The following is a 60,948-nucleotide window of genomic DNA, read 5'->3' on the forward strand; positions in this document are numbered from 1 at the left end:
CCCAGAACTGTAAAAAAAAAAAAACTTAGAAACGCGTAGAAATGTCCAGATTGTCTCCTAATATTTTAAATAGACTGTTCCGCTAAACTCCATTACACAGCGTTAAGATGTTTAGACCACCAGCATCAACCTTCTGACAGTGCATCTATCAAAATAACACAGACCAATAAAAATACAGTAGGCGTGGTTTGCTGATCACAGAAGCAGGTCGAAATCCTTAAAACAAGTCAGGTAAGATCGAATTTAAGACATATTTGACATCTGTTTTATAATAGTACTTACAGCTGACAGTAATATCCAGTCAAAAATGCTAGAAAAACTCGACGAATTTCGCCATTTTGAACGGTCATTTACGCGATTAATGTAATGTAGCGTGATAAGGAAATGTTTACGTTTGTTAGTCATACAAATGTGTGCATATTTTTACTTTGTAACTGAGACCGAGAAATTAATTCGTTGTTTTGCTTTATATTCTTTATAAACATTTTTAAAACACGCCCTATAATCAAGATACTTTTACAGTATGTTGTCCTACCACCTTTTAGTTCTCAATCAATTACAATAAATACATAATATACAGCCAGCTTGGTGAAAGGGGTTGTTCTTTTTCTCAAAAAGTGAAACTTTTTGCAGTTATACACCTAATTTTTTTATTTAATTATGAAATTTAAAAACATTTTAAGGATTATTTTTAGCTGAATCATCTTGTCGGATGGTGATAATCACACTTTTTGATGTGCCTAAAACATTTCCTAAATTTATTTTTTATTATTTTTACATCATATATCATAAAAAATAAAGTAGATTGTAATTTATTAGGCAAATAAATTATAAATAACAAACTGGCCAGCACATTCAACTTTTCTCAGTCAGTATTTGTCCATTGAATAATAATAATAATAAAATAATAATAATAATAATAACAACAACAATAATGTAGAGCTTCACAATTTTTCTAGCCTCTCGTAAAAAAAAGTGCATTTGAAAATTCATGGATATCAACAATTGCATTTAAATTTATTTTAATTTGATAGGTTTTTAATGGATTATTTTTTACTATTTTTGATGACATAGCAGTCAAAATAGGACAAATGAGCTCATATATGCGACACATTTTGGACCTTTGTCAGTGAACCTGAACCCCAGGCTACGAGCCTGATGTAGAATATGTTTGAATAAAATCATGTGATGGCGATGTATCACGTAATTAAAATAGGACAAGCATTTTTGTGTCGATTGCAAACAATCTAATCATTAAGTGATTTACTGAGGCATGCTGTTTATGACAGAAACCTGCTGACTAGGTGGCATATCACAAGCCTATTATATATCTGACACCCCAGACATCTCAAAACAATAATCAGTCATGCCAACAACAGCCCCTGCTGTGGTAGATTAAATACAGATGTTGCTATCAAATCACACAGGTTTCAAACAGCAATTACGCAGGTGGTATAAACACCATTAATCGCCACATTAGAAACAACAAGCATCTCATTGAGGTGTTGGAGAGCCAAATCGATTTGGTCGGCCCGTGTGAGAGGCACTACACCGGAATGGCCTGTGTTTTCGCACTGTTGTGTAATATTTTACGCAATTAAAAAATCACTTGATTTGCAACAATAGCAACTAGCAGAGGATTCATTTCCCACAACGTCAGAGTTTTGATTCAATTTGCGTTTTGCACAGAGCAAGGTCGCTTCGAGCTGACAATAATAAATACATCCACACTCCAACCTTCCTCTTTCTGGACCACACCATCTAACACTGTTTTTTCTTCTTCTTTTTTTTTTAGACAGATTGTGAAACGGATGATGTATTTTAAGCGAGGGCATGACTCCAGTAGGTGGGAACTCTTCAGGGGCATTAATTTGCTATTTTTTGCATTCTGTCTGAAACATTTGGATTGACTCTCAAGAGACTTCATAAACGGCAGAATCACCACCGCAACACCCACCCACTCCAAACTCTAGTGCTTTTCCCTGCCAACATGTTTCACATTGGAGTGTGTGTGTGTGCGTGTGTGCGTGTGTGCGTGTGTGTGTGTGTGTGTGTGTGTGTGTGTGTGTGTGTGTGTGTGTGTGTGTGTGTGTGTGCGGGCGTGCGTGCGTACTCGTATGCATACAGTATGGGTGTGTTTGCGTGCATGTGTGTTTGCGTGCATGTGTGCGCGCGCATAGGCCAGAGGTCCAGATCTTCAAATCTCGAATGTTAGATTTGAGTTTTGGACCTATTGTACTTGCGGCATGTGGAGAGAGATGAATCCAGTGGGAGAATGAAAATCACAGATAAGTGTCTAAAGTGTGTGTTCTACATCTAGTGTAACTGTCAGTTAGGAACAGTGATGGTAGTTGAGTGTAAAGTTACACAGTAAAACTTTCCTTGAATTAGATCTCATGCAATAAGGTCAGCTGAAATTAAACTGAATCAGAATCAGAATCAGTTTTATTGCCAAGTGTGCTTCACACACACAAGGAATTTGTTTTGGCTACAGAAGCTTCCAGTGTACATAAAGTGACAAGTGACAACACAAAATAAATCTGAAAAAATAAAATAATAATAATAAAAAATGATAAACATTAAACAGATGCGGTTAGTGAAGAAACCTGGATGTTGAGTTGTATGTACAGATTGTTATAATATACAGGTTATAAAGCCTCACAGCAAGAAGGTCACTGGTTCGAGTCCCGGCTGGGCCAGTTGGCATTCCTGTGTGGAGTTTGCATGTTCTCCCCGTGTTCGTATGGGCTTCCTCCGGGTGCTCCAGTTTACCCCACAGTCCAAAGATATGCGGTATAGGTGAATTGAATAAACTAAATTGGCTGTAGTGTGTGAGTGTGTGTGTGAATGTGGATTTCCCAGTACTAGGTTGCGGCAGGAAGGGCATCCGCTGCGTAAAACATATATGCTGGAAAAGTTGGCGGTTCATTCTGCTGTGGCGACCGCTGATAAATAAGGCACTAAGCCAAAGGAAAATTAATGAATGAATGACAGTTAAACTGTCACAAGTTTATATTTAATTTTTCTAGCTTCAATCCAATTTCACCATCAAGCCCTCAAATGTTTTAAGTACTCTTCCTCTCCCATGCACTACTACTTACAATTTAATAAATTCAGAAAATGTTTTAACTCACATTGAGGTAACATCTGGAAAAAACAACAATTGTTCATTTTTAAATTACATTTTTATGAAAAAAAAAAGATTTCCAGCACTATTCATTCATTCATTCATTCATTCATTCATTCATTTTCTTTTCACCTTAGTCCCTTTATTAATCTGGGGTCACCACAGCAGAATGAACCGCCAATTTATCCAGCACATGTTTTACGCAGTGGATGCCCTTTCAGCTGCAGTCCATCTCTGGTAAACATCCATACACACTCATACACTACTGACAATTTAGCCTACCCAATTCACCTATACCACATGTCTTTGGACTGTGGGGGAAACCAGAGCACCTAGAGGAAACCCACAAGAACACAGGGAGAACATGCAAACTCCACACAGAAACGGCAACTGACCCAGCCGAGGCTCGAACCAGCAAACATCTTGCTGTGAGGCGACAGCACTACCTACTGCGCCACTGCGTAACCCATTTCCAGCACTACTTGTGGTAAAAGAAGATCTATTTATTGTTATAATAAACAATTATATAATACTAGATATGTTCTTTTACCACAATTATTGCTGGAAGCCTATTTTTCCCCATATTTTTGCATTATTTGTTTCCATACACCTTGTTTAAAGTTGCTCCAATTCCCACCTCACTAAATTAACATTTTTACTAACTGCTGGGTTTGTCCATATAGTTTGAATATTCAAATGTATTTATTTATTTAATTTATTTATTGTTCGTTCATGTCACTGCTGACCAGAATAGTTTATTGACCAACATTAATAATAATACATTTTATTTATTGTGCACTTTTCTCAAACCCAAAGCGCTATAATGCATACAAGGCAAAAGTAAGAAAGCAGAACAATAAAAACAGTAAAAACAACACAATAAGACAATAAAATATGAACAATTAAATTGACAAAATATTCAATCTATGCTAAAAGCAACAGTAAAAAGATGAGTCTTGAGAAGTTTCTTAAAACAGTCCAGAGAAACAGCATTCCTGATGCTGAGGGGTAGACCATTCCATAGCTTAGGCGCACTGTACGAAAAAGCTCTACCACCCATGGTCTTTAGTTAAAAACAGCGTATGTTTAGATGAAGAACAAAGACCAGGTCACAAATGTAGTCAGGTGCTAACCCATGCACTGCTTTATATGTTAAAATCAAGGTCTTAAAATCTAGACTTGACTTAACAGGAAGCTAGTTAAGTTGCTGAAGTACAGGGGTGATATGGTGGTGTGAGGAAGTGTGTGTCAAAACCCGTGAAGTGAAATATACTGTAAAGGTCTGAGAGAGCTTGTTCTAAAATCCTTATATTATCCTTTTTTTACATTTCACGGAAGATTTGATTTTATATAGATTTGCAACAGCATGAGTGTGACTCAAAGCACATTTACACTATGTTTTTATTACCATAATTACAACATTCCAGCTTGTAAAATGTGTTCATGTCCTCAGAAGTACTACTTGGAAACTGAAAAAAAATCCAGATTTATTTTTGTGCTACTGTAAGTTTGAAATAGGCGGCACGGTGGCTCAGTGGTTAGCACTGTTGCATAACAGCAAGAGTCCAGGTTGGCGTTTCTGTGTGGAGTTTGCATGTTCTCCCTGTGTTCGTGTGGGTTTCCTCCAGGTGCTCCAGTTTCCCCGACAGTCCAAAGACATGCGCTTTAGGTGAATTGAATAAACAAAAAAACTGTCCGTAGTGTATGAGTGTGTGTGTGTGTATGGGTGTTCCCAATATTGGGTTGTGGCTGGAAGGGCATCTGTTGTTTAAAACATATTTTGGAATAGTTGGTGGTTCATTCTGTTGTGGCAACCTCTGAAAAAGAGGATAAGCCGAAGGAAAATGAATGTATAAATGAAGTCTGAAATGAATGTCCGATAAACCTGAAAATGTGAGCAGATCCAAGTGAACATCACTTGAAACTATGCTATGGTCAACCCAGCATAAATAATTATAAAATTGTCGTTCCTGCCTGAAATCTGAAAACTTAAAATTCCATTAGGAGCATTTGTTTTACTTAAAATTTGAAATTTACAGATAAGAAAAAGTCCCACATCAAATTAGTGGATTACAAAAGTATCCAGTGACCAAAACGTCCTCATAACCTGCACCTGCATAGCTATTCTCGGTAGTTCTCTGATAAGAAAAACCTTCAAGCAAGAGCCTGCATAGAGCTGGACAGGTTTTAACTGCAGGAAAGAAGTCACCTCATTGAGGTCTTTTGTTGCTCTTAGGTGGTATTCTGTCTGAAGCACTCTCAAGTAGTTTAAAACTGTGAAGCCTTAATAGAGTGACAGAGACTGATAGAAAGCATTGGCAGCTGAATCCCTCTCTGTGTCCCTGAAACTGACACTAGGGAGAAAAAAAAGTGAGTTATCCTGTTAAAGATATACATGTAAGATTCTCAAATGAAAATCTACCATTCCGAGGAACATGTAACCTTGATCAAGCCCTCCAGGTAAGCTTTTATATAATTAGATGATGGATCCCAGGTGTGAGTGCGTTTTCGTCTGTATAGAAAGTATTGTAACAGCAGACATTGTGATCCAATGTGCTCAGAAAAAAAGACGACAGAAGGAGGATTAAGCTCTAAGGACATGGCATGAAAGGTTTCTGTGCTTTGTATTTCTGTACATCAGACCGAGATGGTAAAAGTGCATATTTGAATTGCTGTAAATATGCATTTAAACCAAAATGACTGTTGTTCTGGGGGACTTTTTATTTTTTTGTTTAGTAATTGGATTTCATATCATAAACCAGATAACTGCTGGTTTTACTAGCCAGAAATAGTTTTAAGTGCTTCCGAAAACCTGATGAATGAGTGTTACAAAAGCCTCATAATGGCGCACATGTCCTGTTTTCCACCAAGGCTGTGCACCTGGGAGATATTTTTGTAATTCTGTAGTGTTATTGCATTTTTAAGAAAAGTAATAATAAAATATTGAATTAAGCTGAAAGTATGCACTGTAAAAAATATCCAGAAATTGACAGTTTTCTGTATTTTTTTATTATGTTTTGTTTGTTTTTTCATTTACATTACATCATGAGAAACTTGACAAGACTGAAAACGTGAATTTTATTCACATATCTAATAGTTTCATGTGAAATATTGTTAATAAAATGACAGTACTTTTTCTGCTATTTCAGTTGTTCTCAAAGAGGGGGTCATGGGACAATGTAGGGGGGGGGGGGGTTATTAACTATTAAAATTACTATATTTTATCCATAAACTACAACAGAATAAAAAATACTATTTAATAATTACATAAAAACAACAATATGCAAATAAAAAGCCGTCAGCCTTTATTTTTTTTTCCTTTGGATTGCGAGCCCTGGGGTCTTTATATTAAGGACACAGCAATAGCGTCAGTTGCAGCTGATTGATTTCACAGCACCATGGTAAACTTTGACACCTTTACAGCTCTAACGTAAATAATAAAGGCCATGACTGAACATAGAGGATGATTTCCAAGTGGCCATCTCCAAAATTAAACCAAGAATCACTTGTCCTGTAAACATTGTGTCCACACAGGTTAATATTAAATTAATTAAATGAATAAAGGACAGAAAAAATATATGGTTGTTATACTGTTGCACTTTTTGTTTTGTCAATATGGTTGTGTTTATATTGGCCTATTGGTGTGTGTGTGTGCACCATTGTGTGCAACGTTTGTATGTTTATAACCACCTCAGAGGATAGTGGGGGTCATGAGTCAATGGAATTGTTTGGGAAGTCCTGTCTTATTTTAGGAACTCAAATATCTAGATGTTATTTATTATGTAATATATTGTTTCAAACTATTAAAATGTCAATAAAGTCTCTTTTCTAAACTGCACAGTTGAATTTTCAACATCAAAAATTGACAGAGCAGTGATCAAGGTCCCATAATGTCATTCATGACTGTAAATAAATGAAAAATAAACTGTGAATCATGAAATATTGAAACATTTAGATAATGGATATTTTTCACAGTGTAGTTTTTAGATTTAATGCAATATTATATTAATTTCAAATTGCTCTGCCTCCTACACAAATGTTCATGTGGATGACATCATCAAGCACTCTCATTTTTAACCCCATTTCTCCCTCTGATTTTCACAGTCATTCCCGTAAACACACACACAATTAAAACATAACTGCAATTTTAGTAAGTTCTAGCCTACATTTATTTATTCTGAATATATTTTTTTCACTCAGAATCGAAAACAATTTATTCATTAAAAGTTTACTTTTTGAATATAATTAAATAATCGAATTGATTTAATCCTTATTCCCCCCACCAAAAAACAAACAAGCAAACAGACGTTTTATAGAAAACTTAATTTTAGTAAATTATTATTTTGGGGGTTGCAGGCTGAAAAGTTTGGGAACCCGTGTGTTATTTTACGAACTCAATTATCTAGATATTATTTATTATACAGCACATTGTTTCATGTCAAACAAAAAGATATTTTATGAAAATCTTCATTACTTAGTTCATTGTACACAAAATAATATAGTGATGTTCAACCTTTTTTTACATTTTAATTTGACAGAGAATAAAAATATATTTCATAAGAAATATTTAATCTATCTATCTATCTATCTATCTATCTATCTATCTATCTATCTATCTATCTATCTATCTATCTATCTATCTATCTATCTATCTATCTATCTATCTATCTATCTATCTATCTATCTATCTATCTATCTATATAGATTTGTAATGTTACCTGTTTGCTTTCATTTATTACAGCTAATTTATTAGGTAAATGTTGAAACCTTGCTTAAAGCAAAGAAACTGTCATTAGTATTCACTTTACAACCAAAAACCACATATTTTATTATGCTATAAAATGCAAAGATGTGTTTTTTGGCAGTAAATCAAAAGAAATATTTGTGCAAAAACTTCAGAATGATAAGTCTGCATGGGTCTCTTATAAAGACACAACATTTAAAATGGATGGTAACTCTGAAGATAAGAACATTTTGAATCAGTTTATTATAAGACAAAATAAAAAGCTTTTAAAAACTGTGTGTCTGCTTTTCAATACTCGAGCGTTAATTAACACTGTGCTGCTATTTTATAACCAAGGCCCTCACCTCAGTAAAATAAGGTGCTTTGTGATTCATTCATGCTCCACTTCACTTCAGGTGTCTAAAAGTATTCACCCCTCCTAAGTTTTATTGTTTTACAACACTGAAATACAGAACACATTTGACCTTTTTAGCACTGATCAACAGAATACTATTCATTCACCGTGAGTGATTTTTAAATGTCAAAATTTATTATTTAAAAACGTATTTCCCCATGTATTCATGTTAAATCCGCATTTAAATGCACCTTTGACAACGATTATATCCTTGAATCTGTGTGGTTAGTTATTTATGTGACTTTACTTAAAACAAGTAATGACTGAGGGGCAGGGGCGTCGCTAGACCCAATTCGTGCCCCAGTGAAAATCTCCAGTGCCCCAGTAAATGCATTGAGATATGATTTACTTCATATGCAAGTGTATTTATTAAGAGTGGTCATTCCGAAATAAAGACGTTATTCTCTAAGTGCAACCGAACCAACGCTGGTGAAAGCAAGGTAATAGCAATGTAATCAAAAAGCAAACTGACGCATCTCCGCGTGTGCGCAGAGAACACGCGCGCCTCTCGCACGCGCTGCTCGCGCACGCGCTGCTCTTCTTCTGAGAGTCCCGGTAGTAAACATGCGCGCCAAAAAAGCAGGCTGCTTGTTATGCGCCGCTCATGCGTTATAAAACCAGCGTAACAGCCTTTTTTGTTTTGCAAGTGGACAAAACTAAAGTTTAAACAATATGATGGTGATCTTACTAAGCATGCCTCCTGATAGATTTTTTTTGTATGAAGCAAAAAGGAGGGATGAGGAGTCAGGAGGCAAGACTTAACAAACCTAATTATCTGCCTTGTGTCAAGTCTACAACAGATAATCCTATAACACATCTTTTTTTTTTTGTATTTTATTGAATTGTCTATAGAATTTCATTCAAATGAAATTAATATTTATGCAAAAGTAATTTCTTAAATGATCTTAGCATCACTCCAGTTGTCTTAACATTGTTTTCCAGTTACATTTATTTTGAAGAATAATTGTATAATAATAAGAATACTTTTATTTATAATAAATATAATATACATATGTATATTATATTATAAATAAAAGTATTCTTATTATTATACAATTATTCTTCAAAATAATAGTGAATAATAGTGTATTTATATATATATATATATATATATATATATATATATATATATATATATATATATATATATATATATATTGTGTATTTATATTTATATATATAATGTGTGTGTGTGTATATATACATATATAATTTTTTTTTTGATGGGGGGGGGGATGGGGGGAAGGGGGTACGTGCCCCAGTAGAGCTTTATGTCTAGCAACGCCCCTGCTGAGGGGTGAAACCATATATTTTATACAATTGCTTTCTTATACTTTTATTTTAAGGATTTTTAAGTACAACAGAACAAACAAACAACATTGTCTCAGAATATACACACTTTGCAGGCAAATATGAATTGCCATAATTGTGGGTTCAGCTGTTGGAGAGACAAAATGTAGTGTTACAGAGTATGTAAAGAGTAATGTACAATCAAAAAGTCCTAAAAGCTAGGGTGTGCCAGTCAGTTTTCAAAGGAATAAGAAACAGCTTTTCTGCCCTACTGAAAAAAACAGGCTGGTTTTAGAGGGGTTTTAGGGGTTTTGGCCATTTCCAGGCTGGTTTCCAGCCATTTCCAGCCTGGTCTTAGCTGGTCAGGCTGGGAGATGACCAGCTAAAACCAGCTTGACCAGCATAGCCAGCTATACTATAAACCAACTATATCCATCTTAAACCAGGCTGGTCAAGCTGGTTTTAGCTGGTCATTTTCCAGCCTGACTAGCTGAGACCAGGCTGGAAATGGCTGGAAAGCAGCCTGGAAATGGCCAAAACCCCTCTAAAACCAGGCTGGTCAACCAGCTAAAACCAGCCAATTTATAAAAATCCAGTTTAAGCTGGATTTTTTAGCAGGGTGATGTGCACAAGTGACAATGATGCGAAGATTAAACAGGTAGTTTTGAGAATTCCAACTCTGATCTGAGAAATGGACTAAAGTGACTGAGAAAAACTGCAATAATATATTGTGTAACAGACATGAGCAGAGATGCCCAAAGTAGGGCCCACGTGGTAACCTTTCATTTGGCCCGCCATCCCATCTGAGAAGAAATAAAATGAAGGTTGCAGCAAATGCCTTCAACAGAGACCATTTCTAATTTAATGCAACCTTTCGTTTGTTTGTTTAATTGTTAAGCTACAAAAACGTCAACTGAAATGAAATGTTTCAATTAAAGCCGTGAATTAGATTTAAGGTAAATACTGTCACTCAAAGATAAAGTACAATACACAAGACATCAACGAGCAAATCAAGACAAAGGCAGGTTCAGCCTGACTCGTGTATTTAGCATTAAACACCATTGTGTTATAATTAACGTTTGTTTATGTTTTTTGTTGTAAGAAGTTCGTTATAAAATGTAAAAAAAACGTATAATTATTAATATGATTAACGTTTTTATATATATTTTTCAATATTATCACATTAGGAAATTACTTTGGCAGCTTTAATGTAACGTTAATAGCTTGGTTTATTTATTTTCGGCCCACCTCCCTTAATCAAGTTTGATTTTTGGCCCTGCATGAGAAAAAGTTTGGCCACCCCTGGTCATGAGACTCAATTCGTGGAAATGATTACCTTTTTACGGGCGCTCTCGACTACATGCACGCGCTTGTAAACTGCTACGCACACGTCTTTTACGTGAGCGTGCACGAGTTCTACTTCCTGTTCACGGTGTCATATGACTCCGGCTGTTCATCTCCGCTCACTGCTCAGCTCTGTTTACACATAGACCGTTTAATTTAATTTAACTAAAACAACAACAATGTCGACGTTAGTAGCGAACCGGCCCGTGGATCTAAACGGCCCCGAAGCAGCGGCACGACAACACGCTCAAGCCGTGGTCAGAAACTACATCTCCCAGCCAAGACTGAGTGAGTTCAGGTCACCTTTCATTCATAGACATCTGACTGCACGAGCACATCTGGCGTTTCTCTATCTGCACTGCACTTTAGTTAGCATTTTGTGTTTAATCAGGTGTTAAACAAAGCCGAGACATTAGTGTGTCTGTCCTATATATAATCATGTATTGCTTGTGCTGTCGAATGTCTGATTCGAGTGAATGTAGCACAACTGTCATGCTAACAGTCGGTCGAGATGTTTATATGAAATCGATCGCCTCTTTTGTGGTTTTTACCAATTTCTTGAACCGTCAACGTGAAAGAAAACTAAAATACTTGCATTTTCTAAGCTTATTTCAGCTAGAAATCGAATAACCTTTCGTGTCTTTGAAGGTTGACGCGATTGTTTATGTATACTAGCTTGCTAATAAGGGCTACATTTGATTGTTGATGTGCATATCAGGTTTTTATTTGAACTTAAATATTTATTAAAAGGTACAGAAAATCCTTCGTTTTTTTTTGTTATGGGCTGTTTATAAATGGTATTTTACCGTAGTATGTGAGTGTTTGAAGACTCCATCTTAGAATGATTTATTTGTCTACATTTCTTTAAATTTGATAGCATGACCAAACTTTATAGCAAATATTTAACTTCGGCCTATTTATTGAGGTCGATGGACTGTTTTCATTATTTAGTTTTTAATTTCGCTCAAATGCACACTGAGAGAGACAGATGGAGTGATGATCCCTCTCATGTGACATGATCACGTGACACCCAGCTGAGCTGGTGAATCATGTTCAACTAGGAACCCTCAGCCTCACACACACATCATGTGACTTTTTTTCTAACTGAAAAGTTGTTTTAGATGTTATCTTTTAGATGCTACAGAACCCTAAATATGGTCATCCTTTTGCCAGAAACCTCATTCTAATATGTTAAAGCCATAGTTAAAAATCTAAAAGTTATATAAAAATATAGTTTGTTAAACTACATTGTAACTTTTTCTATTTATTTATGTTTTTGTAGATTTAAAAACTATTTTAAACATAATTTGTAAATTATTATTTTAATTTGTATTATAATTTCATTTCATACATTAGTATTTTGACTGTATTTTTTAAAGATTTTTTTGTTGGAAGTTAATTTTTTTATTTGCAGATCATTGATCCGTTTTAATTGTCAGTTTTTCTGACTTGCAGATATGGATATGGACTTTTTTCTTTATACTAATACTGTTTTTCTTAAATATAAAAAAATCTTTTTTTTTTCTTAATGTTAGATTTTTTCAGTTATTTTTACCTTATTTAAGTTTTAGTTTAATATTATATAAATGGTAATTTTATATATTAAGTTACCTTATATAGACGAAATAATTATAATTTATAATAATTTATATTTAATAATTCATTAAATTATTGTTCTTATTTTATTTGTATTTTTTACATACATTTTCAGGATCCTCTTTAATTTTTTGCAGCCTCTAAATTGCCACTAGAACAGTTTGAAGACAGTAATAACACTGTCACATTTGCATTAAACCAATTTACAGCCTTTTGTTAGTGAGTCCATAGTCTTATTTTAAATTATTAATAATAATCTTTTAATTCAAATATACTGCAGTTTTATCAGCTCTTCATCATTTTCTTCTGTGGCTAGAATAGTGAAGAGCAGATTAGTACTTTTCATAGTGATTCTGCTTGGATGTTAATTAACAGTAATATAAGCTTTTGTTTGCCAGCCTCTAATTTTACAGTGACATGTGAATCCATCACTTGTTCCGATCCATTTTTGAATCTGCTCATGCTGCTTTAGTCCATCAGAGATATGGGTTACTGTGAGGAGTGCTTTTCATCCTTTTCTATCATGTCAATTCAAATTGACTTTTTGTGTTCAGCCTCTTTCAGTCTGACTCTTGTCATTTCCATTTCTTGTCAAGGGTTTTGTTGTCAACTTGTTTGCCTTGTCAGACGCAACCTAATAGCACATCGCAAATTGTTTAAAACAATATGAAAAACACAGTTTTTCCCTCCCTGTGTTGACATGTTTCATATTAAGTAAAAACATTGCCGTGAACATTGGACAAAATACAGTGTAAGTCCTGGCTTCTGAGACTTAACATTGTAAGTGTTGAAAAAGCACAATTTAAGATGTCATTGGCATATAGAACTGAAATTTAACTGTATTTCATGACGCTTTTAGTTTAGTCAACCAAGCACTTGTAAAATAAGCAAAACCCTGTGAGTTGAAATCATTGTTCAAATAGAGGAAGTAGAGCCTAGGTTAACTGCTGATGACCATAGTTTTGCATTCCAGTTGCGACATTTTGTGTTTTCCTTTATTGATTTTAGTTTTTTCATTCGAAGTGCCATTAAAAGAATTAGTGTTTAGAGTGCAATTTTTAAACATTACCTATGCTTACCAAGGCTGCATTAATAAATAATGTAATATAGAATAATAATCACGGTTATAAGAAGTTGTGCTATTTAAATGTGTAAAATAATTGTAAAATATATATTGTATCAGTTTACAATATTTAGTGAACAAAGTATTAAAGGACTTTAAATCTGTTAATTCCTTGGTGTTATTTTTGATCAATTTAATGAATTTTATTTGTAAATGTGGGCTATGAAATATTATTGCTTAAAATAAATCTTACTTTAATATCTTAATAAATCTTAAAAATAAATATTACCACTGTGGGGGAAACCGGAGCACCTGGAGAAAACCCACACGAACACGGGAGAACATGCAAACTCCAAACAGAAATGCCAATTGACCCAGCCAAGGTTCAAACCAGCGACCTTCTTGCTGGGTAAAAATGATGCGAAAAAAAACAGCAGCTGTGGTTGCCAGAATTTAATCATTAAAATATGGTACAAACGTAAAAAACTTTTATGGGTAAATTACCATATTTTGTTCATTTTGTTTTGTCATAAACCAATGTTTTGAAGTACAAACATCTACAAAACTTTGTTGCACAGACAAAACACAACTATAAGCAGGTTATGGATAAGAAAGTCATATGGTAAACCAAATCTCATAACAAGCAACATTTCCACAAGCAAAAAAACAAACTAATATATATAGAAGACACTCAGTGTCATTCACACAACTACTAAACACCAGCAATGGTAACACACAGAAATTTAAAGTAATGCAATGAACATTATTTAAACATGTAGGTTAGTGTAAGATAAAACATAAAACTTTAATGTGTATGAATCAAGACGAACAAAACTAAACAGAACCATAGTATTATCACCAAAAAAAAAGAGTAAAAAAGTATCATGCAGGGAATTCTGGGAAAGTGAATTCACGGTTATTTATCGTATAAATTAAGGAAACTTACTGTTAAACGGGTTACTTAAATTATTTTTACTATAGGATTTTTCCTTTTTTTTTGGAAGTGTGCTAGTCCTACTTAAATTGCAGAGGAAGTTTTTTTTTCTGCTTTTTTTAAGGGGAAGTAGACATCCTATGAGTCAAATATTCAGACTGAGATGCAGTAAATGATCATCACCCAACATTTTTCCACTTTTATCTTTGATGCGCACATTTGTTGCTGTTGTAGATTTAAAAAAGAAAAAAAAAATCATTGTTTTGTTCTACGTGTGTTTGTTTCCTTTACTCAGAATTCTGCATTTAACCTGCTGAAACATCAGATGATGCCGCAGTCATAATGTGTTGCCGGCATCTCTTCAATAGCATAATTTGACTCTTGTGTATGATGTTTCAGCACTTGAGTAGTTAATTTTGTTTACCCCTTTAATGGAGAACCTTCCTAAAATTACTGCTCGTCTGGCATCTTTCTCTCATTTTTTCCCCCTTCATGTGTATTATTGATGTTATTCACTGTAAATCTCATTAATTTAGACCTCAAAACACACTGTCCCACAGAGGAGCACAGGTAGCGTGTTTCTCCTTTTTTTCCGAAGAGTGTCAAAGGAAAGCTCAGGCTAAAAGCCTCTTAGCAAACCAGGAAGAAAATAAATGACTTAATGGAAGAATTGAAGCCTTCCCTTCTGAAAGCCAAAGACGCTGCATGCGTCAAGACCCCCGATCTGAAACACCCCCCCAGCGCACTGTAAAAAAAAAAAAAAAAAAACTCACTAATGTAGGCATGCCAGATAGCAGCACCATTTTGTGCCTCATCAGTGGCAGAGTGCATGCTGATAGTGGGCTGTGATTGAAGGCAATGAAGACTGATGGGAAGGCAAACACACAGATCTGTACCCATGAGTCCTTGCAGCATCCCAGTAGAGAGGCCGTGTCCGTCAGCACGGGTCTGATTGGTCCCTTCTTTGTCCTTTTAAAAAAAGCAGGATGAAAAACTCAGTGAAAAGACCTTCAAGTTTAAAAGTTTTTAAGTCTCTGATTTGAAAAACTAATATTGAGGCTATTGAAATGGCAGGAGTCCGAAAGAATGTTGTGAAATGTTTGGTATGTAGAAAATGCAGATTTAAAGTACATCAAATATTTGCAATTCAATTACGCTGTGTGTGTGTGTGTTGTTTTTTTCCCCGTTTTACAACACATAATCGCCGGCTGGTGTGTTTAAGTAATTTGTTAGCATGCTTGTGCCCAGTCAGATTTCCAAGATGCCTGAAGAAACAAACAAACAAAGTAAACGTACAGCGCATTCATCTTTTCTCGTAGACGCCGAGGCCTTTTTTGTCTTAATCACGTCATTTGCAACAAAAGCAATTAACCCAGACTGTCTATTCGCTTTGTTTTAATGCTGAATAGACGTTTAAATGTGCTGAAAAGACATTCAGCACGGTAATGGTATTTCTGTGAAGAAACAATTACCCGTAATGACATGGTTATAAACAAATCTTTCAGATGTCACAGCCCTCCTTTATTTTATCCACTGTTTCCTGTTGCTAATCCTTTTGTCCGCCTGTAATTAATCAATTGTCGTGACAGTGAAAAAGAAAGACCGAGGTGGGCGTTCGACTTCATCTTGCCATCAAAGAAAAGTAAATGAAAGACGAGTATAGAACAGTCGACTTTCAAAAATAGTATCCAAGTATGTTAAATTATGGGCTACTTAAACTGAATAGGAAAAAATTCCTTTTTATTCCATTATGCATGTCACATAATGTATGACATGCTTTTGATTTACGGTTTACTGTCTTTAAATGAATGTGGTATGTTGCGTTTATCAAATTATGAAATGGAAATATCAATGTTTACCTCATGATATTTGCATTTATCTAAGTGAATATGAGTGATATAATTCCTCACCATAATAAATATAATATAAATATACCAAATATCAATATAATGCTTTCACACACTTTTTGATTTACGGTTTACTGTCTTTAAACGCATATGGTATGCTGCGTTTATCAAAATATGTAATGAAAACATCATTGTTTACCTCATGATATTTGCATTCATCTAAATGAATATGTGTGATATAATTCATATAATATAAATATACCAAAAATCAATATAATACTTTCACACACTTTTTGATTTACGGTTTACTGTCTTTAAACGCATGTGGTATGTTGCGTTTATCAAATTATGAAATGGAAATATCAATGTTTACCTCATGATATTTGCATTTATCTAAGTGAATATGAGTGATATAATTCCTCACCATAATAAATATAATATAAATATACCAAATATCAATATAATGCTTTCACACACTTTTTGATTTACGGTTTACTGTCTTTAAACGCATATGGTATGCTGCGTTTATCAAAATATGTAATGAAAACATCATTGTTTACCTCATGATATTTGCATTCATCTAAATGAATATGTGTGATATAATTCATATAATATAAATATACCAAAAATCAATATAATACTTTCACACACTTTTTGATTTACGGTTTACTGTCTTTAAACGCATGTGGTATGTTGCGTTTATCAAATTATGAAATGGAAATATCAATGTTTACCTCATGATATTTGCATTTATCTAAGTGAATATGAGTGATATAATTCATACCATAATAAATATAATATAAATATACCAAATACCAATATAATGCTTTCACACACTTTTTGATTTACGGTTTACTGTCTTTAAACGCATGTGGTATGTTGCGTTTATCAAATTATGAAATGGAAATATCAATGTTTACCTCATGATATTTGCATTTATCTAAATGAATATGAGTTATATAATTCCCACCATAATAAATATAATATAAATATATACCAAATATCAATATATTACTTTCACACACGTTTTGATTCACGGTTTACTGTCTTTAAACACATGGTATGTTGTGTTAATGGAAATATCATTGTTTACCTCATGATATTTGGATTCATCTAAATGAATATGAGTGATAATTCATACCATAGTAATTTTATTATCAATATATATATATATATATATATATATATACCAAATATCAATATAATACTTTCACTTACTCGTTTTAGTGCAGTTTATTTTGATTGCAAAGTTAGTATGCATTATTTTATGGTTTATTTACCCATCTGACTAGTTTTTATATATTTGTTTGTTTGATTTTTAATTCATCACAAGGTTGGTTTTCTTATAATTATGATAAAATTTATCATCTTTTTATTTATCTGTTTATTTAGAATTATAATCAATGCTAAAATGTTTGATTTTAAATTGTATAATTATTTAAGTAATACACAATAATGTAATATTAAAATATTGGTAATGCTTCAATTTTATGGATAATTATTTAGCTTTGCTGTCTTTCAATTACATGATGGAAATTCTAAAAGTGGTCTATAAAGTGCTTCTCATTTTAGTGCTCATTGTTTTACTTGTAAATAATTAATTTTTCAATACATGGTTAAACTTTAAATATTATATGTAGTTTTATGAAATATCATTAATATAATTAATATATATCATTTATATAATTAATAAATATCATTAATATTTTAAATATTATATGTAGTTTTATGAAATATCATTAATATTTTGCGATATGACAAACTTAAAACTCTAAATTTGTTCCTGACATCAAAGTACGCCACCTGAATCAACATGAATATGAAAAATGACAAGCAGTGTAAACTTTGTCTGTGGTAAGGGGCCCGCTCTGGACTTTTTTTTTTGTTATAGATCTGTTGCTAGGCAGCGTTGGGGTGAAAGCCCGTCTGTCCCTGCAAATCACTCTCAAACTGTTGCAGTAACATTACGGCTGTTTCGATCTATTGTAACTGCACCACTTTGCCACCTCTCCTCGAGAGGCAGCGGGGTTAACCAGCTGTCTCAGTTTAGCTGTCACCCCTTCAGTCTGCATCCCGCCAGGAAACACACACAGATTACAGCTCACCCCCCCCCCCCCCCCCCCCAAACACACACAAACGCACATACACACTCACTCACACACGTCTGATTACACACGACCCAATCAGTGCATGCGTGTGGGGAGTCCTCCGTTACAGCCTCTGCCTCTACCTGTGGGGTTAAAAGCATTCCTGTTTGATGGGGGTGTCATCACTGTGGAGGTCTTTGTTAGGACAGATGAACAGCCACGATTTTGTGTGTGTGTGTCTGTATTTAGCAAACTGGCTGTGCGTTGCATACAGGTCTTCCTTGCTATTGTTTATTGTTTGGTAGCATTTGATAGCTTCATTTCTTTTCTCTTATGCTATTTAGAATAATGCCATGATATTTCAGACAGAATCTCTGAAACAATTCTTAAAAATAGTTCTGACCTGAATGAAAAGCATGCTTTTGAAGAATCTGAATAATCTATAAAAACAATTTAAATAAAATTAATCAATAATTATTATTTTTTTGATAACACTCAAAATCTGAATGCTTTTTTTCTTTTTGCTTCAGTAACTTTTGATTCACAGTGACATGGTAAAAGGATCTTCTTGGGTTCATATGTAAGTAGCTGACGCCTTTGAGTTATTCAAGCAGGCTATCATGCATTTTGTGTGTGGTCATGAAGGCCCTCAAAACAATATCTTATTCCTGGTATTCATAATTTATACATTTATTCATCATCTTTTGCTCAGTTTATGATATGTAGTCCACTACATCAAGAAAAAAACTGGCCTTTTGAATGTGTAGCACATTGTGCTCTCACTGCAATAATTGGATTCCCTCTGTTAGCATTGAATTCTGAGAGAATACCATCAAGGTCCCCTGTGAGCTCTGATTCACTGTCTTTCATATGCCTATCTATTGGTCATTCAACTTTGTTTTATTTTCCCCCAAAAAGCAGTTTATTGTGCCCGACATGTATATTTTTAAATGTTGTTATTCAATGTTCAGCATGTTTTTGAATGGGCGTAAAGTTGAGTAGCAGTTTTATGTCTTTTCTGTACTGCGGCTGCAATTATAGTCATGAAAATAATTTTTATTTTCACATAAATGTGCTAATGTGTGTTTAATCAAAAGCATAGAATCTATGGTTCGTGTCGTTTATGTTTTGGCTGGCAGGTCTTTATTGAATATTGTCCACACTGAGTAATTTGTAGTGTTTTGGCAGGTGGTTTGGTTTAATTTCACCATTGAACATTTGCTCACTCATACAGCTTAAACAGTCTGTTCATTTTTCTCTCAGTCAGAAAGCAGAGGTGTCATATCAAAACATGTCTCCAAATTATGAATGATTCATTAGGCTATTGCCAACAGGTCTGTTTGGTTCTAATTTGGTGTCCTCTTCCGAGAAGCTCTTCCTTACTTTTTTTTAGTCTTCTTCAGTCAGCATTTTAAAACGTGACTCTTGATGACTATTTCAGATCATAATGATGTTCGAGTATTTGTCCTTGCATTCATAAAATGGATATTTAAAATATGGGTAGTTAGTTATTATTAGATTAGTCATAATAGTAATCATATCCCCCTTTCCTTTAGCAATTTAAAATATGTCAGAATAATTGAAATAATTAAAATCGACAACAAATTACTTTTTATTTTAGGAAATATTAAATGATTTAAAATTATTTTCCTGTTAAAATTAAAGCATACAAAAACAACTTTGTCATTTCAAAATCAAGTTTTTATTTCTTATTAGTGTTGTTGCTTTTGAGAAGTACAGTTAAAATCTGAATTATTAGCCCCCTTTTAATTTTTTTTCTTTTATAAATATTTCCCAAATGATGTTTAACAGAGCAAGGAAATTTTCACAGTATGTCTGATAATATTTTTTCTTCTGGAGAAAGTCTTATTTGTTTTATTTCGGCTAGAATAAAAGCAGTTTTATTTTTTATTTTTTAACTATTTTAAGGTCAAAATTATTAGCCCCTTTAAGCTATTTTTTCCGATAGTCTACAGAACAAACCATCGCTATACAATAAGTTGCCTCACTACCCTATTCTGCCTAGTTAACCTAATTAACCTAGTAAAGCCTTTAAATGTCACTTTAAGCTGTAAAGAAATGTCTTGAAAAATAGTAAAATACTATTTACTCTCATCATGGCAAAGATAAAATAAAAAAGTTATTAGAAATGAGTTATTAAAACTATTATGTTTAGAAATGTGTTGAAAAAATCTCGGTTAAATGTACAGTACTACCTTTGAATTATTCATACACAATTTGCATTTCATGACCTTCAGTTCAATAAAGCCAATTTAGTTTGTTTTTTTCTTCTTTGAGTTGGTTCTGCAATTATATCCACATTTATTTAGCATCATCAAAAATTATAGGCTCTATATTCGAATAGCCAGCCCGATCTCACTAAGAAACTATCATGGCTACTTTGTATGAAGTCATATGCCATTTGTAAAAATCATATGACTTTTAAAAGGAGGTGTTCCCTTAAACCGAACCATCATTGAGCGATGTGCAAATTGTAACAAAATGTATGAATGAGATACAAAGGCAAACAAATTAGCCACTAAATCGAATTGCCTTGAGATTGCGTTGGAACAGCACTTCCATTCAACGTAAACAGTCTTTTTTAGTTACAGTATCAAAGACATCCAATGTCTGGGAATTCATTCTCAAATCTAAATATGTGGGTCTTGCAGGGTAAGTTTAGCGGGTGTCATGGCAGAATTGTGTGAGCCTTGTTTGTCTGTTTAATGACAGTTGCATTTTTTGTCCATCTGATCCCAAACATGGGGCAATTAGCGCTCTCTTTTACAGCGTCTTATGGGAAACACCGTGTGGATGCTCAGCAGAAAGAAAAAAAAAGAAAAAGAAGAAACGCAAGGAGGATGTGCATGAATGAGGGAAGCCTGGCACCTTTGCCTGCGCTTTTGTATCGTTAATTCAGTTTCAGCGCAACGCTACCGGCCAGCCCGAAAAACGACCGTCCCAGCGAACCCCCCCGTCTCCCCGTCAGCGCTTCTCTTTCACAGTAGAAATGGAAATGTGTTGGAATGCTCCATGCCTCCTTTCAGCACCACTTGAATGGGCCCTTTAGTATTTCACACCAAGGTGTCCTTCAGGGCGCGGGGTCAGGCTACCAAAACAGCTTCTACCGCCGGATTAGAACCAATTAACATCTCGGTGCACAAAAGGGCCTGGCAGCTCCACAGGCCTCATGTTGACCCGCGCTGGTGTTGCATGCCTAGCCCTCGGACCGGCGCACTCAAACTCAAGTGTCCTGGGAGGGGTGGGGAAAGTTTTTCAAGCCTAATGGGAAATGTTGCTACTTCACACCATGTGAATGTATAGCCATTTTTTAATCTTTATTTTACAAGGCCTCTTATGCGGCACTGAGTCCTCTGTGTGTGCAGTTGAAGTGGGCCGCCATCTTCATCACAGAGCTGGAAGACGATTGGCTCATGGTTCGGCAGGGTTGTTTCATCGCCTTTGTGTTGTTTTGTTTAAATAAGCAATTATTTTTTTCTTCTTGCGCCGCGCGGTTTTTGCTGCTCATATTTAGACGTAACGAATGTTAATTCTCGCCTTCGTTGTTTTGACTAAAGGACTAGCGGCGTTCTGCTTTGGAGGAGCAGATTAGCACCTGCGTGCCTTCGTTTAGCGCTCGTCTAATGTTGTGCACAATATCGGAGCATGTCATGAGCTTTGTTTGAGTAAAGATTTCAGCTCCTAGCTGTTTTCCATTAGCAGTTTGTGTTGCGTTCGAGAGACTTTTAAGGGGTTGATGTACAATTATATGGCCGCAATTTTCCAGCCTCGTAATTATGATCACCTCTCAGTAAATAGACATATGTATCTCTTTTGAAACATATGGGCAATTTGTAGGGTAAGTGTAGCTATTAAATCCATTTTATAAGCACCTCCCTGTGAAGCACATACTGCAATTTGTCTGGGCTGAAGCAGAAAGGACGGAGGGAAGGAAGAGCCATAATGTCTTGAAAAATGATGGAATTTGCAGGAAGCGTGCATTTTAGTGTGTTCGTGAATTTGCCGAATGCGTCTGTTTTTGTGTGTTTTGAGAGAGCGAATATTCAGTGTTGGGGCATTTTGACTACTGTTTTTCTTTCACCGTAATAACAGCAATTATGAGACTAATCATTTATTTAGGGAAGACGTGTCACTCAGGGAATCATAATAATGGCAGCTCAAGTCTTTCACCTGCACAGCTAATATCTTTTTGTGTGTATGTGTACGATTTCTTCTTTTATTATTAAAAAAAATCTGAACATTAGTATACCAGAGAACATTTAATCGGTTCATTTATTTCATTTAATCAATTGTAATATAAGCAGTACTGATTGAATAGGATTTTGCATAACTGTATTAAAATATAAATCAATTATTGAGTTAATTGAAGTGGCAGGTAAAGGTTTTATCAGGGGTTGACTGTCAAAATACTTTTAAAAGAGCATCATTTTTGAAAAGATTTCCTGAAAATAATATTAAATATTTCACATGTTAAAAAGAAAAACAGTAATGCCATAGCAATGTATATATTTTTCTTTTACCTGCATATATTTGTCTTTTACCTGGCAATGATGTAATTCAATCAAAGGTAACAATAAAGATTTGTTACCAAAGATTTCTTTTTCCTAACTTTTTCAAAAAGTTTTTATTTATTAAAATATCCAGGAAAAACAGATCATGGCTTCTCAGAAATATCATGCAGCACAAATGTTTTAAGTTAGGAAAAGGCATTTTCTTGAGCATCAAATCAGCATAGTTAGAACAATTTCTGAAGAATCATGTGACTGAATCCAGCTGTCAACAATAAAATGCATGAACAACATTTTAAATCATATAAAAAAAAAAACTTATTTTAAAATGTGAGAATTGTAGTGTCCCTATTGTCCCTTAAACCAGAAGCTAAAACTAATAATCCCTGAATCAGTTGTTTACCCGTGCCTTGTTGGCGTGTTTCACCTAGCGTTCCATGCCTGGCGTGGTTTGCTTCCATTACTAAATGCGGCATATATCCGGTAGGCTTCATAATCTCGGTGTCATAATTAAAGTCCCCAACGATAACTTAATTCATTCAACAAAATCAAACCATATACAAAATAAAACAAAATAACAAAAAAAAATCATAAACTATAAAGTAACACATTATTTCAAGTTTCATTACACTCCCACCAAATCATACAGTGCATATAAAACATGAATGATTTCTACACGGGCATGTTACGATATTTATTTTCTGTTGTGCGATATATTGCACCAAAATATATTGCGATAAACAATATTATTGTAATTTTAAGATTATTTTATGCCACTCATCATTTTATGATGCCAGAGTGACAATGTAATATCATCACAATGCAAGTACACTCTTTCAAAGAACACATCATATTTTATTCTTAAGAATATTTCATTTAATTATGTCGTTTAACAATTTAATAATTAGGCATTAGCCTAAGTAAATAACAACAATTTTTAACCAAAAAACACAATGTAAAAAGTAACTGAGGTTGCGATATGTGCTACCAGATCTGTTTTCAGTTGTCAGCCACATGAAAATATACTAAAGTACATTATAGTAAATGCTAGTGTTTTTTTTTTTTTTTTTTTTTTAACCGTACTGGCACCTCCAACAGAGATAGAGATGTTGCACAATCAGCTACAATGTTGCTAGAATTGGTTTTTATGATGGGTGATATATATTGCGTCACCAAAAATGTTTGAGGTCATGTATTGTGCGATAAGTCGACATATTGATTATTGTGACAGGCCTATTTACACATAAACATTCTAGAACTCACAGTAAACAAACTCAGTCTATGCAAAGGACTAATTTTTTACTCCCTTAAAAGAGCATAACATTGGGGTGCTAATTTAGCATTAGCACCATTTTTACTTTTTTTTAATTTTATTTTTTAAATTTTTTTTTAAATGCAACCTTGGTTAACATAAGACATCTTACAAAACATTTTCTGAATGTTTAATTTTTCCAGACCATTAGATAAACTTTTTTTTTGTATCCTGTGCAAAGTATGAATGAATCACAGGGCAGCAACACACATCTGTTATTAAGCAACTGTCAAACATCTTATCTCAATTATAAAGTGTCACTAGACATTAGAATATCTCCTGCACAATTTTCATGGAGGAACACCTGTAATTGCCCAGTTCTTCCTTTTTACTCAAGTACACCTTTTACCATAAAAATGTAAAGCCTAATGAAAATAAAGCCATAAGTAAAAAAGAATAGAACCAAAGTTTAGTCTCCTTTCTCCTCCACCAATAAGGAAAGTCACAGTTTGCAGGTGTGTGTGTGTGTGTGTGTATGTGTGGGAAACTGCAATAGCGCATTGACAAATGATTCTGCCGTCTGAAGCCTAATTAGTGGCATAGTGTCTGCTCCCCGCGGGGCTGCTGTGCTGAGCGTTAGTGACAGTCCATTCTCATTTCCTTCAGCCTTTGATATCAGACCACAGTCTGACGGGACACACAAAACCGACACACTGAGGCGTGATGGACGACCCAGAGCAGACAAAGCTGACTCTTCTCCATCTAGCCTGCACCATCTCTCTCTTTCACACACACACACATACGCGCACGCTGAAACAAAGTGAAAGGACACACACCAAATTGGCTCCAGTGACAGGACGGCTAATGTTTTCCCATGCAAAGTAAAAGGCCAAAGTATGAGACCACGCCTTCTGCTCCTAATGACAGCCGGCCCACCCTGATCATGCACCTGCAGCCTGGAACAAGAAACTGTGGTGGTCGTTATTAGAAGAAAAAAAGGCAGCTTTTTAAATTTGACAAATATTTGCTTCATTTATGATATAATACTGTAATAATCATGTGTAAGTTGGCGGTTCACTCCACTGTGGCAACCCCTAAATAATATCTACATTAAGCAAAAAAGAAAATGAATGAAATGAATGAATAATCATGTATTTGATGTATTTATACAATAATAACGATTCTAACAGATTCCTTCTAAAACAGACAGTATTTACATGCAATACTGTGTTTCACACAATCGATTTGTGTTGGTACAACATAAAGCAATTAAGTTAACATGTTAGTTTTTTACAAATTTAGGTGGATTTAGGACTGAACTATATTGGAAAAATCTGACATTGCAATATTTTGTTTTGCTGTGATATATATTGCCATAGGAATATAATTTTGCCATATGATTTGAATAGCTTATTCATAAATTTAGATTGACTGACTGATGATCAAGCCTTTTTTTCTACAGTGCATCTGAGTATAGAATATAATAAATTACAAGCTGATATGACAGAGCCAAAATAAATTAATAAACAGTGCTTTGTTGCTTTTTGGGGAGTCTAACAGTTTTCAAATAGCCTACAGAAATATTACAATGCCATCTTTGTCTTATCATCTTTATTAAATCTAATACTGCGATGATGTGACTATTGCAGATACACACATTGCGATATAGAGGCTCAAATAATATATTTTTCAGCCCTAAGTTGATTGAACATAAAACATTTAAGTTGTCCTTAAACAACCCTCAAAAATTGTGTTGTTTCATGTCATTTTTAAATAAGTGGTTTGAACAAACAGTAAATGTCATTTTTTGAGTGTACACCGTAAAAAGTCAACTTAAACAGATTACTCTGACTTGTTAGTAAAATCAATTAAGTTTGACATACTTAATTTATGACAGTTTTCAGAAATAAATTAAGTAAGTTCATTTATGTGTAACGAGTTTTAGTCATTTATTTATGGCAAGTATAAGTATTGTTCACTTTTAATAGTATTTTTTTATTATTATTATTATTTTATTAATATAGAAGGGAAATTATTTGCACTGCAATCAAAGTATTACTATTATTATTGTATTAACGTCGAAAGGACATTATTTGTATTGTATTGTATGTACTGTTACATTCTTGTTCTCATAAATAAAAGACTAAAACTTGTTACACCTAAAAGAACTAACTTAATTTATTACTGAAAACTGTCAAAAATTAAGTTTGTCAAACTTAATTCATTTAGTTGTAACAAGCGAAAGTAATTTGTTTAAGTTTTCACTTTTTACAGTTTATGCACTTAAAAATGCAAGGTTCTACACAATTCATTCTTGTTTTCCCAACAAAAAATCGATTAAGTTTATGTAACAAATATAAGTGGATTGAACATAAAAAGGTTTTCCCAAAAAATAAAATCTTCCTTATTGTGTTGCTTAAGTTCATTTAAAATAAGTAGTTTGAACAAGCAGCAAAAATAATGAGCGTATGAAAGATTTTTTTTGCTGACATAAAATTTAAAGTAAATGAGTAGGAAAAGGTAATGGGAGTTTGTGATGTTAATCCAGTGCAAGACAAGTTATTCAGAAGACTAATAATCAATCTGATTGCTAACTGCACTCAGCAGAAACGTATTTTCAGTGCTCTAAAAAAACAAAAACAAAAACAAAAGAATGAAATCTGATGTCACGTGCACAGATCTAAATGTATTATCAATTCAAATTCTTAATTCATTTAGGGATGCAGCTATTATAGATTTTATTTGTACGATTATAGTCTGAGGAATAATTACGGTTTCATGGTTATGCCAATTATTATGCATTCACATTACTAGTTCAGAAAATTATGAAAACTCCTTATATTTTAAAGTGTTATTTATTGCTGCTCAGTAGCCAAATAATACAGCACAAAATAATAATAAAAACAAACAATAGTCCATTTCTCTTTGGACTTAAAAATAAGTGAAAAAAACTTTTTGGCATTTAAACATAAGTATTAATTTTAAACTGAAAATAAATGACAGAACAATGAATAAAATAAGAATAAACAAAAAAAAATGCCATTTGTCTAATGTAAGTCTAAGCATCATATTAGCTTAGTATTTCCATTTAAAACAAATGTACACTATAAAAAAATCCAGGGTTCCACACAATTCATGCTGTCCCAACACAAATCGATTAAGTTAACTTAACACTTTTAACAAATTTATGTGGCTTTAACATAAAAAAAGAAGTTGTCCCAATGAAATCTCAAGAATTGTGTTGTTTGAACAAGCAGCAAAAAATATATATTTTTAAGTGTAGTCAAAGGCTGCTGAACCTCTGTCTGAACGACACTTTTGATCAATCACTTTGGTATTTTTCATTTTGTATTTTTTTATGAATTTACTATTTTTTTCACGATTAAGTAACTGTGACAAATGGAAGTGCAGTTAATAGTGAAATCAGTTAATCGTTGCATCCATACATTCATTTTACAATTAAAATTAATTGATGCCATCTAAATAATAATAAAATAGTGTAGGGGCATTTTCTTTGGTCCTTATCAGCCCCAATTTGTGGAGCTTTTTTATTTCTCCAATTTCTAACTTTGCACTGTTTCTTAGAACTGTGAGTTTGTATCTCGAAAAAAAGTTAGAAATGCGAGAAGACCTATAGACAGTTGCAAGAAATAAAAAAGAAAGTCAGAATTGTTGGATATAAACTTTAAAAAAAAAAAAGATTTAAAATTGTAAAATAAGTCACATTTGCAATGGAAACACATTTCATTACAAGATTTGTAATGAAAAATCTCCAATTACATTTTTTTTGTCTCAATGGTAGAAACAAAAAAAAAAGATCCTACTTTTATAGTAAGCCTGCAATGAACTATTGTTTTGCTAATTTATCAAAAGTACAAAAAAGTGGAAATATAGGCATGTCCTTACTTAACTGCTGTTTTCTCACCACATTTTAGTTATTTTTTATTTTGTAATTAAGAGTAAAACATGCAGCGCACATTAAAATATTTGCCAGAGAAAGTTTTTGTTTTATTATTATTTATTTATTCATTCATTTTCAATCATTCATTCATTTTCCTTCAGCTTATTTCAGAGGTCGCCACAGCGGAATGAACTGCCAACTACTCTGGCATATGTTTTACACAGCAGATGACCTTCCAGCTGCAACCCAGTATTGGGAAACACCCATACACTGTCATTCTCACACACACACACTATGGACAATTTAGTTCATTCAATTCACCTATAGCGCATGTCTTTGGACTGTGGGGGAAACCGAAGCACCTAGAGAAAACCCACATGAACACGGGGAGAACATGCAACCTCCACACAGAAATGCCAACTGACCCAGCAGGGACTTGAACCAGCGACCTTCTTGCTGTGAGGCGACAGTGCTAACCACTGAGCCACCATGCCACCCTGTTTATTTATTAATCTTGTTTTCTTACATATTTGTTTTGCCATGACAATAGCCTGAAATGCTGACATGGCAGTAAATAAAAATATACGATACGATACAATACGAAACGCATGTATGTTTGTCATTTCAATGTTAGCTTGTTCATGTGTATCAAACCTAAAGGGTCACTCAAGAATTATCAGAATTTCTTTCACACTTGTGACATTTCTGACGTTATATTTTTAGCATACTACTAAGCTCAGCTTCTGCGTCATAGTTTTATTAAAGACAATGTGTCCAAGAGTGATTCAGGAACCACATGAACCCTGCTCATGATGGAAGAAAACAGTGTCTCTTCTGCCCCTGCTCTGTTCAACTCAAAGATGGTTCATCCTGTCTCCTTAAAATGAATGTAATTGTTTATATAGGCTGTATGTGACTTTCCGGGCACCTGGAAGCATCATAAATTACCATAGTCTGAGCCAAGTAATTGTCCCTCATGGAACAGAGTGAAGATGTCGTCTCCCCCATCGTGACATCTGCCGAAAAAGCCACCTTGAATGTGCTAACTATGTTCTTCTAGCCCTGACATTTGGACATGGAAATTTATGAAAGCCATTTAGAATACTCCAGTAAAGGTCACTGTGTACAATTAGATGCACAGGTGTCAAGAGAAAGAGTCCTCATTTCCATGTGATTGTGGGCTTTTGTAGCAAATTTCATGCACTTTATTGGTCACAGCTAGTGCTTGGTGTGTGTGTGTGTGTGTGTGTGTGTGTTTGTGTATGTATGCATGTGTGTGTCTGAACTTGTGGCTGTCAAAAAGACATGCTGCAGCAACCTAGAATCAATAAAAGTCCCATATATCTGTTTAATAATTGCAAGTTTACTATTCAAGGGCATCTCAAAGGGTCTAATAAAAATGCAAATTAAAGGTGTAAATTTGGTCTTTTACAGAATTGTTTGCAGTGAAGACTTTTTTAAAAGGTTTGTTGTGTGTGGTTTTACATTTTTGTGTTATCTTCCTCAGCCTACACTACTGTGTCCGGTGTGAATGGGCCGCTGGTTATTTTGGACAATGTCAAAGTAAGAACTTTTTTTTAAAAATCTATAAAGACTGTCAAAATATGAGATTTAAATTTGTCTTGTGTTATAAGTTTTCTATTTATTTGTTTATTTATTTATTAATTTATTTTTAAATAACAATGTATAAAATAAGAGATATAAAAGTCATGTTACACCTAGTAAATTTTTCTATTGCACCTTTTTATGTCACTAATTCTAACTTATTTATAAAACAATAAAAATAATAACAAATGTAATAGAAATATGATTTTTTATATATGTGGTAATGAAATAATTTTACACCTTAAACTTTTTTAACATTCTATATTAAAAAAATTTATTTGTCAAATAAAAAAAAGATGCACTACTATTTAAAGGTTAGGATTAATTAGATTTTTTATTAAAATAAATAATAATAATAATAATATTAATAAACCCCTTAGTCTCATCATGGCTTCATTTATTTGTAAAAAATAGTTACAATAGTAAACAAGGAATCCAATGCTTAAATCAATCCTGATTATTTATTTTTTTAAAATATATTTTATTTAGATTTTAATGTTTTATTTGGTTGAGCAATATTTATATTTTCAGTCAAGGCTGTAAAACATTTTTTCGATATACTGCCACTTTTAACCTAATGCTGAATAAAAGTATTAATTTCTATGCCATAAATAGTTTCTTCATATGGTAGCATATATCAACGCTCATCTTCATCTGTCTTTTATTTCATTTATCTAGTTCCCACGTTACGCAGAGATTGTGCATCTTACCCTTCCTGATGGGACCAAGAGGAGCGGGCAGGTTCTGGAGGTCATCGGCTCCAAAGCTGTTGTTCAGGTTAGTGCAATACTTAATTTTTTTTTTTTAAATAATCATGTTCCAATGCTGTTTTCCGATCTAATCAGTAGGCATCAAACCTCTCACAGTCACACGATCAACTTCTAATGGTGACTGTCTTGTACCAAAGTGTAGGACCTCTTTTGGTCAATCTGTTTTCTTTATTAAGGGAACTAAATTGTGGAATGATCTACCTGTTAGTGTTAAAATTAGAAAGTAATATAAATGTTTTTAGTAGTGTACTTAAAAAGTGGTAAAAAACAAAACAGCAGTGTTTGCATAAATAGTTTTTCTATTAGTTTGTTTGTTTGATCATGCTGCCTTTACATTTGCCTTACAGCAGTTTTATGTAAAGAATTATAATATTGTGTATATGTATGTATTTTCATTTTATGTCTAGCCTCACATGGACAGGTGTTGAGAATTAGCAGTTGTCCAGTGTAATTGTGATGTCCACGTCAAATACATAAATAAATAAATAAATAAATTAATAAATGTAACAATAAAATAAATGAATGAATGAATAAATAAACAAAATAAATAAAATAAAGTTCTCATTCAATGCAACAGTTCTCTATAAATATTTGTTCAGTACACATCAGTGATTGCACAACTAAAGTTAGGTTTAAGTCATAAGTAGGGCCAGATGGATTCTGCGGACATTTTTTGCTATTTCTGCACAGAATAGTGTTAAAAATCTGCAGATTATGCAGAATAATTTTGAGAGTGTCATAACTAAAACCTTAATATATGAAATAAAAAGTAAAACCTTTTAAACTTTTATTTAATGTTTACAATGCAAATCCAATCAGATCCATTTTATTTGGTAAACAAAGCAAGTCTCTCATATAATATATCTACTAAAAGACAGAAAATATTACTTTACAAACTGTATTGTAAATAAATCAATATTTTCACATTAGTCAATAATATTACTGTAATTAATTTAAAAACTGAATAAATATAAATTTACACAAGAAAATAAATAGACTCGATGGACTAAAAAGCTGAGGAATTCTGCGTGCACAGATTTCGTGTGGGCCTATTCATAAGTAAAAATATTGCCATTTTGTGTCCATCAGGTGTTTGAAGGAACCTCAGGTATTGATGCCAAGAAGACAGCCTGTGAGTTCACCGGTGACATCCTGCGCACACCAGTGTCTGAAGACATGCTTGGTAACTTATGCTCAATGCTTATGATTAATGCTTATGTGATTCTTCATAATCACCATGTATGTCCATTTATTTCAGGACGTGTCTTCAACGGGTCGGGTAAACCCATTGACAGGGGTCCTATTGTTCTGGCTGAGGACTATTTGGACATCATGGGTAAGGAACTTTCCTGTTTTAAGCTTTATATAGGAGCAAGTGTCTTCTTGAGAGATGTATAGATGAATGAGGAATACTGTGATCTCATTAGCTGGGTCTATTTTGGGTGAAGCCAATCTTTTTACGCTATTTTTACTGTTTGTACTAGGATTTGTTTTTAACAGCAAATCTTACTAATTACCAGTTATTCTTCCCCCAGCAAACCTAAACGGTCGTTGTTTTACACTTTATGATGCTTTCATTGGGTATGTCTCAGGCGTAATTGAAAGGCCAACATGCTAGAATATGTTCATAACTGCTAAAAATGTCTCTTTGTTGGCATTTGAATATTTAGAGAGGTTGAATGGGAGTTTTTGTGTGCTTTTTAAGCCATTTACTGACCTTATGACCCTGATCTCTGCTAAGCTGAAATGGCAAAGGTGATCTTTTGAGCTATCAAAGGTATACAATAGCAATTCAGGGCAGCGTTTGAATGAGACCAATGGATAAGACGGGACGTTATAAACGGTTGATCAGGCCTCAAGGTCATACCACTCCAAACAGTTTTTAGTGTGCTTATATGCTGCATGGAGAAAACATTTTCCTACTGTACAATAGAAGCCTTTAACTTTTGCCCTGAGTGGTCAATGTGAATAGTTTTAGCTTGAGAAAATCTTTCTTCCATTAGTCCTCTTTTTCCTTCTTTAGAAACGGAAGATGTACCTTTAATGTGAGCAGGTTTTCGTGCTCGTGAGTCATCACTGTTCTCCCTTTGACTGTTTTTAGGTCAGCCCATCAACCCACAGTGTCGTATCTACCCAGAGGAAATGATCCAGACTGGCATCTCTGCTATTGATGGCATGAACAGTATCGCTCGTGGCCAGAAGATCCCCATCTTTAGTGCTGCTGGACTGCCACACAATGAGGTGTGTCTGTCTAACAGCACTGATTGCACATTACACAGCAAAAGTTCTTGCTCTTGCTCATGTTTGCTGTTATCACCCATTATGTATCTTTGATGGACCCTTTTCTCATTTCCAAGGTTCTCAGAAGCAAAAGTCATAATAGTTGGATAATATTGCGTTAGGGACATACAAATACAAAGAGACTTATGATTATAGCACTCAGAAGAGAGAGATGTCATCACATTTGCCATTACTCCATTAGTACAGCTTTAGAAATGCAATGATTATTTAACAATTTACAGTGTTGAGCTATACATTTATATATGGTACAATTCGATTTGCAATGGTACTAACTGGGATCACATACAGAAAGTGTTATCTATTTGAAAAGGCTGGCAGAGAATTATATTACTTTATGTTTGTCAGTCAAGTTGACATGGCTAAACTGATAAAGTACATTACCTGTGTTTCAGCAAAACTCTTGCTAGGGCTGCATGATTCTGGTTAAAATGACAATCACTTTTTGCTTTAAATCAAGGTCACGATTTTCTCATGATTCAGTAGATGTAAAATATAGGTTAGTACGAGTAGGGTATTATTATTGTTACTCTCAAACAAGGTAAAACTACTATATTAATAATATTAGGCCTATGTGCAGGTCTACTGTTGGTTAAAATGCAAAATTTTGTATTGATTTGAAATTGTGGACTTGAACAGACTTTAAATATGTCTTGGTTGTTAATTTACAGTAAAGTGATAACATCAGAATACAATTATTCTTAATTCTAAAGTTGAAATATTATGTTTGAGACATGCATGTCATTTTCCATCGACAACATTATTAGACCATTTTTTTTTACTGGTAAAATGTAAAACGTTTGTCATTATCAGATTCCCTCCTGCATTATATTCAACATTAAATAGGCTAGAGTAGTTTTCAGACCCATTTAACATTTATTTTCATGCACAACTCTTTGTATTCACTATGAAAGAAAAAGACATATCAAATGCTTGTCGTAATCATAACTCTAAAATGCGATTTGATCATTTAAACGATGTGCGTGCTTTCAGTTGCCCTTTTACTGCCGAGTGCGCTCATGTCATGGCTGCCGTCACTTTGAGGAAAAAACATGCATGAAAAATCATACTTCCCACGTGGCTCTCAAACAATTGCTCTGTGCAACAAACTGAACGTTATTTGAACTGAACTTTATGACCTGTTACCTGTATTCACAGCCTCTGCAGCTTCTGTTGACTAAAGTAGACATTCTCGGTAGTAAACCAACAGTGTGTCAGCTCATGTGTGATTTCGCAGAGAATATGTAATTACATAAAGACAGAAATAACATTTTTGGGTGAATTATACCTTATAAATACAGTATGTGACACCATTTGGAGGTGTCCATGTTTCTGAGCAACGTAAGTAAAACAGTGTGAAGACTTGTGCAACTGCCTTGCTTCTCTCCTGACCTTAAAAATATAAGTGGTTGAATCATAGAAAAGCAGAATTAAGATTGTGTGTAGAGTCTAATCGAGATCGTGATCTTTTTTTGATTAATCATGCAGCCCTAACTCTTGCTTCGACACAATAGCTAATAGCTTTACCTTAGTTTTATTATTTGTAAAAAAAAAACACTGCAGGAATGTGACTTCATCCAGAACCCAATTCAAGAACAGATGATACGATGCAGGCCGTGCCGTTTGCCGGTGTGTTTCATTTATTTTAATTAAATCTAGAAGGATTTATTTAAATTCCCTCATTTGAAGTGTTGTGATCAAATGTATTGTGGCAGGACTGAAGCAGCGGCAGCGCCTTTTTCCGTGTTATGCTTGCGAGCGAGACAAGGCTGTGTGATTAACGTTAATTTGAGAGGGATCTGTAATTGATTTCACCCTGTGGTGTTTCTGTGGAAACAGCGAGGTGGGTCAGGGTTCGTTTCATCACATTCTCCTCTCCTGTGAATGTGGGAAGAACCGGTATGATTTCGAGAGCTCTAGAGTAAGCAAACAAAACCAACCACTTAGTAATGATCAATACATCTAGTACATGCTGTAGATCAGCTGGTTTGTTTAGTTCCTGGATAAGTATGATGTCCTTGCTGAATGACGAGAACTACAAATGATTCTTGAACTCTAAATTGGTTCCTCAAAGTTTCAAATAAGAGAGGCAGAGGTCGCAGTCAGTTTCTTTGACACCAGCTCACTTGAATGGATAGAAAAACGCATACTTTTCAGGGCTTTTAGTGAGGGATTACAAGGTCTTTTTAAGTGTACAACAGCACAATTCATTATTATAAGGAGGTTTCTTGTGTTTCAGTCATTTCTGTGGCAATAAACGGATAGTAAACCAGCTGTTATAGTTGGTAATGCCCACCAGCTATGACTGTGACTCAGCTGCCAAACTTATCTTCTCCCAGGCTGGAAACTGAACGTAACAACCAACGACATGAGCTGTTAAGGATATAAGTAGGCTGCCTTCTATTGAGTTGGAAGAGTATGAAGTGTAGGAAGGTCAATGATGTCTACTGTTTTGTATCATAGATAGTTTGCTAGTCCCTACAGTCTGGTTGACTCTCTAAACTATAATTAATTTCTTATGAAGTAGTTTAGTGAAGTAGCTCTTAGTAATTCAAGGTCTCATCTTTTCTAAACCTCAATGCCATCATTTTGCCCTTAGTTTCGATGCCGTCTTGGGATGTTGTTTAGAGTTTTAAATTTACAATGCCGAACTTCAATCAAGTGGCTTAGACATTTAAATACTGAGGTTATCTGCAGAGTAAAAGGTTTTGAAGTCTCATCAGTTCTGAACTTTGAGGAAGACTGAATAATTCTGAAATCATTGACTCAGTTAAGGGATTTTTATTTTTCATTTGACTTTATAGTTTGCACTGGTTTGATGGCTTTTCAAAAAGTATACACAAGAGATTTTTCAGGGCCATTCAAAATTTTGTGTGCTTGTTTCTTTAATTATTTATTAATTAACTTACTACTTTTGCTAGGGGTGTAACTGTACATGTTTTTATGCCAAATCATCACGATTTGGATTATGTACTGTATGAATACAGTTAGTTTAGATGTACCAGTCACTGGAGTTGCGCTGATAAGACCACAGCAGTGCAACAACTGAGGGGCAATTCACACAAATGAAAATGCGAGATGGAATGTTCAGGAGGTGTTCTGCCATGTTGCCATCATATAAAGACGTTTTCATATCAACTTGCTTCTGTAAACCTCTTTTTGCCCCGCCTCTGAGTTTTTTTGATTGGTCCACTGCTTTGGAGCGGACTTTGATCTTGGCACAGTGTCAAAAATATCTGCTTTCGTGTGCTAGCCGCTGCTAAATACACGAGTGTATAATGTCACACACATCCGTCAAGCATGTTTACATTGAAAAACAATAGAAATATAAGACACTCATGTGAACATGACCTAATCAGTGTCCCTTTATAGACACATACTAGAGCAATGACTGAACACGAGTTTTCCACTGCATTAATAGTAAATTTAGCTAGCATTTTCATTAATAGAGTTTCGGTTTTGTTGGGGTTATGGTGGCGCAGTGAGTAGCACGATCGCCTCACAGCAAGAAGGTCACTGGTTCGAGCCTCAGCTGTGTCAGTTGGCATTTCTGTGTGGAGTTTGCATGTTCTCCCCATGTTTGCGTGGGTTTCCGCCAATTGCTCCGGTTTCCCCCACGAGTCCAAAGACATGTGGTATAGGTGAATTGGGTAAGCTAAATTGCCCATAGTGTATGAGTGTGAATGAGTGTTTATGGGTGTTTCCCAGTGATGGGTTGCAGCTGCAATGCCATCCGCTGCAAAAAAACATATGCTGGATAAGTTGGTGGTTCATTCCTCTGTGGCAACTCCAGATTAATAAAAAGAATAAGCCGAAAAAGAAAATGAAAGAATGAGATTTCAGTTTTGAATCCTAAATTTAATGCACAACTAATGTTTTTCTGTTGTTTTTGTGTCTCCAAATCTCCCCGTTTTATTTTTCATTCTATTTATTTTTTTTTACAATTATTTCACAAGAAGCTTTTCGGTGCGTTAGCTGATAGCAACAAAAACCTTCTCTGTGTAAACAGAAGAAACAAGCACTGGTGATTTGTTGCTTATTCCTGTTGTACCAAAACCATATTGAACTGTGACCCCAAAACTGCGGTACATACCAAACTGTGACATCTATGTACCATTAAACCCTTATTATTTGACCTTTTCAGTGAAATGAATGGACCTTTTTTAATTCATCAGTTATAAACAGGTTATATGTTGTCATACATTGACCTTTAGCTTATCATATATAATTATAATCATAACTTGTATCTTTGTTATTCGATATTTAGATCAAATGTTGAAGTGATTGGTAATGCAAATTTCGAATCAGCAAATCAAATGTCATCAACTCAATGGATTTAGGAATGAATATGTGATCAAGAAAATCTGCTCAAGTTCAAACCCAGCATCTGACCATTTTGAATTTGGCTTGGTTGTTGGTGCCAGCAGACTGGCATTTCAGAAATGCAAGGTACTGGGATTTTCAGTTCAATTCATGCTTATTTCTATAGCGCTTTTACATGGTAGGTTGTGTCAAAGCAGCTTAACATAGAAGTTCTAGTAAATTGAAACTGTGTCAGTCCAGTTTTCAGAGTTGAAGTTCAGTTTAGTTCAGTTTAGTTTAATTTTCACCGCTGGAAGTACAAAAACTGAAGAGCAAATCCCTTGATGCGCAGCTCCACAAGTCCCAAACCAAGCAAGCCATTGGCGACAGTTGCGAGGAACAAACTTCACCAATTGACAAAAGTGAATGGAAAAAAAAGCTAGAGAGATACCAGGCTCAGAGAAACCAGGCTCAGTTGGGCACAAACTTCTCATGCAGAGCTACAGTCTAGGTGCCAGAGGCTAGAGAAGCTGGGCGTTCATTGTGGAGAACTGCATGGATATTCATGCAACTCTAGGGTTTACAGAGACTTTACATGGTCTGAAAAAAAAATATTCTGTCCGTGTCAGTTCTGTGGGTGAAAAGTCATTGTTGATACCAGAGGTTAGTATAGAATGACTAGACTGATTCAACTGACAGGGCAACAGTAAATCAAAACAACCACTACATTTTGCATAACCCACAAATAACCAATAACTGTGATTGGTTGCTTTACATGCCAGCCTTTAATCAATAAAAAGTCCAGACCTTCTGGCTATGGAAGAATAATATCTATGTAAAATCTGTATTCGCAACCTGAAATCACTTCATTGCTGTCGGCAGATAAGATCCATCCATCACCTTGCCATAAGCACAATTATTATCTTGAGCGAATGTGATTTAGTAGCACTGGTGGATGATTCTCTCTACATTTCACTAAAGAGATGGACTGGTCTCCAAACCATCAACTGGAAAGTGACCATTAACACCCTTAAGCACAGTTATGGATCTAACTGAATTGAATTGTGTATAGTGTTCTATAGAGACTTCTGTGCTGGAATGTGAAATTGAGCTTAACTAAAGGAACAGGGTTTAACACCGTCAAGAGTTAACAGTTACAAGTTAACAAGCACTGCTTCATGTATGTTTTATTAGAATATTCTGCTTTAAATTATATTAGGCAATACTCTTATTTGGAAAGTACATTAATGGATTCTCTTTGAAAAGTATTAGAATTTATATTGATATTATATTTTTATTGTATCAACTAGAAAATATTTATAATATTGGTTAATTAATTTACATTTTATTTATTACATTTTTTTGAAAATGGTTGTGCACAATTAACTGAAATTACTTTTGAATTATGAATATGTAAATGTTATTACCTTTGAATTTGCCATGAATTTAGCCTTTAAACGTAAAACAATAAATAAATAAACAACTACTGGTTCAGCCTGAAGAAACCTGTTTCAAGTCTAAACGAGAGAATCATCAACTACATTCATCAAAGATTGAATTCTGTCATGGTAACAAGATGAATAGGTCAATAGTTTCACATTCAAATACAGGGAAAAATGTACTGTTGTCGGTATATAGACTGAAGAATAAAGCTCTAGTGATGGCTGAGTTATGAAATCGTATGATCAAAAGCCAAGGCTGAATGGTGTGAACTTCCAGCAGCCCAAGTGTAAAGTGGGTTTCAGTGTCTCACTAATGAAGGCGCTGTGCTGTGATATAAAAGTTTCTCGTTTCATTAAACAGGAGTCGTGGGGTCACCGCCGGCTTTATCCCCTCAGAGGAACAGGTGTTCAGGGTCAGAGTTCAGTCATGGGTCAGGCCGGATTAGACGTCCAGGACTATTACATTAAGTGATAAGCGTGAAATTCCTCATGCTTATAGTCTTAATCTCTTTGTTGCAAATATATATACGGGCACACACGCTTGGTACATTATACAAACAGGTTTCATGTTAAATTTGATGATTATTTTCAGACATACTTTGTGTTTAACATGTATAGTTATTAATAAAGCTTCATTATTTTGTTTTTTTTAGTAAATTCAATTGAAAAAATGTATCCAACAAAATTATAAGTTTAAACAGAAGATTTTGTACATTTGAGAAGGTTGCTACAATATTACTTTTTATTCAAAACAATCTATTTTGAAGGAAATGTCAAGACTGGAGTAATGATGCTCACAATTCAGCTAAAGTAATATGTTAAAATTATGTTTAAATGAAGAAGAATTATGTCCCTTGTATTAATATTTATCTTCTTTTCAAAAACATGCATATAAAGTGCTACTAGAAGTAGTACTACTAGTAGTAACACAGACCTAACAAATCACTCAGATCATTATGATCAAGTAAATTAGAAATTCCAAGAGTTCAGTCAAAGCAGGGTGAATCGACCTTCAGCTACTACGCCCCCCGCTGTTGAAATCAGCTTCCAGAAATGATCAGATGCACTCCAACATTAGACACATTCAAATCAAGACTGAAAACACATCAGTTTAGCTGTGCTTTTACTGAATGAGCACTGTGCTACGTACAACAGATCACACTATTATGTCTTTCCTTTCTTTTTCATTCTTTTATAAGCTGTTTGAACAGATTTTGATCTGTTTTTATATTATTTGTTTTTATTTATTTTCTTACACTTGTCTCTTGTATTCCTGTTTATGTAAAGCACTTTGAATTGCCACTGTGTATGAATTGTGTTATATAAATAAACTTGCCTTGCCTAGTAACACTGCACATAGCACTGGATAAATGCTGTTCTGGTATGAAACTTCAGCTTTGCTATCATAGGAATTAAATGTATATGATGTATTTTACATGAAAAAATATCATTTTAAAATGTTGAAGTAAATAATTATTAAAGTGTTTACTGTATTTTAATTTTGGGACTTATTTAAAAAAGGATTAAAAATTTTATAGTACACAAACATCGAAACAATATTATTCTGTAAGAAATGCTTCCACACTAGCTAGCTTTAAGAAGATTTTAAACTTTATCTTTTTAAGAATGCATTTTTAGATTCCTGATCATCCAAATGTGTTTATATTTTATAATATTTCTGTGTTGAATTTTTGTATTTTATTGCATGTTTGATTTCTCCGTTGTTGTAGCTTTTTTTATTGTCTAAAAAAGTAGCATTATAAATAAAGTTTATTATTAATTTATTATGATTATTATTTATTATATGTTATTATTGGACATATTTTTATGGGTAATAAATTCAAATAGGGATAGTGACGCAACTTGTTCTGTAGAGTTGCCATCATTTTGATAAACTTTAAAATGCAATGTGTCTGTTTAAACATTTTTTCATTAATGAAGATACACCTTTAACCCTTTTTTGCTTCTGTGTTTCCTTTGATCCTTAGATTGCAGCCCAGATCTGTCGTCAGGCTGGTTTGGTGCAGAAATCCAAAGATGTGACTGACTACAGTTCAGAAAACTTTGCCATTGTCTTTGCTGCTATGGGAGTGAGTGATTTTTCAAAGTCTTTACTTGTGACGCAGTTTCCAATAATATTTTTCGCTAACACTTTGGTTTAAATACTAATTCTCACTATTAACTAGTGGTGTGTTTCCTGCGTGCTATTAAGATATTAGCTTTTTATTTGTACTTATAAGGTACAAATTCTGCATGATCTTATTCTACATTCCCAATCCAACCTAATACCTAAAACGAACAGCAAATTGTGCAGCTAAATAAATGTTTAGATAGTTATAGATTTGTTAATAGCAAGAATTTTACCTTAAAATAAAGTGACAAATTTTTTTTCCTTTTTTCTTCTTCTTTTTCTTCTTTCTTTCTTTTCTTCTTTTTCTTTTTTACTCTTTTTTTTCTTTCCTTTTTCTTTTTTGTTTCTTTTTCTCTCTCTTCCTTTTCCATTCCTTTCCTTTTTTCTCTTTTCTTTTCTTTTCTTTCCTTTTTTCTTTTCTTTTTTTTCTTTTCCTTTTTTCTATTTCTCTGTCTTTGTCTTTTTCCTTTCCTTTCTTTTCTTTTCCTTTCCTTTTTTCTTTTCTTTTCTTTTCTTTCCTTGTTCTTTTTGTTTCTTTTTTCTTTTCTTTTTTCTTTTTTTCTATTTCATTTCCTTTTTCTTTCTTTTTTCTTCTTTTTTCTCTTTCTCTTTTTCTTTCTCTTTTTCTTTTCTCTTTTTCTTTTCTTTTTCTTTTCTTAATTTAGTCAAATGCTTTGCTTACTAGATGTGTGTTTTTCTTCTTCACAAAAGTAAATAGTGCTGTACATATAGGTCCCTATACACAAGTCAAATGCTTGTACGAATCTCAGGATGCTTGTGTAAAATGATCCTCTCAGTGGACCAAATGTAAAATTGTGTCTGTTTTGTTTGAGCGGATGAATGTTGGTCCTCATGGGTGGCTTAATCCTGCTCTTCAGCACCACCTTAACCTTCTGGCCTCACCTGTCTGCTTTCTCTGCAAAGCTTTGTTATTGTCACCTGAGTGGCTGCGGTCTGTCCTCTCAGACAGGCATTACCTGCGTCAGGTGTCAGGTTCACCTGTGTATTCAAGTGTGAAGGGCTTCCATTAACCCATGCTTGAAATGTCACTGACCCAGCCTTGTGTCCTGTTGCCGCTGGGCTCCTGGTGCTGACTTTATGGCTAATGCATTGGCTTTTGACACTCTGTAACTCTATATCTTGATTTCACATGCAGGGTTGTTAAAATGCTAAACCTTTTCTAAAGGCAAAAGGAGTTTTCCTTCAGCAGGAAATATGCTTTAAGAGGTCATTTGAACTGAATAGTGGAGATTTTGGTTGAACAATGAGCAAGAAAGTACCTGGCATTGTCAACTTAATAAAGTCTGGGGAAACGGGAAGTTAAGAACTTAGTCTGTTCAGAGTTTCTCATGGTTGTGTGTTTGAATTACAGGTCAACATGGAGACAGCACGTTTCTTCAAGTCAGACTTTGAGGAGAACGGTTCCATGGACAATGTGTGCTTGTTTCTGAACCTAGCCAACGATCCTACGTGAGATTTTGTTTAGATGACCTTCATCGTCTTATGTTAAAAGAAAAATGTACTCAACCTCAAAGTGATTCCAAACCTTTATAAATGTCTTTTTTTCTATTGAACTCAAAAAGAAGTTATTTTGAAGAATGTTGTAAACCATTAACCACTCTATAGTATGGAAGCAGCAAATACTATGGAAGTAAGTGGCTTCCAACATTCTTCTTTAAAAATATCTTTTGTGTTCAAACCCAGACAGGTTTGAGGATGAGTAAAGTGTTGATAGATTTTTCATTTTCAGATGAACTGTCCCATTTTGTGTAACATACCGAATGTATCTTTTCTTTTCAGCATTGAGCGCATCATCACCCCACGCCTGGCACTGACCACAGCAGAGTATCTGGCTTATCAGTGTGAGAAGCACGTGTTGGTCATCCTGACGGACATGAGCTCCTATGCGGAGGCTCTGAGAGAGGTGAGAACGATATCATGCCAATAAAATTATTTCCTCATAATGAATGTCAGAAGCAAGGGCCACACAAGAGCCTCTGATTTTTGAGAAAAGTGGATTTTAATTAACTTCCATTTATTTTTTTATTAGAGATGCAATAATGTAAAAGCAATTTTCCATGCTGTCCGCTATTTGCTGATTGTTTGATAATAGCTGATGATGAAGGCTGATTATGTTCTGTCAATCAAAAGAAGGCGGGAAAATGTCATATTACTAAAGAAATTACTACATATTGAGCATTTCAACTTCCTTTAATGCACCTTAAAGATCATTTTTCAAAGGTAAAGAGGTTTAGTCATGTTTCCATCCAAAGATGCAAATTAAATTTATGCGCAAAACAGGAATATCGCATAAAAGACGTGCGAATAAAGCAACAATTCCATCCCAACGAGTCAAAGAGAACAAAATAGTTACTTCCGATTAACTGGCACCAAATATCAACAGTAAAAATGTAATTTGCTGTGGTAGGAGAAGCTGCTTGAATCTTTTCTTTATTTAATAAATGACTTGCGTCTTTGAAGACGATGCCGACATGCAACGAATGCGTGGTGGCATTTGAAGGCGTCAAACGCGGAGCACAGACGCTCTTGATTCTGGAGGTAATTAATAATATAATAACACTAATACTGAAACGGTTAAGGTGTTTTAGAATGACCAAACCAACATTTCAGCTGTTTTACAATGTGCTCAGCCTGCTGGTTTGTCCATTCACACACATTATCATAATCACATGATCTCTTATAACAAAATCACATGACTTTTTTTAATGCGCATACTGGAATTTGTTCGGTAAAAGTGTTTCTATCTTAGTTAATGCGTATCTTGAATAAAAAGTTTTTCCTACTCCATTATGTGCATGCAGTATGTTTTTATGCGCAATTTCAAAATGGTGTTTCCATCAATCGTATTTTTATGTACAAATCCAAAATTTACATAAAAATAGGTGGACGGAAACATAGCTAATGTCAATATAAATTAATAACAGAACTTTTCAAGAAATCTTAATTTAAACTATAGAATTTAGTTAATGACTTGAGATTATGTTAATGACTTTTGACTGAGAGCAGTTAGACTCAATTGCTTGTTGGTTTGAACTGAAGAGAATAAAGTTTTCATTTGCATTTCATTCAAAACTGTAGAATTAATAGTCATGCATTTAAATAAGTTACAAAAGATGCAAATACCATAGTAGATCAATCTGAATAAGTTTGAATAAGTCTCTCTTTTATACTTTAAAAGTCTTGATTTTATTTATTTTTTATATTTATTATTTATTGAGTTTTTACATTTGCAATTTAAACCAGCACTCTTAACTCCTCTTATCCAACACCCAGAGCATTAAAAATAAATAAATACATGTTCAAATTGATAAAAAAACAATAATCCTATGTAAATACTATCCTTTTGTACTGTATTCATCTAAAAATCCCAAAAGCATGCACATCATGTTCACATTGATAACCAGCAATTCAGCTTTGCCAACACATGGATACATTAACATTTTAAAGTTACATGTTTGAAAGTTAAATTGGTAAGTTATTGTACATTTTGAATAATTGTCAAACTATATTAAAGTAGCTAAGGATGAAAGACTACACATCAGAAAAGGTCTTCAGAAAGAAACATGCACGTAACATCCCGATGAATGCTTCTACAGTCTCTGTGAACCATAGTGACCACAGCCAATTAAACTAAAGAAATGTTAGCTTGCCAGTACGTTTATATTGGGGAAACAGACAAGCTTAAAGAACTCACAATAGATTTTTAAACCCTGTATGTCTCTTAATAATTTATTAAAGCTTGTAATAGTGAATTCAGCAGTTTGAACAAAGGTAGCTGAAGGTCTCTTTTACAGAAGCATAATGTACATGTGCCTCATATAAACAGTCCATGTTGACATTTTTATAGCTATGAAAGCATTCAAGCAACAAGTAGGAGTTTCTATTAGAAGCTATTAAGCTGCAAAACATTCTCTGCTTTGTGGTGGTGCTTTTTTCTAGTGCCGTTTCACCATCCATCATTTTGTTTGCCATTTAAATGTTATGCCTTCTTATACACAATTGACCTTGTCATGTAAATAATCCTAAGCCCCATCGTTCTGGTCTTGTCACCATTTTTTTTATTTCTTTCTATCATTTCTACTATGCACATCTTAGACTCGACGAACGGCAAACACATATCACATTATTGTGTACCTTGTGCATGTATACCTTTGCATCTCTCAACTTTAGCAATATGAATGGTTGTCTTTACATACATCGTTTCTAACTATCTAGTAAACACACAGAAAACAGCAATGACGAATTGAAAAGAGTCGTATATAACCAAAACATATCCTCCTTTTGACATTTGGAGCAGTATTTGCGCACTGGCCTGCGTTACAGTTCGTATCGTGTTTCTTGCGTGGCTTATGTTGAAGAGCCACTGTGTCCAATTGAAATGAATAGGTTTCAGCACCATCTGCCAAAGTGTAAGAATCATGTTTTAGGCAAAACCAGATGAAAACCAAAACGTCGGCTTTGTTGAATAGCATATTGGAATACTGCTTGTATTATGTATACTCGCAAAGTACACAGTGTAAAAGTATGCAAATATATAGTGAAACTAGAGCACATTATGCTTATTATTTTATTAGAAAAGCTGTCCGACGCTTGTTGACCTTCTTATATAGTGATGAATGAACCAGGTGTTAGATCTGCTTCAGCATTTGATATATTTTTCTTGATTAATTAAAGAATCAGACTGCTGAGAGAGAACATGTTTTACACAATGGCTTAAAGCGTTTTAAGTCTTAGTTTTAATTAACGAGTGAAGAAGGAAGAGTTTTTAAAAAAATCAAGGTTGAATCTGCTTTTGATTCATTCATCAGACTGAAAGGGTAAGAAAAATGAAGCTTGTTGCGTTTAAGAAGCTGCATTTTATACGGTTTTTTGAATGTATACTGCACATTTTGGTAAATCTATTATAAAGATATATACGTTAAATACAGAATACATACTTGTACTAAAGATAAAAGGATTCATAGATTTGCATGGACTTACAAACCTATATTAGCCACTTGACTAGCCATATGAATGTCAAAAACAAAAAAATTGGTGGGGTAAAATGACAGTGAATGTCATATTTTAAGATTATAGTATACAGTTGATGTCAAAATTATTAGCCCTCCTGTGAAATATTTATTCTAACAAACCATCGTTATACAATGACTTTCCTAACTTACCTAGTTAGTCTAATTAACCTAGTTAAGCCTTCATGAAAGCTTTGAAAAATATCGAGCAAAATATGATGTACTGTCATCATGGCGAAGATCACATAAATCAGTTATTAGAAATATAAAAATAGATGTTATTAGAAATATATAGAAATATTACAGTTATTAAAACTATTAAGTTTAGAAATGTGTTATTTTTTTGGGAAACATCCATACTCACTCATTCACACACATACACTATGGACAATTTTAGTACACCCAATTCACCTATACCGCATGTCTTTCGACTTGTGGGGGAAAGCGGAGCTGTCATTTAATTTATTTAATGAATATATTATGGATAGTATACTTAACGGCTAAAATAGTAGTGTTGTGGTAGTATATTATAATCAAAGTCTATTACATCACTACATATTTAAAGAATAAATAACACCTCATATGTTATGTGTAGTATTGTAGTTTGGTATTACAAACATATCGTGCCAATTGATGAATATAATTAATAACTGTGTGGACAGTGTACCTAAAGGCACAAAAGATAATAGATATGGTATTATGATAAGATATCACTTTATGAGGAAAAAATACATCTAAATCTATTATACATTCAAAACTATTGGGCCATATTATTAATACAGAATAGGTCTCTCTCTCTGACCATTTTCTTCATATATGTATATAAAACAGAAATTCGGAGCTAGCCGCAGGACGCGGTCCCAGAATCACATGATATTTGGCAGCTCTATCAAGGGTTGCATGCTGAATGAGCTGTTATAGCTTAGAAAGCAACTGGTGTCAGGGCTTCGAGAAAATCGATTTGTTACTTTCATTCCACGTTACTTTCTGTAATGAAAACAGAAAAATTCTATTAGTATGGCACTTCAAATCTATTATATGGATTCATCAATACAAAATTAGACACATTATGCACATATAATGGCATAAATAGCATTGGCAGTATGATATGGTGTGTGTACAGTACATGTGCAGTAGTGTGCCATTCTAAATGTATTAACTCACTTCTCACAATACCAAAAATAAGCATATTAAGCACAGTACATACAACGCTGAAAAATAGTAACAATAGTATACCATTCCAAACATTCCAGCGGGACGTTCTAATAGACAAACAGAGGATGAGTTCAAAGTAAGATTTGTGAATGCTTCATTCCTCACTGTGTTCCTCAGCCTTCTAAAGAAGGTTTTTTTGGTTGTTGTTGCAGCATCTCTTTTCTTCCATCTTCATGTCAATGATTAGCATGTATTTTTTCTTGTGTGTGTGTGCGCCACAAACACGTTTTGACATCTAAATGTGTCAAGTGCATAATGCTCATTCTAAATAGTTTGCGTGCATGTGAAAGGACCATTCACTCTTGCTTTTGTGCCACTGTAACCTTGGGATTCATTCAGCCTTATCTGTGCGCTTCTGCTTTGGCTTCTGCCGTTTCTAAAGAGAGCCGCGAGCGTTAACATTTAACTCCCTCTCCCATTCAGCCTGGTAAAGGTGAGCCGTAGAGCAGTGTCTGCGCTCGTTTTAACCTTGGGAGAAGATCTGAGTGTATTTTATTTCCGCTCAAGGAAGTGCCTTGGTGTGCAGATGTAGATTGCGGAAAACATTAATGTCATTTAATGGCGGCTTGAAATGGCTGTCATTGATCGTTTGGTGCAGAACAGATGTTACCGTTTGTGCTCATTGTTCTTCATAGGAGACCATGAGAAATGCCTGCACCGAATTTCATCTGTTTTGATGACTGATTTACATTTTGTTGTGTCGTAGGTGTCTGCTGCCCGTGAAGAGGTGCCGGGTCGTCGTGGGTTTCCTGGTTACATGTACACTGATCTTGCTACAATCTACGAGCGCGCTGGAAGAGTGGAGGGCAGGAACGGGTCCATCACACAGATCCCCATTCTGACTATGCCTAATGATGGTACACTCAAACATGCATATCATCACTTAGCTATGGTCTAAGTTAATACTGTATACTGTATGGTACAAAAAAGATTTCAATATATCTTATTTAGCTAATCTTAACTTTTTTAAAAATATATAAACTAAGAAATCTGTTCTTATTGAGAAGTAAATGATTACTTTTCTGAAGAAAAGTTTTTTTTTTTCTGTAATTTTTTTTTTTTTCTCTTTTTAGTCATTTAAATGAGTTATTTTGGGGGTTTTTTACAGTCAAAGGCACAATTATTAGCCTTCTTTTGAAATGTTAGTTATTTTAAAGTTTGGTTGGAATAAAAAAGTTTTTAATTATTATATTTTTTTAAATAAAAATTTATGGTCAGTGTCATTAGCGCCATAAGAAATAATGTTTTTTGTTGGCTAAGGAACAAAGCACTGGTTTCCAATGACTGGCCTAATTAACATAACTTTTTAAACCTAATTAATGTTTTAATTGCACTTTAAACTGAATGCTAGTTTCTAGCAAAAAGTAAAGTTTTAATTTATTAAAAGGCACCTATGATGAAAATCATCTTTTGTAAGCTGTTTGGACAGAACTGTGTGTAGGTATAGTGTGTGCACAGTCGTATTTGAGTGATATAAAGACAATAAGTCTCTTTTTTTAAATTTCCTGATGTTAAAATAGGATCCAAATCCCTCCCATTTTAAGGCCCATTGCAACGTGACGTATGAGTGTGGTTTTCCTGCCCAACCGAATTGATTAACAGCATATTAACATGTCTCATTAGTAACGTGTGTAATCATTACCTACACTGGTCTCACGGTTCGGTACGTTTATGAATATCATGCCATCGATTTGGTTCAATTCGATATCTCGGTGCATCATGGTGCATTGACAATGGTTACCAAACACAATTTTATATTTTTTTCACAGCACATCAATTCTTGTATTAAAATGTATAAACATATTTATATCTTTATACTATTTGTAATACAATTTTGTCCTTTAATACAAACAGTCAGATATATAAACTATACCTTTAAAAACTCAAGTACATGCACAGAACAACATTAGTATTTAAAGCGAATAAACAAATATTTATCCCACTCGCTTTCTGAGCCTTTTCTAGCGAGTTCTTTCTTACACCCCTATGATTGGTCACATGCTCAACAGAAAGGGCTGTGATTTGCTCTAACGCTCTGGCGCTGTTCACCAATGAGTGACACCTATAAACAGCAGTGGTGATCACAGCTGATCCATGATAGACACGGTGGAGAAAACTCACTCTGCAGACACGCGCTCATGTCTGTATCCAGAAGTATCGCTGTAACAGCCGAGAGAAGAAGAAAAGTCACGCCAACAGGTCAAATGGGCCACAGTGAGAGAGAAATGGAGTACTTTCATTCTCTCAATCGCATTGAAATAGGGGCTTCTGCTGTAAGTGTCACTGTCCAGCAAGCACACACGCAGTGAAATTGTGCAGAGTTTCTGCATTTTTAAGTAGTTGGAGCATTGTAAATACTCGCGCTCTCCTCCCTCGCCATAGTAAGCTATGATGACATAGCACATAGAGATAAGTGATATTATATAAACAAATTTCGGGAGGAGCACACGCAGATGTTTCAGCAATTCAAATAAATCATTGACAATCATTCTATTATCCAATCAGCAATAGACCAAACCCCTATAAATACCAAAAGTTGTCTTACCTGCATTATCTCATGACTTTAGCATCCCTCCACCACCTCGACACCTCACCTCTTAAACATTATTTACTCGGGGGCGTTCTGGGGCCAGGCTAAACACTTTACTTGAACCCCAACTTCTCTTTCATTCCCGATAAGGGGAATAACACAATTTCCCCGAGCTCAGAGCCCTCTCCCTGGACAGCATGCCAAATACGCTTGTTCTTAAAACATCTGTAAGTGTGAACTCGTGAAATGACGTCAGTACATAATAACTGGTTATGATTATTTCTGAACCGATACCGAATTGTCCAAGTCTGCATTGCGGTGCACTGAAGAAACAATTCATTTTGACACCCCTAATAATTATATCAACAAGACAGGACATGCACAAAACAACTGAGACTAAAAGATCCGTTCGGCTCACTGTGATCATCAATCATCATCAAATGTGATCAAGAATGAGTTTTACAAGTTTAACTTTTAAAACAGTGCATGTTTGTAATGAATTACAATGATTTTTGCCGTCTTTATCACCACAGCCACATGCCAGTACAATTATAAAAGAAGACACTTCAATCCCTGTTTAATCAGGTTAAATCAGGTTTATTTTGTACATTAACATAACAGATATCCATACAGCAGTGGAAATTAACGTGTATTCTGTCACATTTGCATGCAAAAACAGTGCATAGTTTAACGCACATGCGCTGTGTTTGTGTGTCTGTGTTTGTGTGTGAACTTTGTAACAACTTTGCAGAAAGGCTTGAATTAACTCCACAACAAATTCACCAGATAATAATTGTGAAAGTTCTTACTGTAGTATTTTTCGCAAACGTTACTTGAGATCTGCTTCGTTCATGTCTGTCACTGTGCTGTTTATCTGACGCAGCCGAGGCGGAGATTGAGGCACACTCTGACAAGCACGTAGGAACGATAGGCAGGGAGGACTATCATTAAAGGGACAGGCCACAAAAACAGCTACATAGTGTTCAGAGCAGAAAATTCCAATGCTCTGAAAGGTTTTATTTATTAATTATTATTAATAATTAGGTATTATCTGATGGGTGTTTTGAGCTGAAACTTTAAAGACACTCTGGAGACACATCTTGAATCTTGAAAAAGGGGTAAAATAGGTGCCATTTAAAACTATTATGTTTTAAAAATGTGTTGGAAAAAATATTTTCAAATATATTATAATAATTTGCCTTTAAATGTATTTAGTAATTTATTTAAATGTACATTTTCCATTTGGTTATTTATCAGACCCTTTCTTCTAAAGTGGCTTACAAATGAGAACAATTGAAGTTCAGGGAGCATTAAAAGATTCAATGATTTAATTCAAGTATTTATTATAAATATTTTAAATATTTATATATATATTTTTTTTTGAAGAAGAAGAAAATGATCATGGGAATAATTAGTGTTGGAGGGCCAGAACAAACATTTGGACAGTATGGAAAGTAGAATAGATTGTGTTAGTATCTGAAGGTCAAGTGTTGATGAAAATGATGAATCTTCAGCTGTGTCTTGAGAATGTCTAAAGACTCCGCTGACAATAGAAGCAATCAAGTTCAACAAAAAGAGCAACAATATGTAAGTGTGGTGAGTCCCAGTCGGTCTCACAGACTACACAGAGCCTGTAACGTATCAGAATTACATTTATTAACAGCTTTTTATCATATATTATTGTTAGATATTTCATGTTTTCTTAGTTGATCTTTTTTAATGTTTAAAATGAGAATGCCACCTAATAATGCCATTAGGAAAAGTTTTGCAAGATTTAGAAAATGCTTGGTACAATTTAGTCTCCAAACCATGTACAAACATATGTACTGTACATTCACACATTCTCATGCACATTAATCCAAGTTAAAATGACACTTTTGTGTTTGACTTTTATTCGTTTTCAGTCATACGGGTGCCTCTCTGCAGTTATCAGACCGATTGTAGAAGAGTTCGTGATATGAAATCTTTGTTTTGTGTTCTGGCTGGACACAGCAACTGCGCCCAGTAAACTAGCTCTCTTGATGGCTCTGGTTACTATAGAAACATCCTTGTGAAGGGCCTGTGTGTGTTTCTGAATGGGTGTTCCCCATTATAGCAGCACCAGGAAACCTCCATCTTTCTTCTTCCTCACTTTCTTTGCCCTTCCGTTTCTACTAAAACGCCACAGCATTACTTGAGCTGTTGCATCACTTTTATGCAAATGTTATCATTAACAATAAATAATAAATCATAATTATAGATTAGAGTGAGCAGTTTTGTGCCTCACTTTCATCCAGCGACTTAGAAATGCTATAAATAGTAGATTAAAACATCAGAAAAGAATCAGAAAACGATTCTGGGTGTGGCTTGTTTCTTTTACTGCAAGCTGATTGGATGTAGTAAAGTAGGCATTTCATTCTGAAAGATTGGGAAAAGGGTTTTGAAAGACGTATCACAACCTAACAGACTCCTCCTCCTCACCGTTTGTTTATTGTCATTGCGCTGCCAAAACTGACAGCAAGAGGAGAGTGGTTAAGTATGTTAATCACGCCCAATACCTCAGACAGACGAGAATTTATCTAAAAACAAACAGAAAGTGCATTTTTAGATTTCATTTTTAGATTACAAAGGCTATTTTTTTTCTTAATGACGAGCACAGATTAATTGTTCACCACAAAACTAGCAGTGTGAGCTAACAAAATGTTAAAAGTATATAATTATTGATTCATGTGTACTTTAAAAAAGAAATATGACCAGAATTTAACAGTTTTTACTGCATAAAATGTTTCAAATCTTTTCTCTTTTTCTAATTTACCAGATATCACCCATCCAATTCCTGATCTGACGGGATACATCACTGAGGGACAGGTGTATGTAGACAGACAGCTCCATAACAGACAGGTGAGACGTATTTACAAGTCATAAACAAGTGAAAAGCTTTGTGTAAATTGGTAACAGTCAGGTATACAATGCATGTCAGAATCTATAGATATCCCCATTAAATGGATAGTTCACCATTTACTTTTAAGTGAACGATCCCTTTGATGTGCTGTATTTAATGTCAATATTACATTTTTTAGCTTTGTAACAAAAATAATCGCTGTTTATCATCTCTTTTTAAAGATCTATCCTCCCATCAACGTACTTCCATCTCTCTCTCGTTTGATGAAATCTGCTATTGGAGAGGGAATGACCCGCAAAGATCACGCTGATGTCTCTAACCAGCTGGTAAAGATGTTGTGCAGTTCTCATACTGTAGTTATACATTTAATTGTGGTTTTAGTGCTAATTCTCTCTCTTTCTAAATGTTTAAAAAGATGTCCTCTTGAGGAATTTTAGAGTATTTATCACTGATCAAATTGAAACAAATTATATGACTTTTTATTATTGTTGTTGTTTGTAGTATGTTATTTTTGTACAAGGAATGATTAAAAACAGTTATGGCATTAAAACATAAATAAATAAATAAATAAATAAATAAATCAATCAATCAATCAATCAATCAATCAATCAATCCATCCTTCTCTCTTTCTTATTCAATCCCATAGTATGCATGCTATGCCATTGGCAAAGATGTTCAGGCCATGAAGGCTGTGGTTGGTGAGGAAGCTTTGACCTCAGATGACCTGCTGTACCTGGAGTTCCTGCAGAAGTTTGAGAAGAATTTCATTGCTCAAGGTACAAATCAGTAGCCTGCATCTCTCAAGAGGACTTTCTCAACTCTTATTGTCATTCTAAAACCAGCTTTTGACCCAGAGTAAAAGAGTGTCACACACTTGTAATTTAGAAGCCGTGTTCGCACCACTTTCTATCCAGAGTTGTGAAACACCACTTTTCCTGCATTAAAATACTATTCATTGCCAAGTATGTGCTGGGTACGATTCAATCCCTAGCAACTGATAACCAATCGCAGGTACTTTGCTGCTCTACCATGGCTGCAGCAGGCATCTTGGATACATCTTTTGATCTCAGTTCTTTTTTTTTGGGGACAAAAAACTTCCTTCTCTCTAAACTTCCTTTGTATGTCACACAATAGCCAACATATTAATATAAATGGTAGAAAAGAAAAAAAGTTCTACTGACATGCAGTGTATTGGATTGCAAAAGCACAATATTACACAGATTCTTCTAACTGGTGGTGTACAATTAGGGCTTGGTGCTGGGGACTATTTTCATTCTCTATGTAATAATATTGCATCTGCTGCAGCAATAGTAATGCAGCAAACTACCTTGATTGTTGCGCTGGAATGAAAGCATAGTTCCTATCCATATCAGCTTAGAAATGAGCAACTTTTTATCCTCTGTCGGTCTGCAAGATTAATTACAGAAGAGTCAGGCTTAAATAGAAAAATTCTCAAAATTCTTTGCTCATTTTTAAATGAGATGCTACTTGACTAATCCGATTTCTCTATGCTTAGCTAAGTTAAAATCTAAGCTAAACTGTTAAATCTATGCTAAATTTATTGCCAAAGTGTTTGTGAACATATCACATGCAGAGTTTGTTCAATCAATGACACTCTAAATGCACAAATAAGGGCCTTAACCAAAGGTTTAAAGGTTCAAAAGTTTCTAAATACCTAAACCTAAGTTTATAAATACCAAAGTTTATATATACACCTAGGATTAATTTTAAAACCCAAGTATATTCTGAGCAGTGTAAAATATGAAGCAAGGTTCCCAGTTACCCGTAAGACCCATGGTTAACTGTGAAGTGTTTAAATGGGACTGAATTTGGTAAAAAAAATTCTAGACCTGCTGTTTTAACCTGTTAATCTAAAAAGGAAACTCACTAAGACCAAATTATTTCAATGTCTTTTTTTTTTTAGGTAAAATAAACCATTACTTTATATTATTCAGACTCAGAGCATCACGGATCAGAGCAATTTTGTAGATTTTCTTTATTTTTATTACAAGGTTTTACCAACTGCGTGTGTGTCTGTGCACATGAACTATTGTGCTGTTTTCTAATCTGTATTGGAAAGCACTAGAAAGTATTTCTATCAGGCACTGCTCTTGCTCAGTGAATGTTCTTCTCAATGCTATCGCTCTTCAGCGTGGCACAAGGTGCAAGGCCTCTGTCTACATCAAATCTTCCACTTCACTTTAAAAAAAGTATGGACATCTTTTGATCGCAGTCCTATTTTTGGGACAAAAAATTCCCTTCTCTCTATACTTCCTTTGTGTGCCACACAATAGCTATGTTATTATCATCAATGTTAGAACATTTCACTGACATACAGTATATTAGACTCTAAAAGTACAAGTTAGTGTGTCCATTTACAGAGAACAAAACATCCTATCAGGTTTACAGTACATTGTTGATACAATTCATTGTTTCTTTCAGATGAAGCTTTTTTGTTTAACTAAATGCTCTATTATTAAAGACGCTATATGTCTGTCAGTGGTTTTGATATAGTATGGTTTTTGATATTGAAGTCAAATAGAAGGCTACAGTGTTGATTTCCCAAAGAGCACTAATTTTTAAGTCAACTTTGAAGGTTGGAGAAATTAATTACAGTTTTCCACCTTTCTCTAAAACGTGCCTACTGTGCTACTTTTTTCATCATGAAAATAAAGCTAGATATTTTAACATGACATTAAAGGGATGGTTGACCCAAAAATGAAGTGTTTGTAATCATTTACTCATCCTTCACTTGTTCAAAACCTATTTGAATTTCTTCCTTCTGTTGAACACAAAACATCTTGAAGAACACGTCATCTTGAAGAACGCTGGTTAATGGTGTCCATTGACTTCCATAGTAAATTGTTTTCCTACTGTGGAAGTCATAGAATGCCATCTACCAACATTTTTCAAAATATCTTCTTTTGTGTTCAGCAGAAGAAAGAAACTCATGAGAGAGATTAAATGATGAGGTAATTTGCATTTTTGTTTAACTATCCCTTTAATTGACGCTTCACTAAGCCTCTTTAGTTACTGTTGCTACAACTGTCAAGCTTGTCTATTGCAATATGTATGTGTAGGGAAATAATTAGTCATTTTTGGTGCAGGTGAGATATCCGAGAAAGCCTGACAAAAAAGGACTGCTGTATGCATTACAGGGGTATATTCATGACATAATAAGCAACCGATTATAAAATAATTTAATCAAAATTGAAGCTAGGTTAGCCTAGCCGCCTCATACACTGAACATTTAACAGCTTAGTTTATGCACAGCAGGACAGGTGAAATTTAAAAATAATCTAATAATAACAAATTAAACCGCGACTTCCCTTTTTTTTTTTAGCCAAAAAGCCTTATAGATTTATTGTTGTTCAATGAAATATAGCTTCACTAACTGACGAGGAAACACACATAGACAATTCTTCTACATAATTCATTCATAGAACAGCCAGAAGAGCGAAATAGATGGATTTGTGTCGCATATTATTTGAATATTAGCATCATTGAGCCATAACTATGTACAGTACCTATAACTGTCAGTATGTTTGTGTGCATTTCACACAGTTTCTATTCTAATTTGCAGTTAAGTGGAAAATTAAATAAATTGAAATGCAAATAAAAGTATAAATAGCAGAAGTGAACAAATATATTTTCCCTGCCAGCAGATATTAATCAGACATCAAATATAAAAGCAGACACTAACCCGCTATAACGTCGTCACCAATGACTAAATCTCTAAAAGACAGCTGAAAACATCAGTTAATTGTAACTCTGACATGGGCATGAGGGTTATAAATTACTGAAAAACAGCTGTGGGTGAAGTATTTTGATCGCAAGTGCTTAGATTGTGATCATATCTCTGTTTTGTTGTGTTTATAATGTAATTTCAAGTATTCGTAGCTTGAAACAGATGGAAATATGATTGCTATTATATGACTACTGCGGCGAGGGCTTAAATGGAGCAGTGCTCATAATATCGAGGAAAAAGAAAGAAAAAGACAGATGGGAAACATATCTTGCATTGTATTTTTGTAGGAAGTTTAGATCTTTTCGTCTTGTCATCTATCACTGAATGTGTCAGGAATATCGAAACAAAACCAACTTAACTCCGCTCTTTTAGCGCCCCTCACACAGCTTGCTCCACGCTGGCATTTCTTCCCTTGGGTTTTAGGTTTTGGAAAGGGAATAAAACTCCACCACCCCGTTCAAACTTTTAGGAAATCGGGTATCAGATTTGCAGAATCCATACACGCAACGATTTGGCTTGTTTCCCTCGCTCGAAAGCTTGACAGGCCTCCTGCGCCTTGCTTAGCCACGATTGGTGTGTGGCGGTTTTCAGGTGTGGCTTAGGGAAGGGTCAATATCACAGGCATGTGACCAGAGCTGTTTTGAGTTCTTTGGGATAATTTTCCGTATAGAAAAGTAATATTTAGCATATCGCAATATAGTATTTGGTTAATTCTAAGCGGGTAACAGGTCAAGCAATAAAGTATATGACGTATATTTAAGAATATGCTACCCAAAACAACAATGGAACTGTCATGAATTTATGATTTGAACTGTTTGGCATTTCAATCATATTTTGACACATTTTTAAACAAATGTTAATTCAAACAACCTTTAAGTAGACACTCTGCTTTCATTTAATCACTGTAATCAGGGTCATTTGATGTGGACATTTCCAGGTTTTTAATCCCTATGTATATTAAAGAGTTAGTTTATCCAAAAAATGAACATTCTGTTAATTACTAACCCTCATGTCATTCCAAACTTCTGAGACCTTTGTTCATCTTCAAAGTACAAAATTAGATCTTTTAGCTGAAATCAGAGACGCAGCAATGGTCAAGATGTTCAAACTGCATAAAAATGTCAAGAAATTCTCAAAACAGACCATATCCCTTCAGTGGTTTAATCAGACTATTAACAAACTATGAGAATACGTATGTGGACAAATAAAAATAACGACTTTATTTAACAGTTTCTTCTCCTCAGTGTCAATATAGGGCGCATGTACACAAGAGTAATGTGCTCTTTAAGCGTGTCATGTACACGTCACACTGCTGACGTTTTTTTCCATGTGTACCTATGCTTTGTTTCAAGCAAAGAAAGGTTTGCGTGGACATCTGGGTTACACAAAAGTGCACAAGGCTCTTGTGAACATGCACAATATACTGACACTGAGGAGACTTTTGAATAAAGTTATTTTATGTTCACACAAAAGTATTCTTGTACAGTAGCTGTATAATATTCTTATTGAACCACTAAAGACCTATCAAAAGATATGAGTCTGGCCCATTTATATCTGTGGAGGATGAAGGAGCTCTCAGATTTAATCCAGAATATCTTAATGTCTTTGAGTTCCAAAAATGAATGAAGGTCTCGGGGGGTTTTGAACGACATGGTGAGTAATTATTGACACAGTTTTCATTTTTTTGGTGAACTAACCTTTTAACAAATGTATGGAATATAGGACACTCAACTGATGCAGCTTTTATTGCAGTTTTCCAACTAATGAATGACAAATTATTGAGATAATAATAAATAAGTGCATCATGTATAATTTGAGACACAATTCACTTTTGTCCATATCTCTAGGGGCCTATGACAACAGAACAGTGTTCGAGACGCTGGACATCGGTTGGCAGCTGCTGCGTATCTTCCCTAAGGAAATGCTGAAGAGAATTCCTCAAAGCACATTGGCTGAATTCTACCCGAGAGAGTCTGCTGCTCGCCACGGGGCGTCCTAAAACTACAACTTCACCTTCCAGAGGCCCGAGTCTCCCTCACAAACCTCTTCCTCCACCCTCCAGTCAACTTCTACTCTGATGTGTAGGATTAGAGGGCATAACTCTGGGATAATATACATTTAACATCCGCAAAATGGTTTCATACACGTACATGTGATTATCCCATGTGTTATGATTATTTTTTTCATTGTCCCCTGTTGTTGTGTTATACATGTTTGTGTGTATTGTGTTGTGTGGTTAGGATGTGTAATTGTGATTTTGCTTTTGTTTCAGTGGTGCATACTGTCCTGTAGATCATTTCTTTTTTGTTATTTCACTGTCCGCAGCCTAAAGACAATTTTGAAAACATCTCAAAGGGAAATAATCAGGGCTCACTTGCGTATCCGTGTGCTCATTCACGTCCTCCATTCAGCAAGCGCACAACTAATACTATTTTTCGACACATTCCAATGCAAGTAATGAGAATATTTGATTGCTAAATTCATTTGTGGCCCTTCTCCTGAAAATATTCGCTTTTATTTATTTTAATATCCAAAGAAGAGAAAAAATCGTGCACACCAAACTTGATTTGTGTTGTGCTGACAGACAGACAGGTAATTATAGGTGTTGAATGATCAGATAGTTTGTGTATGCTTGTCACTGACAGCTGTTATTTCCCATTTAGAGGAGGATGGAGGATGTTTACAGCGTCTGTGCTTTGAATTATGTGCTGCAATATAAGACTGATTAGACATTCCTCTCTTACTCTGTATGTGTAAACTCGTTTTACCTGTTTTGATTGCTGTTAAACCTGTCAAACCTCTCAGATGAATTAAATTATATTGTTATATTGTGATTGGCCGGCTGCTTCATTTATTTGTCATAATAGCAGTGATTTTAATTGCTGTGAAAGAAAATGCCAGTGGATCGTTTTGTCTGCTGGTGTGAGTGTCCTCAAAGTCAACCAGGTTAATATCATTTTCAGTGTTGGGGGTAACGCATTGGAAGTTAACGCAAGTTACGTAATAATTCTACTTTTCTAAGTAACAAGTAAGAAACGCAAGTAACACATTACTTTTAAAAAAGAGGTAATAATATCTGAGTTACTCATTCATTCGTTCATTCATTTTCAACCAGTTTTCCGGAGCTGGGTTGCAGAGGCGGCAGTCTTGCACTGAAAAAAGTGTTGCATGCAAAACTGTTGCAAACACTTTATTTGTGTTGAATTTAAACAAACAAATTAAATTTAATAATGTTCAACTTAATTTGTTTGTTTAAATTCAGCCCAAATAAATAGTTCACAACCACTTAATGTAAACAAATTGAGTAAATCCAGGGAATCATCTTTGAATAACTTTTTTCAGTTTAGGAGAGAACCCCAGACTTCCCTCTCCCCAGACACTTCCTCCAGCTCCTCTGGGGGGATCCCGAGGTGTTCCCATGCAGGCCAGCTGAGAGACATGGTCCCTCCAGCGTGTCCTGGGTCTTCCCCAATGCCTCCTCGCGGTGGGACATTCCTGGAACACCTTCCTAGGTAGGTGTCCAGGGGGTATCTGAAACAGATGCCTGAGCTACCTCACTCATGAACAAAACCCCAAGATACTTGAACTCCTCCACCTGGGGAAACGCCTTTCCTCCAACTTGGAGATGGCAAACCACCTTTTTCCGGTGGAGCACCATGGCCTCGGACTTGGAGGTGCCGATTCTCATCCCTGCTGCGTCACACTCGGCAGAAAACCGCCCCAGTGCATGCTGAAGGGCCATGTTTGATGAAGCCAACAGAACAACATAGAGAGAAATGAAGATGAAATCGAGATGAAATCCTGTGGTCCCCGAACCGGACCCCCTCCAGCCAAAGGCTGTGCTTTAAAATTCTGTCCATAAAAATGATGAACAGAATTGGTGACAAAGGACAGCCCTGCTGGTGTCCAGCATGCACTGGAAACAAGACTTATTGCTGGCAATGCAAACCAAACTCCTACTCTGTTCATAAAGGGACGAGACAGCCCTTAACAACCCTCCACAAAATGCCACGAGGAACACATTCGAATGCCTTCTCCAATCCCACAAAACACATGCGAGTTACTTTATTTTAATTAATTCACTTTTTAAAAAATAAATGGCTAAATTATAATTAATGTTAAATCCTGCACTCAATGACCGAATTTTCTGCCTGCAGAAACAGACAAAAACCAAAATGGCAGAGCCTTAGATTTCTGTGATGGAAGTATTCTGATTATTCTCAACACATAGAAGAAACTTGCTTCACTAATAGGACAAAAAAGTACAAAAGCATCAAACGCATTGATTTAAACTTTCATTAATCTGTAAATAAGGCATGTAGAGTTCTGGGTCAAGAAGTTCTCCAAAGTTAACAATATCCTATATTACTAGTTTTTAATGTATTTTTTTTAATGTAAATAAAAGTTTTACAGTGTGTTGTTAATTGCAGAGCTCCTCTATTAAAAAAAAGAAGAAAAAACCCTGCGAGTCCTGAAAGAGATCAAGCCTCAGTAAAGGTAAAAAAACGAATGCAAAAGTAACATAACTCATTACTTCCCATAAAAAGTAACTAAGTGATGCAACTAGTTACTTTTTTTGGTGAAGTAACTCAATATTGTAATGAATTACCTTCAAAAGTTTCCCCAACACTGATAATTTTGACACCATTCTCAGTCACTTTAGTTACTGTGTTTCTTTTACTCCAGTTGTTGATTTTATTAAAAGTATATAGCATATTTTATCAAATCATGTAATGTCATATTGCAATTTTTGTGTTTTGCAGTACTTCAGCTGCAAAAATGTAAACCATTTTGCTCTTTGTGAAGTTGTTAAAAAAAATTGGTGCCCTTGTTTAGGTCACACTGCATCACTGAAGAGAATGGAAAAATAAGACGTGAAGGGAGAAAA

General features: G+C 34.6%; 1 protein-coding gene across 1 annotated transcript; it reads left to right on the forward strand.

The window, feature by feature from the left end:
* Positions 1-10,961: 10,961 nt before the first annotated feature.
* Positions 10,962-58,894, forward strand: atp6v1ba (ATPase, H+ transporting, lysosomal, V1 subunit B, member a). The gene is made up of 14 exons (XM_056477108.1): positions 10,962-11,187; positions 29,616-29,671; positions 30,392-30,490; positions 31,573-31,666; positions 31,742-31,819; positions 32,585-32,724; positions 40,514-40,615; positions 42,029-42,126; positions 42,457-42,580; positions 47,608-47,758; positions 52,229-52,311; positions 52,534-52,638; positions 52,959-53,088; positions 57,908-58,894. Exons 1-14 carry the CDS (start codon positions 11,079-11,081, stop codon positions 58,057-58,059), a joined length of 1,521 nt encoding a protein of 506 aa, XP_056333083.1. The 5' UTR covers positions 10,962-11,078; the 3' UTR covers positions 58,060-58,894.
* Positions 58,895-60,948: the final 2,054 nt, after the last annotated feature.

Source organism: Danio aesculapii, chromosome 17 (genome assembly GCF_903798145.1).
Source record: "Danio aesculapii chromosome 17, fDanAes4.1, whole genome shotgun sequence".
Lineage (NCBI taxonomy): Eukaryota > Metazoa > Chordata > Actinopteri > Cypriniformes > Danionidae > Danio > Danio aesculapii.

Bases quoted from the DNA above. Each gene is read 5' to 3' on its own strand.
- atp6v1ba (XM_056477108.1), top strand. From the start codon at position 11,079: ATGTCGACGTTAGTAGCGAACCGGCCCGTGGATCTAAACGGCCCCGAA. The intron at 30,491-31,572 runs GTTAGTGCAATA...TGTGTCCATCAG, and splicing joins GCTCCAAAGCTGTTGTTCAG to GTGTTTGAAGGAACCTCAGG. The intron at 31,667-31,741 runs GTAACTTATGCT...CATTTATTTCAG, and splicing joins AGTGTCTGAAGACATGCTTG to GACGTGTCTTCAACGGGTCG.